We start from the raw sequence: 72,089 nt of genomic DNA on the forward strand, positions 1-72,089 counted from the left end.
TAGGCAAGTGCCGGCGACAAGTTCTAGGCCAATTGTGGATTGTTCGCGTCAAAATATTACGACACTGTTACGCGTTCAAGTCTTTTGTACCGTGCTGAATGTTTGATTTTTACCTCACAAGTTATACGTATTTTAAAGTATAAACAACAAGTCGCTATGCTCTAAAGAAGACACTGGACGAATATTGTGACTTGTGAGTGTCTCCTCCTTAAAACAAAGTTTAGTAAAAATAAAAGAAGTTTGAGTATTTTTATATTAAGGGTCGTGAAAGAAACTAAATCTGAATTTAATTATTCTTATTGGATTGTGATCATCTAGATGTAGTGGTAGTCACTAGGCAGCAGGCATCGGCGGCGGCAGCAGGCAGCAGGCACCCGCTCCGCAGCCTCGTGTCGCCGCTATCGCTTTCACGTCGCGGTTATCGGCGTGGTGATAATCTGCATAGTGCGAACCGTTATTGAAAGCCACGGTACTAGTTTGTGCGTGAAGGCTACAATAGCGGCACTTTAATCTGATATTTATTGACCGAGAGATGGAATGAGGGCGCTCCGAGGTGGCCTAAATCTGAGGCTAACGTCTAGAAAATGATCTAGAACTCCGCGGACGTGTGAGCCTCGCCGGGCCCGAGTCGCACGTCGGGGGCGTTAATAAGCGTGAGGCTCGAGCGGCCGATAAATAATTCGGTATAAGAGGAAATACACAGCTCGCGAAATGAAATGCGATGTATTGACACGGGGCGTGGGCGCATGGCTGCTGGCGAGATTCGCGCGCCTCCTATCGATGATCGATTTCGATTCCGGCCAGATTATCTTTTTATCGAAACGATTTCTCCTCGAGGCTCGTTGATAACATTAAATAACAGACAATTGCACCGTGCACGGTTCCGCTGATGAAATATGCGCCTGCAAAACACGAAACGTATATCGGAAGATTTTAATCGATAAAATCATATGTGATATGCTAATTTAATAAATTCTTACGAAGGTAATATAAGAAACATCCAACGCAATATAAGAAACGACCGAGCAGCGAACGAGTCATGAAGTAGAACCGAGGATCCAACAATGGGGACGTCTCAGTCGACTCTCGAGGCGATCGCTAACAAAGCCAATAAGAAAGTTGAAAAATCGAGTAAAATAGAGAGCGAGTGCAATCAGAAACAATTTTCTATTACTGTTACCGTTTGGACATATTCTAACAACGAACACGACCGGCCCGCGAGCCGTGGGAAAGCCCCAGTCGGGTAACGGACGGACGGACAAATGATGTTGGGCGATCTATTGCCTGTAATTGATGACGACTATTGTACTGCGCTTTTGAAAGCGCCACGAATGTTTGTCTTCTTTCTGTTACCTTCCGTTTGTTTGGTATTGTTAATCGCCGCTCGTCGTAATGGTCCGGCTATTATCGAATTAATAGCCGCGCCGATCGCTGGTCTATTTTTCTTTTTAACTCGTTCGCCGTTCTCAGGTGCCGTTAATCCACTTGACACGGTAACTCGATGCGGTACGCGTTGTAACACAATATGCATATCGTCCGGCCGTCTCGGAATAACACGGGGTTGGAAACAATAAAAACAGAAATTTAAAATATTTGCATCCAGTATTTCATCCGTCCTCGGTCGAGTGCAAGAACATTATTCGAACGTATTTTTAAGCGTTTCGATACCTCCGTGCGTTAACTTCATCTAATGGGTAATACATAGTGCGATTAGAGTCGGAGCTCAATAAATAAACAGTGTTGTGTTGAGCGCCGGCGCCTACGACCGCTATCGCCGACGTAAATCAAATTTCAGAAGCGACTTCGCCCACGTAATAATCATTTATTGGATCACATTTTTATCCAATAAAGTATTATTTATTTGCAAATGTGTATTTAGGAAATATAAATTTTATATTTACAATTTAAACACCGTCGATCGCCTTTGTACCCGTCGCCTTATTTTTACTGGGTACCCACCTACCCAGCCTACCTACATAAGCTTTAATTTAGAGGTCTTACTGTAATCTAGATCATTCGTGTAGGAGCTTCGAGGTGATTTTTTATTAAGTTAAAAAAAATTAAGGTGCACCTTCGACTGGTGTCTTCGTAGTTTGGAACCTACACCAAAACCGGTCGATTTTTATTTAGCATCATGTAAAACTAAACTACAATTACCGGATAACATAAATAAGCAGTGGAAAAACAGGCTTCCAACCTATTATACTTGATATAAAAATGTAGGAAGTAATACAATTTAAGCTGCCAAATAAATAATAATTAAGATTCGCAGACCATAACTCGAGATTTATTTCAATTAGCCCATCGATTCTTATTTAGCGATACAATCGGATAAGCCGGAAATTATAACCGCGAAGACCGCAGCGGCGTGCGGCTCCGCCCGCGAATCTTGCGCAGATTTCGATCTGTAAACATTTACTTTGTTCTTGAATGATGTACATTGTAATTTATATTCCCTTAAAATAAGTACTTAGGTATTATAAATTATAAAATTACGGAGTTATAGTCACATGAATTATAGTAATAGTAGGAAATAATATTTTGGGAGAGCCCAAAAATTAACACATTCTTATGTAGGTAAGTACTTACCTACAAAGTTGTCGGCCAAAGAATTAATAAGTCGTAAAAGTTGCTTTCTGCTTTAAGATAACTGTTCGATTAACAACAGTCCTTGAGTCCAACAACATTGAGAAACTATAGTGTCCAAGGGAATTATGATATTTGGCTGAAACCAATCCCGATAATAGGTATAATCATCGCAGCCGAAGGCTCGGCCGAACATGATTATTTTGGCCAAAGTTAGAAGCAGAACTTTCGGTCGGAACCTTAGACCTTACGGCGTTGGCGCCGTACGTGGCTCGGACTGATTTTTAAAAAAGCAGAGCCACGAGATCCCAATACTTTGTAAGGCAGTGAAATGGTGTCAGAGCCATCACAATCGAACTGCGAATCGCGCCCTTAAATGGCGGGTATTAAGTTTGAGTGATGCGCTTTCAACAAGAAAGCGATGCATCAGCGCCGAAATCGAGGTGTTATTGATGTTATCTCGTTTATTTAATATTTCACGAGGACACCGCTAGTTTAATTGTTACGTTTTCGATGTAACTGCCGTAATTATAGCTCGGAGATGTCGAGATGAATCGCTCGAACGCTCGGTACGATCTTCGTGTCCGACTGAATTTATTGATAAGGGCATCCATCTTGAATCTTGATAATATAGTTGACCTTTAGGTTTCGCTCGCAGCGTCCCCGATGCGTAACCGTGTGAATACCACTAGCACTACCACAAATTCTGTAGGTATGGGTAGGTGATGGTATCATACATAAAGATAGGATTATTCTTAAGGGTGTCTACTGTCTATGTCTCTCTTTTTTGTATGGACTTTACTATGAAATTAGTATCGCTGAAAACTTAATTATTGTAAGTAAAAGAAAATTCATGGCGTTATGGCATATCGCCATAGAAGAACTTTGCCACAGTGAACTCTACACGAGGCCCCTATACACACCCTAAAGTATTATCATAAAATCTACGTGTTTAAGAGGAATGGCGATTGGCTTATGTATACAGTATTATTTATATTTATATATTTTGTTTAGGTGAAAAAGACTATAAAACAAACAAAAATCATTTTGTATAAAAGCTTGTTTATTTGTACTCTAAAAATTAAAGCACAATACAATAGGTACATTATTTCAGGAAAAATAAGTCACATTTTAAATAAATCACATTTTATAATATTAATGTCAATTTTCTTGGCTTAAACATTTTATTAATTGTATTTAAAAATAATGAAGTGTTTTAATTATTAGATACTTTTATGGCAAATTGGGTAAGCTCGTTAAACTATCACCTTGAGTATTTCAATAAATGCTTTGTAAAAAATTTACTTAATATTATAATGACTGCTATGATGACAATACAGGGCGGATTCAAGTAAGCAAGTAAGTACCATCGAAGAAATTGATTCCTAGGCAGCTGACGGACCTACGTCATTTGGTCGGATTATATTATGTCAACTTAAGGCGAGGATAAACCCCAATTTGTTATTCCGTGACTCCCGGTTTACCTAGTTCCAATATAATAACGAAGTGTTAAAAAACATGAGATATAAAGCACAATATTCAAAATACCTTAAACCATAAACATTTTAATAAAACGTAATACTTTGGCTGTAATTAATTTACGAACTTACCTCCGAAAAAACTCTATTTCATCGAAATATAAGTATTAACTAGGATAATTGTACATTTTATTTGAATAAATTGTTAGTAAATCTATATTAAAAATTCTTTAACCGAACAATTTTGTTTCTTAATATTTATTTCCAAAGATATTTAAAAAAAACATGAAAAAAAGAGAAGATTCGCCCGAGAACCTATAGTTTTATGCTAAGCTAAAATGAATCTTATTGCGATGCGCATACGCTTGGTCTTTGGTTGTGTGCAAGGTTATCGTTTTTGATTGAGATTAATCCCCGCCTTAATGTAAGGGTTAATTCTGACCGCAGCGCGACGCGTAAATGCATTTCTTTATTTGTATTGAATTGACAAACTTGCATGACGTCTCACGCAATTGAAGTCTGGCAATTCAATACAAATTTAGAAATGCATCAACCCGTCACTTTCCGGTCTGAATAGGGAAGATGCGATATTTTCGGTATATTTTTTTAACGTTTTAATAGCAAAATTTTCATAAATATTATAACTGCATGTTCCCTATTGACCCGTCGCGCGTCGTCATCTGGCTGGGTTTGACGTAACGCGACCAATACACGTAGGTCCGCCATCTATGAAATATGAATGAACTTCCCTGATACTTCATTTACTCGATATTATTTCATAATAAGTTTGTCAACAAAAATTATTATTATTTTAACAATACTTAAATGCAATATTATAGTAACTGAACGAATTGTCTTGTTTATGTAATATTATTACTTTGTTATCACATAATATTCGAGATGCCGTTTCCTAGTTATTAAATCCGCCAAAAATTTTTTAAAAGTTTTTTAGCATATTTTTTTTTGTACTTAACTACGTCTTCTGACTTGCTGTTCTAGAGTGATAAGCATATTATTATCACGTAAGTCCGCGTTCAGATTCAATCTGCTGCCTTACTTCCGACAGAATCGAATCGGTAATCAAATAATAATAATAATAATAACGTTAAATCAGCTCGATCTCAACGGCTTTTGCTACTTCCGATGTATATGTCGCAGTCGACTGGTTAAAGGATCGGACACCGGTGTCGGAACACATTGTATACTAGGGCAAAATCGTACTGCGTCTCAATTTGGAACTAATTTGATCTCAACGGCTATTCCCACTTCTGACAGCTATACTAGCGCACGATCGTGCTGCGGCTCAATTTGGAACTAACCAGACTCGTAAATCAAAATCGTATCAGTTTCGGGCACAGGTGCCTTACTCCCGAAACGAAACTGATATCGATTTCAATTTTCGATTTCAACGGTTTTTTGACACTTTAGACATCTAAAATATGTCTAAAAAATGTCAAAAAACCGTTGAAATCGAAAATCGAAATCGATATCAGTTTCGGGAGTAAGGCACCTGACCTCTATAATACACTGGACAGGCGATCGCTATCAATAAAATGTTCCTATTCGAAAGTAGCCATATTGGCGCTGATTGCTATGTAAAAGCAGTACTTGGAACTATTATTTCGCAAATGGCGGTTGTAATTTTCTATGTAATTAGTTCACAGTACGCTCACCGCGGCGCTTCAAATCGGCACAAAAAATAGCTGTCATTTTGTACAGCGTAGCCTGTCCAGTGTAGCATAGAGGTCAGTGGTTTCGGGAGTAAGACTGCTGAACGCGGATCTATCGACCGCACTCAGACGCTATTTAATGGTTGCCTAACTTTCATTTCACAAATAGTTCTACAGAAATTGTGCATACATTTTGAAGAATTGATTTTATGTCATAAGTAAAGATTTTGACAGACACCCCATAGTGTATTACACTACATCAAAATCTTCATTAAATGTCTTCGAGTACTGTTTACGTAAAATGCTCCTTAGATTTCAGTCTCGAATTCAGCGTACAGCGGAGCGGGAACGGCGGCAGCGCGGACAGGCTTCGAAAACCGAGCGGCGCGCGTACTAGACGATTTCGAGACTGATGCTTCAGATTTTACAATTCCTCATGGGCGCGGCTCAACAGCGACGCGTCGACGTAGTCCCGGAAGTCTGTCCGTCGGCGCACGTGGTCGGCGCACACCGCCACCAGCCGCGCGAACTCCGCCACGTCGAACCAGTAGTTCGTGAACTTGGCGTGCGACACTCCCCCCGGACCGTGACCCTGGAAATTTATTAATCATCATCAATTATTATCAATATCCATTAATAGTTTCATTAGTACTAATATATTCTATACTAATACTCTAAATGTGAAAGTGTGCTCTGTATCTGACTTTTTAGGTTTCCGTAGTTGTTACCTCTTCACGCCCAAACCACTGAACCGATTTTGCTGGGTGTGGTGATACTTTTTTCCCGGAAAAAATTTACTGTTCCTGCGCGATAAACGAAAAAGTTTTGGCGAAACTGAGTTGCAAGCGTCATATTATCTAGTATTCTTATTTAAATGATTTCATTATCTGTCAAACTTTTCATGAAATTTAAGTTTAATCAAAATTAAATGTCTCTTGAGTGCGGCGGTAAGAGCCTGTCCACACGGGCGTTGCGTCGACGCAGCGCTGCCGTTTGATGCATAGCCGGCCGGCGGCCACACGGGCGCTGCGTCATCGCAGCGCGCAGCGTTATTACGAAGCAGTCTTAACGTCGTCAACACCCCCTCCCGCTTCGTCTCGCGGGCTGCTGTCCGTCCTGTGTGCGTTGCGGGCTGCTGTCACGACGCATCGCGCCGTGTGAACACCTTGGTTATTTGTTTGTAAAACAACGCAACGGCAGCGCTGCGTCGACGCAATGCTGACGCAACGCGCCGTTTGGACTGGCCCTAGTCTACAACTTGAGGTAATTGCAAGCCGTCGGGATAATTATAGAGTGGAGTATAAAAGTACTATCACATACTCAGTTTATTTATATTTTTTTTATATTATAGCAGCAACAAAAATAGCTATATAAATTGAGACAAACTAAATTTGTAAATAAAACAATTTACCTCGTCCTCCTGTGTTAGCTTAGTTTTAACCTCCCAAGTAACATATTTTAATCCACGCAGCCTCGATAAATCCTGATAGCAGTTGGGATCTTCGCAGTTATAACTGAAATATTAAGAAATAGATATTTTACTATTCTTATAAAAAAATTCTAAGCAGTACACATGCGGTACAATATATTATAATATACAAAGAAAAAAATTCTATACACACAAATTACAATATAACAATTATATTTTAATATCCAGACTCGAGAATCATATATTTTGGAAAACTTTACATTTCTACAGTTTACGAAAACACTTACACTTCAAAAACAGCAGCCCAGTCCGGCAGAAATAGCAAGTGTGTTAGGCCAGCCCCATGCATGCCAATAAATATATCGGTGTTGTGCGTGATCTCCAGCTGTTTGGTGAACGGTACACTCCTGTCATAGACAACACGCTGCACTTCATACTCCGGGTTCGCCGATAGTGCGTCTACTATTTCTTTCTCATTTTGAATCACGCGATACTTTGTCCCTCTCGACAGTAAAGTAACTCTTATCTTGTCATTTTTCCTGATTTGCAGTTTAACATTTAACGAATGAAGGATATGTTTCGCAAAAGCATGAAACAAACCACTCCTCTCACAGCCATAAATCTGTAAATTAAAAAATGTAGTTTTATTTCAAAATATTATTACTTATACCAAAAAACTACCAAACTTCCAAAAAACCAAAATTTCAGCTTCATAACTTATGTATTTTTTTATGAGCCTTCAAAGTTGGATAATCGAGTCGAATTATTTTTAAATAAAATTTCTTAATTTCTGTATATCATTCGATAATTTATGTAATTTATGATTGGGTATGGGGGGGGGGGGGGGGGGCGCAGCCTCCCCAACGCCCAGCCGAGGGTGAAGGTACCACATGGTAATTAAATGATACTCAAAAAGTATGTTTAGTTTAGGGTACAATAATTTCACTTTCAATTTATTACTTTGTTCCTAAAAAAGGAGGATTAAAACTCCACACTAACGACGCGACAACATTTCCAGAAGGGGGAGTTAAGTACATTCCAGGGGCGAAGCCATGGTAATTAACCCAAATGAAACTGATGCCTGTTTTCACCAACGGTCTCCTAACGCTAAGTGTTCCCTAGCGATCTTTGCGGGTCAAATATATCTTACAACAAGTTCTTACGCCCTAAGGACGAACGTGACACACAAAAATTCGTGAAATCTTGAAGGATATGTAGGTACCCTTGTCCCTCATTGGCCGCTAGGGGACCACTTAGCGTTAGGAGGCGGTTGGTGAAAACAGGCATAAGCCATGGAAAATATGAAATTTCTTTATTAATTTATAGAAACCAATAACATTATTAGGAAAACACAAAAAAAAAACAATTTTTCTTATGAAACCACTTTCATATTTAACATCAAAAAATCTTCTCGCGATGCGTACAATCTGGCTAGGCGTGTCGTCGTAGTTAGCTAACATTTTGTTTAGAGGGTTTTGGTAACTTCACATCACTTTGAATGGGGATTGTCCATTTTTTTTTAATTTTGCTCATTACAAAAACATTTCGAGGAATAAGGTCAGTGATCGTTTTTCTGTATATAAACGAAAAAAATACCCATTAGTTACTTATATTTTTGAACAAATATGTTTATCCTTTGTTTGACCTTCAATTAGCAATAAATTCGACCAACATTACGTTTCGAACTTTAGATAAGCTTCTCGTATCAGCTTTCACATAATGAGAACTTGCATTTGACGAACCAGCCATTATAAATAAGATTGAAAGGAAAAAACATACTGCAGAGGTCAATTATTGGCCGCCGATGACGACGTCAGAGCGAAACTTTAAAAATTTATTAATAAAAAAAAATAAAAAAAATGTATATAACATGAATAAAATGACATTTTCTAAAAATGATTCCTAGCTAGATTGATTTATTGTCCCTGAAACCCCCTATATACTAAATTTAATGAAAATCGTTGGAGCCAATTCCGAGATTCCAATTATATATCAAGAATTGCTCATTTAAAGATATAAGATATGCTTTGTCAGGCTGAAGCCCAATTTCATTGTCAGCTGACGGACATAACATTATAGTAACAAACTTAGAATACTTCAATTAGGATTTTATACCTAATTGGTCCACCAACATTTTAAAATAGCATTAAGTACATATTATGGTTTTTAGTTTTACGTTTCGAACTTTAGATAAGCTTCTCGTATCAGCTTTCACATAATGAGAACTTGCATTTGACGAACCAGCCATTATAAATAAGATTGAAAGGAAAAAACATACTGCAGAGGTCAATATTGGCCGCCGATGACGACGTCAGAGCGAAACTTTAAAAATTTATTGAGAAAAAACTAGCCAATGAATTTCAAAATTATTTAATTTATATTCTTAAAAAAAATATAAGTAAAAAGTACATGTGATTTTTTTTGGACAATGCCCATTGTTATAGGTATTTCGAAGTTTTTAAGCTATCAGAATAATTTTTTCACCAATGTCTATATTTTAAATTATCCTTTACTTACCAACCAGAAAAAAAAATTGTCGACATGCCTATTTTATTATTTACAAACAAGGGCGTGCCCAGGATTTTAGCTAGGGGGGGGCAGCATACTTTCGAAATGATGGTCAGTCTGGTAAGTATATTAAAACAAAAAATCGGACTGAAAATATATTTTGTTTCCAAATTCAAACACTTCATTTGCGCAGAGTAGGTTTTTAATTCCCACTTGCCAGAAAATTTACGTTTATTTTATGTTTCAGGGGCGGGGGGCCCCGCTGCCCCTACCTGGGTACGCCCATGTTTACAAACACTGCAAATTTATGTATTTTTTCCTTGTCTAATATATGTACAGTAGAAACTCGATTCGCATTTATCCAGACTACCATTTCTTTTTTTACTGTCCGGATTTTCAATTATCTAAATACCTTACATCAACAATAATTACTCCAGTTAATCAAGTTTTTCAAGAACAAGTTTGTTTCAAGAACAAACAATTTTAAGCTTCTCTTAACTCTTTATAAATGCAAAGTATATTTATTTTATTAGTAAGAAAGTTAATCATAAAGAGAGAACACACTTACTAATGGAGTATTGTAGTAAAGCCCAAATATCATGCGTGGTAACAACGGAAACACAACATTTTTAAAGCAAACAACTTTTCCACGAAATTCCTTTAGATCCCAAATAGGATTAATTGTAAATGCTTTAAATGCATCTTTGAATGCAGAGTCATAGTTGAAAGTTTCCCAGATCAGCACATGGTTATCTCTTGAAAACATTGATGGATGTGTAGAATTTACATGCAGTGAGGCATACAGGTTAAAGAAATCACAGAAGTGATGATACATATTTACAGCTGAAATCATATTACACAATTTTTTTTTAATGTGCATACTTAAAGAGCATCTTAAGTATAGTCTGAATATAGCTCAAAATAGACTATGATAAAAATGACATTACTTTACTATGTTAATTATACTAACTTGCATCCAATTTCATAATGTATGTTGGCTTGTCTATAATAACATCACAGAGCCCATCTGTAATAGGCCTCTGTGTTGTGGCCTTGAAGTTCACAAACTCTGGAGCCCAAGACTGCAGGGCACTCATATGTTCTGCCTCCTTTTGTAGCCTTTCAGAATAAAAATTGCAGTATCCACCTGCAAATCACCATATAGCTTTTATAAGTACCTTTTTACTAAAATAGTTTACACCGACTTTGACGGGAGTGTTAACTAGCATTTTTGGTTGACTAATAATTTCACAAGCCAACCAACAATTTTGTTGAATAGATAAACTTCTGCCAAAATCCTCGAAAACCGAGCATTAGTATCAAAGGTCACTATTATTAACTTCATTAGGTTTCAACAGGAGGGGGTAAATTGATGGCTAAAATTTAAAAACAGGTACAACTGTATAACACAAAGGTATAAAATATATATGAGTTACTTATACCTATTTGTCCAGGTCCTAGAATGTCCATTTTGTACCTCAAGTTATTTCCACGTCCTACCAGGCTAGTAAAGTTTAACATGAGCTTGCGGCCCCTACAAAACCTAAAAAAATGTAAGGGTAAGTGAAAGCCACAAACTCTAACCAATCAAGATATTATAATTTACTAGCTATTTGACCGAGCTTCGCTCGGTATTCTATATAACATGAATAAAATGACATTTTCTAAAAATGATTCCTAGCTAGATTGATTTATCGTCCCTGAAACCCCCTATATACTAAATTTAATGAAAATCGTTGGAGCCAATTCCGAGATTCCAATTATATATCAAGAATTGCTCATTTAAAGATATAAGATATGCTTTGTCAGGCTGAAGCCCAATTTCATTGTCAGCTGACGGATATAACATTATAGTAACAAACTTAGAATACTTCAATTAGGATTTTATACCTAATTGGTCCACCAACATTTTAAAATAGCATTTAACCCTATTACTAACATTTTGTTGTCTGTCCGTCTGTCTGTCTGTCCATCCATCCGTTCGTCCGTCTATGTGTCTTCAGACTGTATCTCAAGAACTGCTATAGCTAGACTTCTCAAATTTTCACAGATTGTGGCCACTATAACAACAAATACTAAAAACAAAATAAAATTAATATCTAATACAAGAAACATGATTTTTTTGGCTTTTTTTGCTTGTTATCAATAATGGAAACGGCACTTGAAATTTTCAAAAATGTTTAATTATTAGCTTGTCTGTCAAGCTCCCAAAATGGGTGTCTAATACTCTAAGAGCATTTTGAAGCATTTTCGAAAATGGTTTAACAGTAATTTGTGATAGATGAAAGGATATAATATAATTAGATATAATAATTATGTGTACCTACTTTAATAATTAATAATAAGTAATAACATTAAAATTAAAATAAATAAATTTGAGGGGGACTCCCATAAAAAACACAATTTTGGCCTATTTTTGCTCTGTAATGGTACGGAACCCTTTGCGAGTCCGACTCTCACTTGGCCAATTATTTGTATGTAACATACACCTCGATCTTGGGAATCATAGACACAATATTCAATTATTATGCGGCACCCTGGTGCCGCTTGGGAGTTGATGGGTTCAAATTTTTAAATTATAATAGCACCTACTTACCTTAAATACTTGGAGCATTCCAGAGAAGTGTCGTGGGGGTAAGTAGCCTCGCACATGACCATCAGATCACTTATTTGTTCTTTTACATACCCTGAAAAATAATTAAGTATAAACATATTGTTATTATCTTATGTAAAAATTAATACAGAATAGTTATTTACCGAAATCTGCTTGTGTAAAGAAAGTATCATATTGAGCAGCCTTAGTTTTAACCCATCCTTTATGATCACCAGGACATCGAGGTCTAACGTGGTAGGAATTGGTTTTATTACAATCGTTTTCATATCCCCAACAAACATTTCCAATAAGAGCCGACTTATAGGAGCAACTTGGATCATTTTTACATGCTTCAGCTAAACTAGGAAAGTTAGTAAAAACGTATGGCACATGTTCTGGAGGAATATTCAAATCTTGGATTGTAATTGTATCAATAATCGTAAGAGAAGTAACCAAATAAAGTAAGTTTATCACAACATTCATCTTCATAGTATTTTTAGGATGTTATCTTAGTTAATTAAAATTTGTACTATGATTTATGGTCGATGTTATTATATTTCCTTTGATTTTTATTCTCTACGAGAGCCTTACAAATATGAATTATTAACATGTAACATAATTAAAAAGCTTTCGAATTTTTATACGAATGTCGAATCACAAACATTCAACTTTGAAATTGAATGTTTTTTTTTCTGTTTTGGCAACTTGACACAAGGGATGCATATGTTGTGCCACACGTACCACAGTCCACAGACGAGGTAAAAAGGTAAGGAACGGCGGAAGGAAGGAAAAAGAGTTAATTAAAAGAGTTTGATAATTAAGGTTAAGTAGTTAGATATACAATTATATACACTTTTATCATTAGAACTAAGTAGAATATTTACAGAAGTAGGAAATGGGATAGGGATTAAAGATAAGTTATGAATTATGATACAAATGGGAATGATCATGGAGGGGACACGAAAGGATAATGTGGTTCAAGTCATCAACCTCTCCACAGTCACATAACTCGTCATTTCTAACACCGATTCTCTTAAGATACGTTGGAATGCACATAATACGACCCAAGTGTCTCGGCGAGAGTGTACAGCCAACATTATACCTACTTTATCTATGCTCTGTGCTGACTGCTGTGCGTTTCGCGCCTTTTCCCGAGAGTGTACAGCCGACATTATACCTACTTTATCTATGCTCTGTGCTGACTGCTGTGCGTTTCGCGCCTTTTCCGGATCTCTCAAAATCAGGCGGGGGTTCTTTCTGAACGAACAAACAGACAGCGTCATCCAATCAGCTGGTTTTTAAGACCGCCGGTATGTTGTCAATGTTTTGTGAACACTTGTTTCTTCAATAGATTTGGGCCTCCTTCCAATAAAAGTGATTAATTTATTAACTTATTGTGTGGTGTACGATTATTATCAAAGGTGGTTCTTTACTTTATAAAATGATAATTTAATTTCTATTTTTGACCTTCAATGAAACTCTGATATCCAAATAATGTCGCCATTTTGACCATGCTAGTAATTTATCGTGCCTATTTTATGTGGGTTAATGGTTTTATGTTTTGTAGAATTGTTAATGGGAAATTCATATATGGATAACGCCAAGAACGGCAACCATGTCCCAGAACAATAGCATAAATTATTATATTCACAACCTTGACGGTTAGTAAGACGCGACGCTACAGAAGCCGTCGAATTTTATTTTCTTTTTATTTGTATTTATATTTGTTTAAATCCATTTAAAAGCAATATGCGTAGTACGGTACCTATATCTGTTTCTCTATCGGTGCGATACCTATTTAAATATACTTAACACATCGATTAAGATTCAATTGAAAAACTTTTTAGGGCAGCCTCAAAATATGGTAAAAGTAGTGCAGACTAACAATTTACAAGCACATTCATACATTGTTAAGCAAAATACTGTCAAAGTTATTAAAACAAAATCTTTAGAAGACAACCAGGTATGCAGTCTACATAGATTCAGATTGTTCAACAGATTTTTAATAAATGATTAATTTACAATGGTAATGAACAGAAAGGTTTTTAGCACTTTCTTTACAATATTACCTGTAACTTTAAATGCACAGGAAACAAAATATACTTACTTAATAATTTGTTGGAAGGTGTTTATTATTATAATTAATTAACCTCTCTACGAGCATAGAGTAAATATATACGAGATAATTTGTAATACTTTATGAATTGTTTGACATTTTGGTGTCTATCGCTGTGCTAGTTTATTCATATGAAAAATCATTACTATAACAAATTATTATATTTTAGAAAATGTTTATCTCCTAGAAGTTTCTACTTTATATGGACTGAACTAATTTTGTAATATAGAATGATTGTTTGAAATGATCTCTGATTGTAATGTCTGTTCATTTGAAAGCAACAAGTTGCATTGACAAATAACATTTTATGACTGCTAACATTATTGAACTCATAATATTAAGTATAGTGTGGCCTCTGTTTGACCAATACAAGGGGTTACTTACATGTAAAATTAAGCTTTATAATGCCCTATATTATATTCAATGAAAATATTGAATGTCTATGATTCCAATGCTCAACATTGAAGATTATCCAGGATATAGACAACTTTGAAATCATGGATGTCTATCTTAGCCAACTGTGAACAGGGTCTTTTATCAAACAACATTTAGCAAAGAATAATATTATACCTTTATAATTTCTTTTTGCAGAGACCGCCACAGGCACAACCAACAAAATTAAAAGAAGTAAAGTTTGGTCCAAGTGAGTTAAGATATTTTATAATAGTTTATTTTCATATTTATTTATATAAATATTATGTTCAATATTTGATATTATATATCAGTTATTTATTTTAGTTAATTTCTGAAAAAGTTCTTGAATAGGCACTTTTCTTTAGTTTACAATTTTTCCTTATAGAGCACCTTCAAGGGCTTTACACTGAGAACTGTATGTTATAATATGTACCAACATACTATGCCACTTAATAAAATTAAAATTTATCACTTTTCAGAAAATCTGCCTATTCAAGTTGTGACGAAAATTGTAAAAATAAGGAGCCTACCAGTGGCTTTCAAAATTCAGTAAGTTACTTTCATTGATTAATGAATTCTCATTATCTCTATTTTTAACCCCCGACCAAAAAGAGGGGTGTTATAAGTTTGACGTGTCTGTCTGTTGGTCTGTCTGTCTGTCTGTGGCATTGTAGCATCCAAACGGGTGGACCGTTTTTGATCTAGTTTTTTTTTGTTTGCAAGCTCAATCGTCAGCCTGCTCATTGCTGAAATATCATGGTTCATCTGGTTCGTGATAGGCCGATTAGCGACTTGCAGTCGTTTGATGGGTTCTATATTTTGCATTCTGGTTCATGAAACTTATACGAATATATTATACACATTATTAGAAAGTTGACCTGGCGCTGCTGCATCACCTGGTAATCAATAGGATACTCAACTCCTCACCAATTTAGAGCAGCGGTTTTGTGTTTGGGCTTATTTTAATTCGCAATTGTTACAATTGTGACAACATTTATGGACTAAAATATTAATTGACTCTTAGGGGGGTATTACATTATCATTTATATAGGATCATTTGATCATATGTGCATATTACATACATACATATCATATTTCATTGATCCTATTTTACGTCATATGTGGTTTCAATAGCCAATGGAGAGCGCTAAAGCTGACAGGTATTGACGTCAGGGTTACTAGATCTCAGAGAATTCGATTTGTCAAAAGACATCGTCATTTTTAATATGGCTTGTTTTTTGTTATTTCAGCAAGATTATCCAAGTATATAATTAGAAAAATAATAACATTACATTATTTGAAACATATTAACGAACAAGAAATTAAAAACTCTTTTTTATATTAAATAACTGGCAACACCTATTTCTATGGGGGGTATTACATTATCATTTATATATGATCATTTATATATGATCATTTCTATGATCATATATAGGATCCAATATATATGATCATTTGATCATATGTGCATATTACATTATCATATTTCATTGATCCTATTTTACGTCATATGTGGTTTCAATAGCCAATGAAGAGCGCTAACGCTGACAGGTATTGACGTCAGGGTTACTAGATCTCAGAGAATTCAATTTGTCAAAAGACATCGTCATTTTTAATATGGCTTGTTTTTTGTTATTTCAGCAAGATTATCCAAGTGTGTGTGAATATGTTTCAAATAATGCAATGTAATTATTTTTCTAATTATATAGAAAAATAATTACATTGCATTATTTGACATATATTAACGAACAACAAATTAAAAACTCTTTTTTATATTAAATAGCTGTCAACACCTATTTCTATGACCATTTTGGATCCAATCTCTCAGCAAATGTCAAAAATCTATGATCAAGGAAGAAATGAATCATATGTCTATATTACATTATCCAATATCATTGACTCAATGATCTCGGATCCAATATATATGATAATCTAATATCCCCCTTAGGAATAATTTAAACTTAAAGTCAGTTAATATTATTTCATTACTTTTTAAAGTTTTTTTGGTGGGGTTTTTTTTAAATTTCTTAATTTAATGTTATTTTTATCATGTTCATTATTTTGTCTGTTAGCCATGAGGATATTTTTTCTTGAAATTTTCCCATGGTTAAAAATTCGAAACTCAACTTTGTGTTTTCCATTTCCTTATAATTATGTTTTTAAAATGTGATTAAATTCATACAGTATAAAATAATTTATTCGATTCTTTCAGGCTGTTGATAAAAAATCTACCGCTCATCTTGTAATCAAACCAGACTTGAATGAAATTGAATACATAGAACATAATCACACACCAGAAAAAGTTATGTCACACGCGTCGCGTAGGAGGCACGACTCCGATAATGACCCCCCTGCAGAATAGTAAGTCATTTCGTAATTTAAAAAGTAAAGCAAAAGTACATTACATTAAAATTGACAATAATAATAATTAATATTATTACTTTAATACTCGATTTACACTCGCGCGCGAGCCACGACGCGAGCCGCGAGACGCGCCGCGAGCCCTGCCTACCTAGCATACGCCAACAAGATATCTCACTCTACATGTTTTCTCGATGTTTGATGGTTTGTCACTTCATCTCTATTCACTCTAGCATGACAATCATTTTTTCTCGCGTAGATCTATCATCGAAATAACACATTTTTATAGAGTTTGGTCGAGATAATGTCGAGATTTTGACATTATAAAACGAGTAACTACTCGTCTCATAATGTCAAAATTTAATTATCTCGAGAGTGAGATATCTCGTTGGCGTATGCTAGGTAGGCAGAGTGTAAACTCGAGCTCGCGGCTCGTCTCGCGGCGCGGCTCGCGGCTCGCAGGGCTCGCGTGGGGAGCGATTTCCAAAGGAGCTCGAGGGGGACGCGAGCTTTGTGTTTACACTCGCGCTTCGCCGCGAGCTGTGAGACGCGCCGCGAGCCGAGTCACGAGACGCGAGTATAAATCTCGTATTACATACATTGCTATATTATGCTCATATTAAGACACCTTTTATAATTTGTTGCAAAGAACATGTTTGTATACTATTAATATTTCAATTACAGCACTACAAAACGACGTAAGCATGCAGATAAAGTTGGAAAAGGGTTAAGACATTTTTCAATGAAAGTATGTGAAAAAGTAAGAAACAAAGGTTTTACATCTTACAATGAAGTTGCTGATGAGCTGGTTTTAGAGTTTGCAGCTGGAATGCATGGATCAGCAGACAGCCAAGTACGTATTTTTGTGTCCCACTTTCTTTTACAATCAATTCCCAACAACAATTACATGCCCAGTGCCTCTACTACTCTATTATTGCTGTTGCGTGGTAAACTTGTGACTTGAACATTTTACAATAGACAGATAAATTACATAAGTTATACTATGTGTGTATATTTGTATAATATTATGACATGTTATAAATTGTTTATTCAGGCTTACTGACCAAAATTTTGATTGATACTACTCTTTTTTATACAGTAAAACCTGTTTAAGACGATTCCACTGGGTCTCAATCAAAAACGCGTCTTAAGTGGGAAAGCGTATTATGCGGGAAATAAGGAAATAAATAATCGGCCAAGCGCGAGTCAGACTCGCGCACGAAGGGTTCCCGTACCATTATAGAGCAAAATTAGGCCAAAATTGTGTTTTTTTGTATGGTAGCCCCAATATATTTTTATTTTATTTTAATATTATTATTAAACATTATAGTACACATATAACAAAGTACTTTGAGAAAAATTCAAGTACTTACCTGTTGCCATTATTGATATACTTGGGCCAAAAAAGCCAAAATATCATGTTTCTTGTAACCTTGAGCCCCCCTTTAATTTTATTTTGTTTTTAGTATTTGTTGTTATAGCGGCAACAGATATACATAATCTGTGAAAATTTCAACTCTAGCTATTACCGTTCTTGAGTTACAGCCTGGAGACAGACAGACAGACAACGAACTCTTAGTAATGAGGTCCCGTTTTTACTTTTTGGGTACGGAACCCTAAAAACGGATCTACTACATATTATGTATATGTCGTAGGATGATTTGATAAATCCGTGTTTTCGCGAAATCCCTAGAATTTTCGCGAAAATTCTAGGGATTTCGCGAAAACACGGATTTATCAAATCATCCTACGACATATATACTACTAATAAAATATGCTACTCTACATACTAAAATGGTAGCGAATTTTTATTTCTATGCTACCATAGCACATTGAGAAAATTAAACTTATCTCTGTAAATAATACACAATGTGGTTTGTATTATAGTCCCAAACATGGCCTTTTTGACTACTCACATTGTGCATTGATAGTTTTATGTGAAACAGTAATACTTACATTTGTGTCACAAAAACACTTCCTTTGAAAAAACTGTACACAGCCTGTCTGAAATTCAGATGTGAACTGTCGAAAAATGGCGGATATTACGAGATTTCTCATAAATTACGTAAAAACTCATCATTGCCACCTCCCTATTTTACCTTCCCTAACACTTAACGATAATATTAACTGGGTATTATTGGTAACGTTTAAAATATGGGGTAGAATTGATGTTTCTATCAAGTCATTTGATTTTAAAAAGTTTATAAAGAAAGTTATCTTAAAATACTATAAAAATTAGGTTAGATAATAAGTATTCATATTATCCAATTTATCTTCAAATCTGTTCTACTTACTGTTACAGCGACAGTTGAAGTGCACCTCTTCCATGGCGGCAGATTTTAAGCTATTTTCTTACCTCTTTTTTGTTTAATTGTAAATATATTTTTAGACTTTGATTTGAACCGAAATAATTTTAATGCAGAATGAGTGCTTTATTTTCTTCGTTACAATCAGTTTTCGAATATAAGATAATCACAAAAAATTTTAAAATACCGAGGGCGGAGAAAGACTATTACCAAATTAGCAAAAATTGGCGGCCTCACCCAGATCATTATCACTTTGAGCCTCTTCTTGTGTGTTATTCACACTCATAAAGATCTAATATTGTCATTACCATGTTTTTGCAAATAAACGTTTTTATTATTATTATTCAATTGTTTGAATTTCGTACGGTGATAACTGATACATTATCATCAATAGAAGAATATCCAGGAAAACCCTGCAGTATTAGCCGCGGTCGCAGAGGTAAGAGCTAATATGTGTTGGCCGTTAGGGTGTATTAAATGGAATGACGATCGTATTAATCGTTAAAGAATATATGGTTAAAGTTGCAGGGACTGATGCAAAATAGCGTATTGTGCGAGAAATGGTATTTTGCGTGATCGTCTTAAACGGATTCTACTGTATTTATTAATGAGGTAAAACAGACAATATTTAATTTTTACTTACTAGTGATCTGTACAAGTGGGCCAAAATCTTAGTAAATAATACCCAAAGACTTTGGAAAAATGCTCCATATAAACTTAATTCAGAGATTCCTAACCTTACAGCAATATGATCAAAAGAATATTCGCCGACGAGTGTACGATGCTTTAAATGTGTTAATGGCAATGAACATTATATCAAAAGAAAAGAAGGAAATAAGATGGCTAGGTCTTCCTACTAACTCAGTACAAGAGTGCACATCATTAGAAAAAGAAAAGGCAGCAAAAATAGAAGTAATACAAAAGAAAACACAACAGTTACAAGAGCTTATTTTACAGGTATGATTTGTTTTTTTTTTTCTTATTTACTCTCGTGTGGTGCCAAGAAAACCACAGCTGTAGGCTTTGGTGATAAGATTAGTCTGGCATTTGTTAAGTCCATAAGACGGAGGTTAGACTATTGTTACACACGTCTGGAATCAGTTCAGTATGTCAGGGTCAGGAATTATATTAGAATGATCGTCTATTCGGTTAATTGACGGACTGATAATTTTTTGTTATGTACTATCAGAGAAGTTGATTCCTAGGCAGATGAGAAACCTACGTAGTTTGGTCGCGTAACGTCAAACCCAGCCGACAGGCGACAGATCACAATTATAGTTTGTGCGTTCTAAGATGATATGGGTGACAGTTTTCATGTTCCAAGAAAACAAAAAAATCAAAATGTAATAAATTATATTCCATCTACAAAAACAAATGTTTCCTATAATTGTAAATGAATAAAAATGAAAAGATGCTAAATGCTAACTTATTAATAAAAATTATAAATATTAACTGTGAAATAGGAGTATAAAATTATTGTTACGAAAACGTTTGAAAAATTCCTTTACGAAGTGATTCGATTTTTTAAACTATCGATTAATTTTTATTAGGTAACTTCCCTACTATTGTCAATTATAATGTGTCACGCATATCATCATAAAACGCACAAACTATAACATTGAATTGACATGATCCGACCAAATGACGTTGGTCCGTCAACTGCCTAGGAATCAATTCCCTCGATGGTACTTTCCAGCCATCATTGTGGCGTCAGTCACAGACTGATGGACTGAACTTATGCCAGACTGAGCTTGTAACCATAGGCTTACACATTTGCCTTATAACATTGTGATATTCTATTCTGATCATCACAGACAAATTGAAGTTATGGTTAAATTTTTATTTTCAGCATATATCATTTAAGAGTTTAATAGAAAGAAATAAGGAAGCTGAGAACAAAGGTGTTAAACCTTCACCATCCTCGGCAATACATTTACCTTTTATAGTTGTAAATACAAGTGATAAGGCACTAATTGATTGTAGTATTTCTAATGATAAGTAAGTATAAAATGTTTTTTTTTAATATCCTGGCAATGTGGCATTGTGCCATAATATATAAAATTAAAGTAACATATTTTACATTTGTTGTGCTTGAATGCATTGAACAGAGTCCTCAAGCTTGATTTTTAAACGCCTACATAAAAGAGGGTTATAATTATAAGTTTGATGTGTATGTCTGTCTTTCTGTCAGCATCATAGCATGAAAATGGATGGATTAAATTTGATTGTTTTCTTTTTTATGTTTGAAAGCTGTAATAAATCTTTAACTAATAAAAATACAACATATTTAAGCAAAAAAGCATAATGTTCCTTAAGTAAAACAAACTCAAAGTGCAAGTCAAACCTCAAAGTGAATTAATTTTCAGAACAGAATATATGTTCAACTTCAACAAGAGGTTCCATATCCATGATGATATAGATATATTGAAAAGAATGGGTCTTTTACATGGTAAGTTTCATCATAAAATATGTAAAGCAACGGTAGACAGTTAAAGAAAAAAATATTTGTTAATATTTAAATAGAAGTGAACTTATTTAAATATTTATTATAGTTTTATTTCTAATATTATTAATACCTCGATCGTGGGAATCGCAGACACGATAGATTTTCAATTGTTATGCGACAGCCAGGTGCCGCTTGGGGATTGATGGGTCAAAGACTTGATATAAACATTTCTTTTGTAAGATTGGTGATTATGTTATGATCAATATTAGATTCGTGATTTTTTTTGCAGGTCTAGATAAAGGCGAATGTTCAGAAGAAGATATAGAGAAAGTTAAAAGTATGGTACCAAAATCTTTAGAAAGTTATGTTGAACGTAAGTACCTTGATCTATTAGTTTCTACAATAATTATTGTTTACAATAAAATCTTAGACTTTGTCCAGAAACAACTAATTCCGTGCGAGTAAAATCGTCTTTCGCATTTTCATACAAGTTATTAACAAAAGTTGAAAATAAAAGGCATTAGGCAATTTAGGGCCTGTTTCACCACTTCTTGATAAGTGATGAATAGGCTATCAATCAATTTACTTGACAGATCAAGTATGGGGAATCTGTCAAAAAAGTTGTGAATAGCCTATTCGGCACTTTATCAGAAAGTATTGAAACAGGCCTTTAGAATCACAGATTTATTATCTAGGTGTTGTCTGTAACTTCATTCACGCAAATGTCATCATTCTCATCTAAATTTGTCCAGTTGTTCAAACGTTAAAAAAAATCTGTCAAGTGCGAGTTGGATTCGCGCACGATCGCACAGACGAACGGTTCCGTACCACAATAGAGCAAAAATAGGCTGAAAATTAGGTTTTTTGTATGGGAGCCCTTAATTGTTTCTTTCATTAACCGATTCAATGCGGCGCACCTTTTTGAAGACTTTCAGTCGTTATACAATTTTACCGTGACACGTGAGCCGTGTCATACGCCATAGAAGTAAATGACACGGCTACAGTGTCATCCGCCACGTTCAAAAAGCTTTATGGTTTTTTTTTTGTTTTTACGCTTGTATTAACTTGATTTATTTAGTTGAGCCCAAACCATTGTTGTTGACGGAAGGCTACGTTGTTTTGAGTTGATTTCGAGTAGTTTTACTATGTGTAAACCTGAAAATGGTAGGTAAGCGATTTTTTTATTCAGATGTTGCAAACCTTTTGTAGGTTTCAAAGTTAGAAAAATGAGTACATACCTATATACAGACGGACAGACTGACATCAAAGTCTTAGTAATAGGGTCCCGTTATTACCTTTTGGGTACGGAACCTTAAAAAGAGCACCTCCTCGAACTAACTTTTGACATTCACCATTTCAGAAATGGGTAGAGGTGATCAAGATACTTTAGAGAACATTATCGTCAAAGAGGAGCACGACGACGGTGATGATGATGAAGCGTTCGATGGCGAGGTGGACGGCGAAGAGGACGCGGAAGTGGACAACAACGACTACAGCGACGACAGCAGCGATGTCGACGTCTAGCGGCCACACCAACGTCGACGTCTCATCACCACGGCAGCGACGTTGACGTCGAGCGATTACTATAACGACGTTGACTACTAGCGACCATAATAGCGCTGTTGTCGTCTAACGACTACAGCAGCGACGTTGATGTCTAATGACCACAGCATGTTGATGTCATGCAACACCAGTGTTGACGTTAATCAACAACGCCAGTATTGTTAATGTTTAGCAACAACATCAGCTTTGTTGTCTAGGGATTACGGCAGCATCTTCGACCTCTATTGATCATATCTTTGTCTGACCAGGGAAATGAGAAACCTACTATAAAGGCACTTTGTTTTGTAATTACATTGACAGTAAGGTGTGGTCAGTTAATTTTCAGAGATTTCAACAATACTGACAGTGTAGTTTAGCGAGTTTTCATAACTTGTCGACATTATCTATGTCCCTGGTCTGGCTTGCACTATTTGTACTGAATAGTATTAGTTTATTACATGCTGAAGCTTGAGTTTCACGTCGTCAGAATTCCGACACCTCGTTAGTTTAGTTGTAAGCAGTCAGAAGTGCTGTCAGACACAACGTATAGTATAAACGACTGTTTTAGTGTTGTATACTCTGGATGTAGGCGATAGTTGCGCAAACAGCACTTGTGATTGCACGGTATAAATAAATTTATATTTTATATATTAAGAGTGGTGTTCAATAAATTGACTCATTATAATTATTGTTTACAATTATTAGCTTGTATGTTTTAATTTACAAAGTTTAAGGGCCTGCCTCACCACTTCCTGATAAGTGCCGAATAGGCTATCCACCACTTAACTTGACAGATGAAGTATGGAGAATCTGTCAAAAAGCTATGAAAAGCCTATTCGGCACTTTATCAGGAAGTGGTGAAACAGGCCCTAAAAGTATTCATGGAATGTATCTGACGACTAACACGAGCCTTGCAAATTATTATAGTTATTTTTTTTTCAAAAAATGAAATGTTCTGTTTGAATGAAATTTTTGGTTAATACATTTTGTAAGGATAACTAAAATTTATTAAAGTGTAATTTAGGTTTTGATACAAAATAACATGTTTGATCTCAAATCTTAGGATTAAATTAAAATATGCTACAATGAGACAACTTGAAAATCCTAATTTTAAAGATTAACTAACATGCAACTTTGTGCAAATATAATTTTTTATCATTTTAAAATATATTGTTCAGGAAAATAAAATTATTATTTAAAGCTAAATCTGGTTTAATAATAATTAAATAACCACTGTGGCGGTACCCAAAATTCCAAGTCTGTCTGTCTGTCTATCTGGCGCAATGTAGTTGCGGGCGCCGGGCATCAACTTGTAGTATTATAAGTATTTAAATTAGTTAGGTAAATTAAAATATAACTATATTTTTATTATTTATTGAGATCAGATTACTTAATATTAAAAAAAAAACAACAACAACACGTTGCGCCAGACAGACAGTAGGTAATGGTAATAATAATATTAGTACAGATAGTATGGAACTATGGACATTTTATAAATAATAATGATAAACACGTTATTATGGAGTGTAGATGGAGGAGAACTTTCTCTGTATGTAAAAAGTGTCCGCTGAAATGCGTTAAATTAGGGTGGCGCTACAGTAGCAACAGGGTAAATTTTAAATCATTTAGCAGCTTTTATTTCAGCTATTTTAGGTTATATTTTAATATACTTCAATTCATATTTTGTCACCAATGGCTACATTCATTCCATACCCTTTGCTGCAGCTAGCGCCACTCTTGGAGGATTTTTCAAATGTTATTTACTGCGTACAGCTGGACACTTTTTCAAATATCCCCCATATAAGATTGTTCTCCTCCAGATACCCTCCATACATGTTTGCAGTGATTTAGTAAAAGAAAAAATATTTTGTAGTACGCGTGGTAATTCAAATATTATAATCTTCCATACCTGTGAACGATTAATCAATCTGGAATAATCGGCCAAGTGCGAGTCGGACTCGCGCACGAAGGGTTCCGTACCATTATAGAGCAAAATTAGGCCAAAAATTGTGTTTTTTGCATGGGAGCCCCCCTTAATTTTTTATTTTATTTAAATATTATCATTCCTATCCTCTGCAGCTGAATTTGAGAAGGGAATTGATGAAGTAATAAACAGTGACCAACAACTAAGCCTCCCTATAAAACCAACGACTCCAGCGGAAGTAATAAGAACTATTAAGACCTTAAAAAATAAGAAAGCACCTGGATATGACTTAATAACCGGAGAAATCTTAAAGAAACTACCCAGAAAAGCCATTATATTCTTAAAAATACTGTTTAATGGTATAATGAGAGTACTTCATTTTCCAAGCATATGGAAGATATCCATGGTAAAAATGACTCCCGAGCCTGGAAAGCCATCAACACAACCAAACTCCTATCGACCTATAAGTCTCTTGCCCATCTTGTCGAAGGTATTTGAAAAGGTGCTATTAATAAGACTTCAGTCTGAAATCAAGAAGAACAAAGCAATTCCAGATCACCAATTTGGCTTCAGACCTCGACATTCTTCAATAGAACAGGTTCACCGTGTAGTCCATAAAATCAGACAGACCCTGGAGAACACAGAATATTGTTCAGCGGTGTTCTTGGACGTACAACAAGCATTTGACAAAGTATGGCACAAGGGACTATTATTTAAATTGAAAAGCATCCTATCGAATGCACTTTTTATGATCCTAAAATCTTACCTACAAGATCGGAAATTCCAAGTCAAGTTTGAAGATGAACTATCAACAATGTACAATATAGAAGCATCTGTACCTCAGGGCTCTGTACTTGGACCAGTCCTATACTCTTTATTCACTTCTGATCTCCCAACTTCGGATGGCGTAGAAACAGCAACATATGCAGATGATACAGCCTGCCTTGCGAGTGATAATAATCCAAATAAGGCCTCAGACATACTGCAAGGTCGTAAAAGTGGCGTACCAAGGCCAGTAGCACCAAATCTACCCATGTTACCTTTACTCTCCGTAAAGAAAACTGTAAGCCAGTTACACTAGATGGAGATATCCTACCACACAAAACAGCTGTCAAATATCTGGGCTTCACTCTGGATAGGAGACTTACCTGGGCTATACACCTAAAAACAAAGAAAAATGAGGCAAATTTCCAGCTTAGCAACCTGAACTGGCTCATAGGACGATCATCGCAGCTACACAATTAAATACTAGTGTATAAAAGTATTGTGAAACCAATCTGGTTCTATGGAATAGAGTTATGGGGCTCAGCAAGTAACTCGAACCTTGAAATACTGCAAAGATTTCAAAACAAGACCCTAAGAACCATTACCAATGCACCTTGGTTCACACGCAATACAGAAATTCACGAACATCTTAACATTCTAAGTGTTAAAGAGGAAGCAAAACGACACAGCACCGAATACAAAAAGAGATTACAGGAACATGTAAACACACTAGCAAGAGCCCTCATTACTAGTAATACGCATAAATCACGACTAAAAAAGTGGAATATACTGGACATTGACAAAAGATAGGGCCATAGGATAATGGCCAATACAGAAAAGTTGGACTTACTTAATGGAGTTTGGACAAATAAAACCCAATTTAATAATGGATAAGATCTGATTATGGTTCTAACTAGCCGATTGCAGATGTTGAAAGGGGGAAAAAATATTATTATTAAATATCAAAGAATATATATAACTAAGGACTTTGAGAAAAAATCAAGTACCTGTTGCCATTATTGATATAGAGAAAAAAGGCCAAAAAAATCGTTTGTTGTATGGGAGTCCCCTTAAATATTAATGTTATTTTATTTTTAGTATTTGTTGTTATAGCGGCAACAGATATCCATAACTTGTGAAATTTTCAGATGTCTAGCTATAGTGGTTCTTGAGTTTCAGCCTGGAGACAGACGGACAGACATCAAAGTAATAGGGTCCCGTTTTTACCCTTTGGGTACGGAACCCTAAAAAGAGTTGAATATTAGCCACGACACGAATTTCGCGTTATGGTCTTTTTGTGACTGCCAAAAGGCGTCGTGGCCGTTTTCATTAGAGCCGCAACGCGAATTTGTGAAACTAAGTGAGCTATTTTTCCGCTAACTGAGCGTTTTCGATCTTTGAGCGTAACATATACAATAAATTACTTAAACTAAAATTATTTTATAGAAAATATTTTCCTCTGTGGTCAAATTATCAGGTCACAAAATATATGGCGATTGCTTTTGTGTTTGCGCTTGTTTGTAGTTTTGTTCCATATATTTTGTACTGTTCTTGAGTTGAGTTCTCTCCTCTGCATAGTGAAGTGTGAATTTCCCGAAGATATTGTGTGAGTTGAGCCTTTAGTTCTAGTTATAGGCTTCATGACCATCACTTTAAAATTTAAATCATAAAGTTAATATAGTACATTAACTTTATGCTTTAAATTGACTGTAGCGCCATCTAGGGGACTTAAAGAACAAAAAAAAATCCTGACGGTGTCGTGTGGGGCATCAAATGAAACATTTCAAATATTATGTAAGCAATTGTAGGTTTACCAGAATCTAATGGCAAACTGGGTAATTGGAATAAAACATTTGATCCTTTTTTTTTCATAAAGCGGTTAAGTCTGTGTGTTAAATGTAGCTAAAATGTTATTTATTTTACATTTTCAAACTGAAATAACTCAAAATATATTATTTACGACATTTTGTCAAAGAATATTTGTTGTTTGTAAACACCTTTTCTTTCGATTGGCATTTGGCGTATGTTTCATAGGTATACACGACAGGTATGCCAATAAGGTTGGTTGTTATTTGATTTTTATAATTTGGAGTCTCATGAAAACAAAAACGTCATTAATACTAGACATAAAAATCGTCATACAAAGGGTTGTATGACGTTTGTTGTTTTGTTTAAAAAAATGTTTTTAATACTACGACTTTTCTTTTAATCAGTACATTCAATCCCTCAATAAATCATTTACATTCTGGGGTACTAAAATATTTACACAGATATTAAAAAACGCTATCCTCTAAAATCAATATTTTTTAGTTCAGTCACTATTCTCACAAACCAGCGAAATACTGTCAGGAAAGAGACAGAAAAACTGACAAGAAAAGAGTCGGAAAAAGTAAAAACTGACAGGAAAGAGTTTTCCTGTGTTTTTGGGCCCACTTTTTGTTATATATTTAGGGATTTTTTAGTGGAAAATGCAAAATTGAAATGTTGTGCAACAAGCACCCTTAGTTCTGTACCTCAGAGGTATACAACATTAACTGCCAAAACAAAAAATTTACAGGACAGGCAAAAATGCGTGGAGCGAAACTTTGAATGCAATTTTGACATAGTAGCTTTAAAGATATTGCAACAAACTGAACATTATGTTTTATTATTATTTGTTGAAATTATATTGTAATAACAATATTATATTAAAATTAATTCTTGTCTGATTTTGTGGACTTGAGGTTATTTACCTTGCAACATAAATGAACTAAGGTGTTTTAAGAAAGCATTAAGATATTATCATACTTCTGTTTACCTCTAAATAAACCTCGTTTGTGGGTGTTATTGGAATTCGGCATTTAGAAACATTATGTCTCTAGTCAGTATGTAGCGTGATGGAATTATTATAGAATTTCTGAGAGGTTTACTAGCAAAATGAAAACAAAAGTTACTTCACAAAGCTAAAACCAAAATACAATGTATTTTAAACTAGATGGCCCCCGCAAGTCCGTTGAACCAAATCTCGTTTAACGCGCGGAAACTGTACATGTTTCCGGGATAAGAAGCATCCCATGTCCTTTCCCGGGACTCAAAGTATCTTCATACCAAATTTCAGCAAAAACAGTTCAGCAGTTTGGGCGTGAAGAGGTAATAAATAGACAGACATACACACTTTCGCATTTAAAATATTAGTTTCAGCAAAATCAGGTCAGCGGTTTGGGCATGAAGAGGTAACAGACTAACAGACAGACACATTTTTGGATTTATAATATTAGTAAGAGTAGGATATGGTCTATGGATATGGAAGTATGGATAACCAACACAGCTACTCGCACGCTTTAGGTAAGTCGAGGGACATATTCTGCACATAGAAGATTCCTATAATAGTCGTGGACATGGCTGGTATCTATTTTGTAAGTCATTATATTTGAGTATCGAAAGAGGTTTTGTGTTTCTCGAATAGGTTTCTGCGTGGATACAGAAAATCCTCTCCGTTTATAATATATTAAAACTAACTTTTTGAATGTTTCCTGGTCAAAAGAAGTTTTGGAGAACATTGAACCAATCTCATTTTTTCTGAATTGCATTCATACAATAGCAGAATATTCTCCCCCAAATGGATTTTTTTTCAGCTCATACCCTGTCTATATATAGACAGGGTAATACATAATATTATAAATTCATCAAAATCCGTTTAGTTTCAGCGTGATTGACGGACAGTTGTCCAAACAAAGAAACTTTCACATTTTTTATAATATTAGTGTGATTTCAGCGCTTACAACAGCGCTGGAATATCTGAAGCTCAAAACAAAGTAATAAGGGTGATTGTTTTTTTTTCACCACTTCCTGACAAGTGCCGGATAGGCTATCCACCACTTGACTTGACAGATTATGGAGAATATGTCAAATAAGTTGTGGATAGCCTATCCGGCACTTTATCAGGAAGCGACGAAACAGGCCCTGAACACGGTAAATAGTCATCCCGTTTTTAAATCCTAGTGTTAGCTTAATAGAAACCTAATATGATAGTATGTAAACGAGAATTATCGTTGTAATAATATTTTGTTCGGTAATTACTATGAGTTAAAACTACCACAAGAATCATGTGAACTAAACTACTAACAATTTTTGGCATTGTAAAAAGTATCTTAACACCAAGAAATAAAGATCAATAGCATAAGACGTTTAAAGGAGATACTATTGTTTACCTCTCGTTTTGTCCAATGAAAGTTTAATGAATAATATTACGTACGCGCAAAGCGTAGAGGTTTGACATAGTAGGTCCATTTGAGGTCCTTTACCAGTTAGACTTTAGTGGATTTAATGTTATATACGATTGGATATTTCTTTTTCTAGATGTAATAGGATTTAATATCGTATACCATTAAGTAGAACTGGATTTTGCGATTTTAATGGTGCAAAAAACTCATTTTCAAAAAAAGTGGAGTTACTATTGTATACCTCTGAGGTACAGAGTTGATATTGTACAGGAGTAGATGATGGATGCAGTCAACAAGCTCTGGTAAATCTTAAAGAATATGAATTATCTAAAAGACAAAGTAAATAATAAAAGAAAAGATAATGTGATATTTTATAGCTACATATTTTCAAAATACTAATTTAGGTCATCATCATCGAAAAGATCTTCAAAATCTGAAAAAGAAAAAAAAATTAAATTAATACAGCATAATCTATTAATATAAACACGAATGGCTTAATGTGTTGCTTAGCTCTAAGCTTGAGAACAGCTGAGCTGATTTTGGTTGCCGCTTCACATGCGGCAACTTTAACAGCATACATGAGATAAAAATAATAAACCCCTAATTTTGATCAACATTATTTTTTATTCCTAAATAATTTTGTTTGCAGCCTGCGACACCAAGAGTAAAATGTGTTTGTAGTCCCTTCAAAAAAGGAGTACCATTTATAAAAAAAGGATAGTTAACAGCTAATTTTTTGTGCTTCCGAGTGCATAATTTTTGATCCTGTGATAATCAACAATAGGCATAAAAAATTACCATTGAAGAAATCAGCATGTACTGCCTTCTCGTTGGCAGCTAAATCCATAAGGAGATTGGAAGGTCCACCGGCCTGCAATTGAAAATAAAAATATAGACAAGGTATGTTGAGTAAAAAGTGTGGTCAAATTATTTGTTTTGAACAGATTGAATAGTCTGTCCCCGTGAGTATATTATTAACCATTATCATTTATTAAATGAATAAAGCGTTTTATACCACAACTCAAAATCATAAAGTACCTACCTCTTCTAAATCCATATAAGGACCAACTCCTTCTGGAAACATTTCATCAGCCGCAACAGTTGGCTTCATATTTCTTAGCAAGAAAATTAACCTTTCAGAATGTATCCGGCGAGGGTATAAATGTTTGTTGCTCAAGAGTTCCCTAATTCCTGATTTTTTCCGTGCGGGAGATTTTTTGTAATAAACTGCTACTTTAGGTAAAAGATAATTCGGTAAGGAAAAAATATAAAATATCTGCTGTTTTATTTCTTTTTGTATGTTAGGTACAACAAATTACAATCACAAAGTTACAATCATGTTACAAATTACAATATTTTGTTTTGTGTATTTTTTTAACCTTCAAAATATTAGTAGGTAACACAGATTACTGTAGGTAGGTAATGAGAATTGAGATTCTACAAATATATACTAGTAATCTGTGATTGAGATGTCTCATGAGTCATGTGACATGTCATTTTAATTTGTCAGACGCCAGTGTCAACCGTCAAAACCATAGATAAAGTATTATAGTATAGCTGTACCGTAAAACTGGCTTAATAGGGACAGTTTTCAACTTTGAACTGAAAATACTTGTAACTGTGTAAAGTCTAGCTTTCGTGCACTGTTCAAATTTTTGAATTAACTCTTGAATTAAGCTACAAGATCGTAAAAATATGTTTAAGCTGTGCCGTTCTTGTAATATTAATAAAAATAAGGTCATCCCTATTTATACTTCAGATGGCACTTAATAGGGATGAAAGCAGGGTTATTAGGGAAATTTGTCAGGGTTGTCACAATAAAGAAAAAAATAGTCATTATAATGTCTTATTGTGCGGGAACCGTACATTTTCCGGGACAAAAAGTATCCCTTGTCCATTCCCGAGACTCAAAGTACATATCTCCATACCAAAATTCATCAAAATCGATTGAATAGTTTTTGCGCAAATCATAAAAGTATATTGTGCAGTAACCGTACATTTTTCCGGGACTCAAAGTATCTCTATACCAAAATTCAACGAAATCGATCGAGCCGTTTACGCTTGATGTCGTGACCACGTGACCAAGGGACATATTTGATATTATGGATTCATTTTTATTCATATAGATTACAAAAGTATATTGTAACAGCCCTAGTGAAATTGTTTCATTCCACATATTTATCGTCTACATACATCTCTTACTCGTATCTATTAATTTAATACGGCGTCCCTTTCAGCCTAGCACTGATCCCTATTCACCCAATTCTCATCCCCATTTACTACTATTCAAGATAAAAATGTATGACTTGCAAAAATGTAGGTTTCCTAGCTATAACAAGTAAAAAACAAGTTCTTACCGTGTGCTATTGTATTTAAGAATAAATAAAGATAAAATAAAATTCACTTTTACAACAAAGAATACACTATTTACTTTTTTATTGGTAAAGTTTGGAGCGACATAATTCACCGTTATTTGAAGGCACTTTTTGAACTGAAGTCTCAATGTCTTGTAGCCAACTTCATGGCGATTGAGTGTTGCCATTAAAAGGAATAATAATTCTACTTCACTTTAAAACCAAAAAATACTTGACACCTTATAGCATGACTATAAGGTTTCTTTTAAAATATTTTTATCGGTTTCGTCCCTATTTACACCTACGTCCCTATTCAGCCAGTTTTACGGTAGTCTTAGCCCGTCATCGCGTGGCCATTTTGTGCTTATTTTCATACAAGTAGTGTGCGTTTATTTTCTTGAATATTTCAATTTGTCGATTATTTCGAAGCACATTATGATACAGGAAAGAAAGTCAATTAGTTCATGATAACGATTAACTATAGTTCAAGTGATGAGAATCCGTAAATACACGTAAAAAGCTATGCAATTTTTATAGCCAAATTCTTAATTGATGTGACATTTTAGCACTAATGCCTTACATAGCACGAATAAGGAATTAATAAACTTATAAATTATTTTATAAGCTAACAAAAATACCGATTGAAAAGCCCAAAAAACGTTGTTCAAAACTTACGTATTTAATATTAAATGCACGTGTTTGAGGCATTCTTTGACCATTCTTATGGTTTATTATTTAGCGGAACCACAAAACTCAACAATATCTAGCATTGAATGTTCAATAAAAATCTTTATTAACACTTTTATTACATAAAATATGCAGACCGACTCCTTTGTTATGTCCTAGTAAGTAGGACATAACATTACACACTTTTGACGCTTATACACCGATCTGGCTTTTTGCCACCAGACTCCACAAAAGCTTAATTCAATCCAATCTTCAGTCGTGGTTCAGAATACTGTTCGCCACATAAGGGACTGCGCACACTTAACCCAAAGCATAGGAACAGGGTTATACGAATATCGTTAATTCCTGCATCATCATAATATCCTAAACACTGGCAAATAATAAACTTGATATTATGTTGCACCATAGAGTTAATATTACCTATCGGTAATAGAGAATCAAAGGGCTAAGCAAGCGAGATGTCATTATCACTGCGTGGTAGAAAGAGAAGCGTGATTTGAGTTGGTATACCTCTTTTTTCATCTGTTTTTGTTGTCTCTGACAATCTGTCTGATCCGGTCGGCATGTTGTCAATTTGGGCTTTCAGAAAAATTATGATTTTATGTGTTAATGTGAAAAATCCAAAAACTCTCCCGTCTACCTTGCCCTATTTTCCAATCTAGATTAAACCCCCTCTTTTCCACTCCCTATAATGCACTCCATCCAAAAGTGCTTCTAAATTTTCCAATGGAGAAGGGCTCCGTTTTTGCTAAAACTCAGTTCAAAAAAATTATTAATCAGCATTTTGGGGACTGGCTACTTATTTTCACAGATGCATCTAAGCTCTCGGAGGGCAGCTGTGTTGGAGTGGCTGTATATATCCCTAGAGTCAATGTGGTGCTAAATTTTAAATTACCTCCAAATTCATCTGTGTTTACAGGGGAAACCCTAGCTATCTTAGAGGCACTTACCTTTGTTGAGTCACACCATCTCAATAAATCTATCATATTGTCGGATTCTAGAAGTACCCTGGAGGCCATTAACTCCAATTAGTTTCGCTCCAAGTGCAAATTTCCTTTGGTCTTGAAAATAAGACAGCTTCTCCTTAAGTGCTACACAGAACATATCCAAGTTGTTCTGGCTTGGATACCAGGACATAGTGGAATTACTGGCAATGAAAACGTAGATGCATATGGGCATTTTCAAAAAAATGTGTACCCCTGGTTTTTACCTTGTCCCTTGACTTCGCTACAGATTATTTGTAAAAAATTACATACTAACATTTTGTAATTTTAATGTAGGAGCAAAAACAAGTTTTCTTTTATTAAAATACATTCACGTTTGTATAAAATTTTATTTAGTATGAGATTTATAAGGGTTTTTAAGTACCGAAACCTATTAAATTCACCTGTCCCCTTCCCAGAAGTTGTAACAAAATCTTTAATAACTATTTTTTTTCTTAAAGTAAGTTACTTAAAAAACATATGTTAGATTCCTAAATACTTAATGTATCAATTGTTATTTCTTGTTATTGAAAAATCTAACATAATTTAACTACAAATTAATTAAAATTATAATCATGAAAAAACAACCCGGCCGGAATGTTCGGTTTAGTGACCGTTTTTTTTAGTTTTATAAACATACTACAAAAATATTTTCGGCACTAAATGATAGCACTATATTTCATTGTACATCGAGAAACTTCAATTTGAATTTAGTAGTTAAAAATCTGCTACAAGACGCGGACGCAGGTTGGATGGTTCTTCAGGAACGGTTTATTTGTTCAGATAAGTGACCATATTTTGTAAGCATTATTATACTTTCTCCAACTGTTTTTACTGTTGACACGTTGCAAAATTAGCTTAGTATTTAGTAAAAAAAATGAAATTGTGATAACTATTATCGGTTATTTACAAACACTTTAAAAGTAAAAGAAAGTAATATTACGTGACTTCCGACTTGTGACTTTTCGTATGGTCACATATAATGGAACGGACAAGTCACAACAGGCGGAAAGCATAAGGCTTAGTTCACATTTTAAATAAATTATTTTTTTATTCACAGATTTTATTAAGAAAATTGGTGATTTTTAAACTGGTACGATTAACGTACAAATATATTTTTTATTACTTATGTGTTAAGGTGACGCCGCGTTAAAGTAAAAAACCGTTTTGGATATGTTTTAGATTGCTAGTTTTCTTTGCATCTAGACATCGGATTATATGCATTGCATACTTGCATATGCAAATGCATATTATAATGTCACTTTTTAGGCGATAGTGCATATTTTGGCAATTTTGCATATTTCGGTAGTTTAACTTCTATGGGCATTAAGATGGCAATCGGAAAATATTGGTAGACAATTGTTATTGGCGTATAATAAATAAATAAAAACTAAAAAGGCTTTATTTCAAGAAATTAAAAATTTTGATTTTATGAAATTATAAAAATTGGCGCTTTTATTAATGTCACTACCGGAAAAGTCTTAAAAATAATAATAAATTTTAATATTAAGTTACTTTTGATTGATTGATTAAATACTGACAATGAACTTTAATTTTTTAGCTTTAGTCATTGCTGAGAAAAATCGATATCGCTACAGCCAAATTATCAAGGCGTCTCCTTTACTTAACAATAACAAATATTTAAAATTTAAGTACCTAAAAGTTTTTTTTTTTTTTAATTTTGATTTTATTTCCACTACTTTTCTATCAGTAAAGTTGAAAATCATTTTAGTCGTTGTTATTTGCAGATTTATAATAACTAGACATCAGATTATATGCATTTGCATACTTGCATATGCAAATGCATATAATGTCACTTTTTAGGCGATAGTGCATATTTTGGCAATTTTTCGTTGATAGTGCATATTTCGGTAGTTTAACTTCCATGGGCATTAAGATTGCAATCGGAAAATGTTGGTAGAAAATTATTATTGGCGTATAATAAATAAATAAAAAGTCTTTATTTCAAGAAATTAAAAATCCTGGATTTTATGAAATTATAAAAATTGGCGCTTTTATTAATGTCACTACCGGAAAAGTCTTCAAAAAAATAATAAATTTTAATATTAAGTGACTTTTGATTGTGCATATTTTGTGCATATTTCGACCATTTTTCGTGCATATTTGCATGGATATTTCGGCACTTTGATCGTGCATATAATCCGATGTCATTAATAACTTAGGAATTCGTAGACATGTGAACACATCTTTATGATTATGAGATGTTCGTCCCTCTAATTATTGAAGTTAAATCTATGAAATCAAAGAATTTTTTACTTTTATAAGTAGTGCAACAATAAAAATGTTTAAAGAAAAGGTTTTTGTGTTATAAAAACTTCTTTATATATATTAAATATTACTTACTCATGTAAAAAAATGAAAAATAACCTAGTGGATAGGTCACATAGTCACACTATGGATTAAAAATAATTGCTACTCTTGTTGATCCTTGAAATTATCAAAATTTTTTTTAATAAACAATTAAATATGCATTTCATTAGATTAAATTAACGAAGAAATCCATTTATTGCTGTATTTTTTTGTATTAAATTATATTTTACATTTAGTCGCACAACGGAATCTGTTTCGTCGAAAATTCGATTTTGTTTCAATAATATCAGAATAATATAACGTTTTCAGCGTTCTTTTTTACTTATTCCATTAGTTCAATATTTTTCCTTGTATATGACATTCAAATAAAGGTAAATAAATGACCTTAAAAAATATAGACATATTTTTGCAAGGGTACACGTTTTTTTGAAAATGCCCATATGCTAAAGCCGCAATAACAACAGGTGCCTCTAGCCACTATATGGTTTATTGCCAGGATTTCCCTTAGCTAAAGACAACATGTATACCAATTGGAATAATGAGTGGACACGAACCAGTGTGAATAAGGGTAAATACTATTTTGATATCCAGAATAATATCCCGGTTAAGCCCTGGTTTTCTAAATTTAAAGAAGCAAGCAAAACAGTGTGCTCAACAGTTTGCCGAATCAGACTGGGTCACTGCTGTTCACCTGTTTTCTTAGCCAAGATTAGGGTTAGAGACAGTTCCCTTTGTGAGTGTGGCATAGACGAGGGCACTTTAGATCACATTTTTTTCTCTTGTCCCAAGTACCAATCCTCTCTATATGATATTCTTCCTCCTAACATCCCTCGCCCTAGCAATTTAAAAGCCGTCTTATCCTTTCTAAATACTCCCTTTGTAAAAACTTTGTGTACATATATACATACTAACCAAATTAAATTAAAAGGTGTGGTACTAACTCTTCATGTTTGTGTTTGTTTTAGGTTAAGGAATTGTCAACAGACACCGTACGCCTTTCATAATTACCGTACCCTTGTTTTTCCACAAAACCTCTCATAAGGCAGAGTATTCGTCAACGCACTCTGACATTGGCGATTCACCAAGGAGCCATATTTTAAAAGAAGAAGAAGAAGACAATTCTAAATACTAAATAGGGCTATTTTTTGTTTATATCATATTATTTCTTCGTTATTAATTAAAATTAAGTATTTGATGATTAATTCACAGCATACATTGCCTGAAAAGGAACTATTCATTATAACTATTGCGGGATGTAGCAGGTTCTTATCCAATGACAGATAAATGATAAGATCGATATTGAAACACATTACACATGCCTAATTTAGTTTTATTTATTTAATAAATATGATTACGTACGAAAATAAAATTATACTTGCCCCAATGGTAAGAATAGGCACATTGCCCATGAGACTATTGGCTTTAAGGTATGGAGCTGATATTGTATATTCAGAGGAGCTGATTGACTGGAAGTTTTTACGTTCTAAACGGAAACAAAACGGTATTTTTTTTCTTGGCTCGATTCATTTTATAGTCTCATGTACATAGAGAATTTCAAAAATTTGTATGTTTTCAGATATTCTAAACACTATAGATTTTGTTGATCAAACAGATGGCACAATTGTTTTTCGGACATGTGATGAGGAAAAGGATAAAGTTGTGTTACAACTTGGTACATGTGATCCAGACAGAGCCCTTAGGGTTGCTAAACTTGTGTAAGTACACATACTGGGTTGTATAGTCACATGACACATCAGGACAACTAGCTATTTGACAGAGCTTTGCTCGGTATTCACGAAATAAAATGACATTCTCTAAAAAATATTCCTAGCTAGATCGATTTATCGCCCCCGAAACCCCCTATATACTAAATTTCATGAAAATCGTTGAAGCTGATTCCGAGATTCCAATTATATATTTAAATATATATATATAAGAATTACTTGTTTAAAGATATAACAAAACAATGTAATATAAACAATTTGATGGTTCATACAAAAGAACTAAGGCCCATGTAAAAGTAATTTTTTGCTTTCAGTGAGAATGATGTTGCAGCTATAGACATAAATATGGGCTGTCCAAAGGAGTTTTCTGTTAAAGGTGGAATGGGTGTTGCACTGATGGAAAACTCTGACAAGGCATTTGATATTTTAAAAAAATTGGTGGAAAATGTAACTATACCTGTAACATGTAAAATAAGAATATTTGAAACTCCAGAAGAAACATTGAATATTGTGAGTAAACTAGCCAAGGCTGGTATAAAGGCTATTGGTATACACGGCAGAACCCGTAATGAAAGACCTCAGCATCCCGTTCATACTGATATCATACGATATGTTGCTGAGAGAATATCTATTCCTGTAATTGCTAAGTAAGTAACTAAATTTTATTTGATAAAAGTGACTCATTGAATTAATATTAATATTATTTTATTATTTCACTAAGCAATCCCTGTTACTCCCATTTTCAGACAAAACACCATCAGTAGCATAGATTGTTACTGTACCTACATAATAATGTTTATATTCATTTACAGTGGAGGTTCGAAGGAAATTGAAAAGTATTCTGACATTTTTAAGTTTAAAGAGTTGACTGGTTGTAGCAGTGTGATGCTAGCTCGGGCCGCAGAGTGGAATTGCTCTATATTTAGAAAAGAAGGGCTATTGGATATGGATACAGTGATAAAAGATTATCTTAAGCTTGCAGTTGACTTTGATAACTCTCCTTCCAATACTAAGTACTGCATACAAAATATTCTAAGAGATTTACAGGAAACACCAAGAGGTAGAAGATTTTTGGATTGTCAAACACTAGAGCAGATATGGTATGTGTTTAAAATTGTAAATTTTAATTTTAATTTAGTTTTTTATAATTATTTTTTCTTGAACATATTTATTTTCAGTTCAATTTGGGATTTAGGTGAATATTGCAAGGACAAACAACTTATGTACCAAAATATGGGTATACAAGGAAGGTGGCAGGTTACACCTAGTGAGCTGGAACCCCCAAATAAAAAGATTAAAACAAATGACATAAATTTAGAAGATGTTGCTCAAATGAAGGTAGGTCTAGGTACATATTTTATCGAATTATTTTTTCTAAATTATTATTTTCTATTGTTTTTAACTAAACAAGGGCAATTTTTTTGGCTGAAAACAATATTAAACACAAAAGATTGCATTGCTTAAAAGTTTTTAGATTAATGACTCATTTTTTATAGGTCTGCTTCATCCGTGCAAATTTTAATGATCTTAATTTGCCAAAGTCACAACTTCATGCCTGGGCTGGAAAAAATGGCTACAAGATACCTCAGTATGAAACACAACAAGTAGAGAAACTTTTTCGCACAATACTTACATTTGATGGCAAGAAGTATACCTCATCATTTTGGGAAAAAAATAAAAAATTTGCTGAGCAAGGTGCTGCCTTGGTATGCTTATTTTATTTAAATTTAATAACAGAACAAGAGCTGATCAAACTTGGAAGTATAATAAAATGATAAGCTATAACATCAATAAATTATTCTTTGAGTTACTTTGGTTTTTCATTTTATCAATATTCTGGGTTAATTCCATATTTAACTCTTCTAGCTTCTGATTTATGTCTTGTTGTTTTACTGAGTCTTTTTTAATTTTATTCACATTCATGTAACAGTTATATGCGTCTAATAGAATGCCATCTTGGCTAGTGATATTCAGTCTTCTGTTATGAAAAATATACTTCTCATCGGACATGATATCGTCCAAAATATTTTGTGTTGAGGGCAATTTCGGAACTGTCTTTCCATCAAGGCTCATATTTGAAATTGTAAACGTACCACCTTGAAACTAAGCGTCAGGATACTTTATATTCTTAAAGCAATAATTATTATAACAATTATAAATTCACACGCTACCGTACCTATTTTATTTTATTAATGAAATAAAATCAAACATATTTTGTACAGCGTGAGCGTCAACTTCTGTTTAGTAAAGTGTCAAATGTCAATAGGTACTCTTCTTCTTCTTCTTTTATTTACGGCAAACCATCGCTTTTTGCGACATTCTGCCAGTGTCAAGTATTGAAATAAAAAAATATCGAAAGAAGAAGAAGAACGAATTGGTAAAAATCATGAAACAATTTTGGTATTTGAGATCTGAAAAGAGAAATATTATTAGTTTAATTATGGTATGTTCACAGAGTACTTTATTATATACTGGAATAGAGATCTCACTCTCTTTATAATAATAAAGCGCCATCTGTAACTTTACAATGGTCTAGTACCGTCGTAAAGTTACAGATGGCGCTTTTATTGCGGTACTATGGATTTTAATATTACTATAGGTACCTAAATATTTATAGAATATTAGATGTACATTAAAAATTAAAATAAAATAACAGAATTTTATAAATTTTATTTATTACAAGAACATTATTTTATTTCAAAACATTTTAAAGGAACACAACACTTCTACAAAGTACAAATAGTCCTATCTCAGTTCTTGCACAGGAGCAATCTCACAGCACTTACAATTTACAAACACACAAACCGGAGGAACGGAGGCTCTACTCGACGGCACAGAAACAAACAAATTTCTTCGTAATTCGTAAGCCGCAAGAAAAAAGCGTAGACGCATATCTATGACATAGCACCACACTCTTCTTCTTCTTCTTCTTCTTTTTAATAATGGCTCCTTGGTGAGTTGCCAATATCAGCGTGAGTGGCAAAGACTCTGTGTTGAAGAAGGTCTAATGCTTAAACAAGTGTACGGTGTACTACTTTTATAAAATGAGTCTGTTGAGAGAACCTAAAACAACACAAACATTTAGGGTTAGTAACTACTAACTAATTACAATTTTATTTTATTAGTATCAATAAAATATGTACATAACACTTTAATAAATGACGTATTTACAAAATATAACACAGTTTTAAAATTGATAGGACGGGGAATGGTTGCGGGGAGAAGATCATATAGGGAACAATGGTTATTAGGACGAGAAAAATATATGATCCAAGGTACCTTCGTCTAGCCCACACTCACAAAGGGAACTATCCCTTACCCAAATTTTTGCAAGAAAGACAGGCGAGCAACAATGTCCGAGCCTAAGAGCGTTTTCTCACGAGACACGACACGACACGACAAAATGCGGTGACGACTCCGGGCGCCATACATTTCTATGTACCGTTTTCACACGGCACCGCACGACACACGATTTTGAGACGACAATCCGCTATGTCGTCACGTTTTTTGTCTACAGATAATATATAATTAAATTATTTATTGAAAAATTGTTAAATAAATAATTAATCATAATCTAACAGCCTGCCAAACTGCATAGCGGTTTTCTCGCGAGAATTACGCCGCCATATTACATTTACATCATACCTAATATTATAATATGCAATTTATAAAACAATAAATGTATATATTTATATTTTATTATATGTATAACATATTGTACTCTATTCTATTAAATATACATATACACATATATATATAAAAAAAAAAAAAAAAAAAAAGTGTCCATGGCGTGATGGACCACAATTAATTAAAATTCATAATATTATTTCAATTATCCTTGGTGCGAAAAATCTAAATAATAAAATAACAAAAAAAGGATATGGACGAACAGTCTATAGACGGCCCCAATTTTATAATAAAAAAAAAATAAAAATATTGTAGGCTACCAGGTTTTAAATAAAAGATTTAAGAACTTAAGTGGACTGTATTAAATAAGATTGCTAATATTACAAGGTAAGATCTGGTCGCCTACGATGACAATTATGGAATGCACGATGCAGTTGTCTCAAGTTTAAAAGTAAAAGTATATCTAATATAGCTGTGTAGTGTGCGCTCGCGCCTAAGGCGCATGCGCCGGCGCAGCTAGGAGGACGCGCCCCGCGCGCCCCGTTGCGGTGCAGCCGCAACAAATATTATAATATGGTCATAATTAACATTTAACATAGGCGTAGCGAGGTACTGGCAGGTTTTTTATACTATACATAAATAATATTATATTATGACTACGTTGTATAACAAGCATAACTATCAGCTTAGGACCCCAACAATAGATGACATATTTTTAATAATGGCTGGTTTAATAAGTAATGGCTGGTTTACACGTATAAATTGCTTATCGAGGTAACAGCTGAATTTTAACTTATTAATTGCATGTAAACTCAAAATTTAGTAGCAAGTAGCAAGTTCAAATTTAGTTAAGTAAGTATAAAGTCATTTAAGTTAAAATCTTGTTGACTACTTATCTACTTAATACGTGTAAACCAGCCATAAGTGAATACGGTGTCGTCGCAGAAATGTCGCTCGTGTGAAAACGTTCAAACTTAGAGTATACATTAGCAATCTATAGAGCGCGCGCATCGCTCGTTCCCCGTTGTGCCGATCGTAAGCAGAAGTTCTATAGATACTTGTCAAACGTATAACGCAAGTCTAGTGATGTTCCATGCGCCATCGTATGACGCAGATAGGAAAATATGTTCACACTCGTGCTTACAGTTCATACCTTGTTAGAAGCACTCTATAGCTTGCTATAATGTATACTCTATGCGTTCAAACGACAGACTATGTGACGTCTGTCGTGCAATTTATATTTGTCTATGAATCGTGTCGTGTCGTGTCTCGTGTGAAAACGCCGTTACTCGACAAATTGTAGAGCGCACTGTTTTACCTTCTTTAGCACCACACTCGAAAGCAAAAAGTTTGATTGACTTTGACATCTTTGTTGGGATATTTTTTATCGATGTTACTAGAAGGAAAAATAATATTATAGCTGTTATGTTACAAAAATATAACACAGTACCTTTTATTGAAAATATTTTATTTTAAAATACTATTTTCATATGCGGGCGCTAGACATATTGTGATCAAATACGCAAATTCGCCAAGTGTGGCACTGACATTTGCCTATTTGTGCAAAGTTATTGCTGGCATTTTCCTATTTGTGCAAAGTTTGCTCAAACTTTGAAGCCCATGTTTGGCGCCGGCTATAAAAGATTCTCAAATTTTTTATATTCACATATTATGTATTTTAGTTACAAATAACTCAGTAGTGACATCTAGTACAATTTATGATAAAATCTGATGCGAAAGCTTTACAAGCGCCATCTCTTGTTTTGCGATGGAGTTATTAACTATTATTATTCTACTAAATTAAAAAGTAAGCATTTCATACAATAATTGGGTACTTGGCTGGTCTTCTTTATTTTGGAGGTTTAAAATTCTTATGTTACCGTGTCAAACATTCTAAGATTGTACATCCTGGGTATGTTAAACATTTAAGGTTTATAATAAAATAATAAGGAATACAATTAAGATGGTTTAGGCACGGACGTAAAAAAAATACGGACATAACCTTCTCTAATCACGAGTGAGCCTAGTTATGGCCGCCCGTGTAAGACGTGTGCGTGATATGAGGGTTGCCATATAAATCATAAATTTCCCTACTTTTTAAGTTTACAAAATTGTAAACTCAGACAAGTTAAATGTATTTTTTTATACTTAAACATATTTTTATGTTTTTTTCGCTTCAGAAATGTAAGCGGTTGTTAAAGATGTCATAATGAAAATATTATTTTTATGACACTATAGATAGAAAAAAAAACATGTTACGTACAGAGAAGTATATTATTTACATAACATTATTCGTAATAATGATTATGTACAAACATTTACAATAATAAAATTATTACTAGCTATTTGACTGAGCTTTGCTCGGTATTCGATAAAACACGAATAAAATGACATTTTCTAAAAATAATTCCTAGCTAGACAGATTTATCGCCCCCGAAACCTATATATGAAACCTGTATACGAAAAGATATAAGATACTTAAGTCCCGTAACCCGTTTCATCAAACAATCAAGTAATGTTAAATAAATAATGGCTTGTTAAATCAGTTAACGGCCTGTTAGAGCTATCGAGAGTTCTACCATGCGCTAACGTCAAATCAAAACACCTAACATGGTGTTAAATTTATTCCTGGTCTAGAGGTCCATTCAATATTTTCATTCCTACTCGGGTGACTACACCAATAGCACCTTCCCTCCCCTACTGAAGGAAATCTAAGACAACAATTTTATCTATGGACGCTTCACACCACGTCAGTCTGACCCCGTGCTAAGTACCTGAAGGACTTGTGTTACGGGTACCAGACAACGGAAATATATTTAATACTGTTATATTATACATATATTTAAGATTTTTACTATATGATACACATATTTAATACACACCCATGACCCAGGAACTTTGAAAACTTTTTGTTCCGTCGGCAGGATTCGAACCCGCGACCCCCGGCTTGAGCTACCGACAGCCCACCTACTGAGCCACAGAGGTCGTCAAACAACAATTATATCCACTTTAGTAAATTAAGAAATTAATAGGGGTGTAGACTATTTTTAGGAAATATATTTATTTTACAGATGTACCATCAAGGAAGTTGATTCCTATGGAATTGACAGACCAACGTTATTTGGTCGAATATGTCAATTCAATGTTAATTGTGATCTGTCAGCTGGGTTTGACGTAACGCAACCAAACTACTTATGTCCCCGATTTGCATAGGAATCAACTTCACTGATAGTACTTACATAAGTATTTTGTTACACCTAAAAATATGTATAAAAAATAAATACACTCTTATTTCAATTAAAAAAATCACTTATTAAATATAAACAATATTATAAAGTTATTAAGTAAAATATGTCCATTTTCGGTAATTCTATAATACAAACTCTCAAAAAAAACAAAAAATTAAAACCGATTTCCAAGGTAAAAATTATTATTTATACAAAAAATTAAAACCGATTTCCAAGGTAAAAATTATTATTTATACAAAAAATTAAAACCGATTTCCAAGGTAAAAATTATTATTTTTATTTTTACCTTGGAAATCGGTTTTAAATTTTGTTAAAAATAATACATATATATGTATTATTTCATTTTTTGTATAAATTGTTTTAATTTTTTGTATAAATAATAATTTTTACCTTGGTAATCGGTTTTAATTTTTTGTTAAAAATAATACATATATATGTATTATTTTTAACATTAAAAACAATTAAAACCGATTTCCAAGGTAAAAATAAAAATAATATTTTTTACTTTGGAAATCGGTTTTAATATTTTGTTAAAAATAATACATATATATGTATTATTTTTAACAAAAAATTAAAACCGATTTCCAAGGTAAAAATAATAATAACACCCCTATGATATGAACTAAAAAGTATTAAATAATTTTCCTATCTAATAGTGCTTTTTTCCGAATTCGGCTAAACCTCAACTATTTCTGTACTCAATCTTCATCATTTTGAAGTCGGTACCAGATAGCTAAATCTTCAGTTCTCTGACAGAATATTTGAAACTTTTGGAACTGGCACCGACTTTTTTTCAAACTACGACAAATAGCCAATTATTCTAATTGGCTATTTGAGTGAAGAAGCTTCAGAGGCAAGGAATAAAGAATTTAGAAATACTAGAAAGATGCATATTAGAAAGACGAGTCGAGCAGAAACTAATGAAGATTTGTTGCACAACTTTTTAATAAGCTCTGATCCATATTTGTCTCACATTCGTCCAAAGTTGTCTAAAAATAAACACCAAGAATTTCATCCAGACACAGTCGACCTGTTGCTTGAAATATCTCTTTTATTAGAAGATTACGAAGAAAGTGAAGTTGTGTCATTACTGCGATGATAGCATTGGAGATCCACTATGTTTGTAAAGCGCGTTGGTTTAATTGATTATTTATTATTCTTTATTTATAAGTTTAGTTTGAAATTGTTTGAGTTATTAGTGTGTGCAACAATTTTTATTTTATTATAATTACAATAGTTTAGTCAGTAGTTAATTTTAGTTTAATTTTGTTTTTGCTATCCACGTTTGTAAATATATATAAGTATTGTTGTTTTTTAAGGACTCGTTTTGTATATATTATACCCATACAATTTTCGTTTTTTTTTGTTGGCTTAAAACATTATTTTTGTACAAAACTTATAAAGGATTTATTGTTACTCTTTAGGAAATCTATCGAATAGTATTTTTTTCCACGCCTAAAAAGTTAGTAAAATTATTTCAAAATTTTGAACCCCTCTACTGCAGAATGACCTAGCAGTTTTTGCAAAAAATCTATTTATAGATTCCTCCCCATACAACATTTTAGTAACAATTTTTTTTCACCTTAAATATACATTTTTATAAAAAACTTAATAAGAATTTATTGTTACTCCTCTTAAAATCTATCGGATGGTATTTTTTTCCAAACTAAAATCGAACTTTTTGCGAATGTCCACTATTTTGCGATTTCGGATCACTGTGCGGCGCGTTCGACACTTGACAGAGAATCCCAATAGGTATAGGTACTCAACAACGTCAAATTTCTATGACAGCTGACAGTCGACACGACACACACACGACCGCTGTCAGTTGTCATTATGACGTACTATTTTCTTGAGGCTTATTTTGGACATAGGACAACTCACAAAGTGCCATTATAAAAGAAGAAGTAGAAGTAATCAATTTAAACTCAATTAGGGAATGCAATCCGAAAAACCGGATCCGGTATCATTTTACGGTTACCGGATCCCGCGACCGGATCCAGTGCAAGCAATTTGTGACAAACTGATATGTTAGAACTTGCATGAATATTACTTTAAATGCATAAGGCGTGGTGTTAAAGCTTTTTCTTGCTTTTTTATAATACATATTATTTTGAATTAAAAGAGCGTTCGTGGTTAAGCCTTGCTGTGGCTCGCACTTTAAAGGGTATAGGTTCTATCCCGGGTGGAGGCGAGAACGAATGAGACATTTTCGATCTCAAGTCCACAATACGGACACAGTTCGTACGGTCAACGGTGAAGGAAACATCGTGAGGAAACCCGCATAATAATATGGTTATTTCCACGCGTATTTATGTGCTTCTTCCTCTGGACTAGGCCGACTATGTTTTGAGAATGCCGTATGTGCTTGGGAAACTATACGGACATTTAGAAAATCATGTTCCACCCACAACGGTATTTGAGGAGTGGTTACTTCCTCTGAAAAATAAATTATAAATAAAATTAAATTAAGAAATTAAAAAAAAAATTTAAAAAGTAATGAAATAATATATTTTACTGACTTTAAGTTTAAATAATTCCTAAGTGTAAAGTGATATTTTAGTCCATAATTGTTGTCAAGGTGTGTCGGGGGACCGCTAATGTAGATGTTTGATTTCACATAACATTATAGTTTAAGGGTCAGTTCACAGCGAACCGAATCGAGACAATCAGTGACATGGCGATACAAAATGCAAAAGACACTGTTGGCGGTCCCCCCACACCGTGACAACAATTTAATTTTATTTTATTTCATGAAATAATTTAATTTTATTTCATGCTTTTTAAACTTGTGTTGTGTTGGTTAATTTAATTCCTATCAACAGGATCATATTATATCCCAATGAATACCATAAAGGAATGTCCTTTTGGATGAGGCCGTCAATATGAGTTCAGACATGAAACCTCCACTTTGGGTTCATACGGAGCTCAGCTCCTATAGAATCCAGGTGAGGCTGCAGCAGCAGCATGCAAAAAATTATTGATTATCTACGTCTTACTAGTTGTCGCAATTAAAATGAGCCCAAACACGAAACCGTTGCTCTAAGTTGGTGAGGAGTTGGGTATCCTATTGATTACCAGGTGATGCTGTCAGCACCAGGTTAACTTTCCATTAAATTGTAAATATTCATAAATGTCACGAACTAGAATGCAATAAAGCCCACCAAACGACTGCAAGTTGCTAATCGGCTTTTCACGAACCAGATGAACCGCGATTTTTCAGCATGGAGCAGGCTGATGATGATGAACTATAGCTAAGAACACTCTCAAGTAAGTCAGCTTTCAAACAAAAAAAAAACTAGATCAAAGTCGGTCCACCCGTTTGGATGCTACGATGCCACAGACAGACAGACAGACAGACCGACAGACAGACCGACATACAGACACGTCAAAATTATAACACCCCTCTTTTTGTCGGGGGTTAATAAATCATCCACAGCGGATGCAAAAATCTTGTTTTTGAACTAAAAGGCAAAAATAGGATGATTTCTGCTTTTTAGTTCAGTTACATCAATCCGATCGGATCCGGCCGGATTGATGGGAATCCGGTCAAATCGGGTCCGGATTGAAAATGACGCCGGATTGCAATGTCAATGACTACCATAAAGTTAATATACCTAGCGGAATAGAGCAACAATCTCGAGCTCTCAAACGAAACCAAAATTGGTTTTCATCTGTGTGAAAAATATGTGTACGTATACACTTACACAAGCATGATTGAACATGAATTCTATGAGATTAAATTGTCAACGTGCGGCACGTGCTGACTGGACGTCAAAAAAAAAGAGTGCTGCTGTCATGTATCACACGTCTCTTTTTACTACGCAGTGTTACTGATAGTGACATCTCTCTTGCTCAGGCCTTTGTTTCTCTATTCCGCTAGGTATAATACTTGCGGAGGGGAAGAGGGGATTTCGGGAGTAGCTCGAGCGTACCTATCTGACACGCTTGCATAGGCTTCCGACATGTGTCTAGTTATCATGGTATAGAAATCAGATTGCTCACGTGGTGGGTAAAAATTTTTTTTTTTTAAATATTGAAATGTCGTCGGATTTGTCAGATTAAGATAGGGGATGTTTAGTATACCCCAAAGAAGCTTCCATATCAAAATTAGAGTAAAAGATTCCTCACTTTGTGAGTGTGGTTTAGATGAAGGAACCCTTGAACACATATTTTTCACCTGCCCTCTGAATTCTCCTTCTTTGCTTATTTATGATCATCTTCCAAACCTCAACATTCCTTTACCTACTGATTTCAGGTCCCTTCTTTATCATTTTGATAATTACAAATTGTTATTCCTTTTATCTAAATTTATAAACCTAAATAAGATTAAACTATAATAATTATTTCCTTTGATAACCCTAAATCCTCTTATTTGTATTCCTTATTATTTTGTTAAATACCTTAAATGTTTTAACATACCATAATAAAACTAACAATATTTCTCTTTACAGATCTCAAATACCAAAATTGTTTCATGATTTTTACCAATTCGTTTCGATATTTTCTTATTTCAATACTTGACACTGGCAGAATGTCGCAAAAAGCGATGGTTTGCCGTAAATAAAAGAAGAAGAAGAGAAAAAAGCGCGGGAAACTTCGGAGTAGGCGGGAGTGTTTTCTTGGAAAAATTTTTGCAAAATTATTAAAAATAGGATAAGGAGGGTTAAAGTTGTAAATTATTAAGTATTTTTATTATTTATTACTTGTATAAATAAATTTAGTGTAGTTAGCTGTATATAATTGGTAAGTTTTTTTCTTGTATATATTAGTAGGTCCTGTTGTATAAATTGTAAAAAAAAAACTATTTTGGGTGGTTCAATGAATGAGCCGCCCGACCCTACGTCGGGGCCGGGCCCGGGGCCCGGTCCTGATGTAGGCCTGAATGTAACTATTACGACGGATATGGACTATGAACATGATATGAGTGGGAGCCGCAAACGGCCGAAAACAACTTTCAAACAAGACTTTTTAACAGATAATATAGTATCGAATACGCCAACAAAACCATCAGAATCTATTGATTCACAAATTATTAAAGCTCGTATGTACACTACTACTGATAGTTACCCATATGTTGTACACGTTCAAAGGATAACATCATCTTTACAGGATGGTACCACTCTGCACCCCCTTATTTTAGGCAAATTTTTTAAAACGAATAATGTAAGTAATATAGTACCAGGTAGTATTAAGAAAATAGGTAGGAACCGATGTACAGTAGCTTTTAAGTCATACATGGATGCCAATAATTTTGTTACTAATAAAAATTTAGAGTCTTTTAAGTTAAAGGCATTTATTCCTAATTTTAATGTAACCAGAATGGGTGTAGTTAAAAATATCCCAACAGAATGGACTGATACTGAAATATTAGAAAATTTAGAAACACCAGTAGGTTTTGGCAAAGTATTAAAAATTAGGAGGATTAATTATAAGGTCAAAGTAGAAAACATTGTCGAATGGAAACCTTCTCGTTCTGTAGTTGTTACTTTTGATGGACAAATCTTGCCTCCTAAAGTTTATATTTGCTACAATTCATTACCTGTAGATTTGTATATATATCCGACTATTCAGTGCTACAATTGTTGTAGATTTGGCCATACAAAGACAATTTGTCGTTCAACGCCACGATGTTTCAAATGTGGTCAAGAGCATTCAGCAGATTCATGCGTGAGTGAATCAGAAAATTGTATAAATTGTTTAGGTAATCATTATGCTACGAATAAAAACTGTCCCGAGTTTTCTAGACAGAAAGCAATAAAAACTTGTATGGCTGAAAAAAATATATCTTATGGTGAGGCTAATAAATTGCAGCCTCCTGTTCTAACCGGCAGAAGGTCTTATGGTGATGTTTTGACATCCAATGGACAATTTTCTGATTCTTTTATGACATCTCAGGATAATAATGTTCGATCTTATAAAAAAACTTTTTATTCAAAGCGTACTCCACAAATTCCAACTGGTAAGGGGTATGACAAAAATTTTCATAACAGTATTATCAGAGAATATCAAATTCCATCATCTAAAAACGGCTGTGCATATGTTGACTCTGAAACTAAAAAGGAATTATCAGACAAAAAGATTGACACAAACACAATTTTAAACGTATTATCTGCTCTTGTTAGTGCTTTGCAACAAAATAATACACTTACACCGTCCAACGTTGCTTCTTTATACAATTTGATTAACTCTTTTGATAACAACATCAACAATGGATTCCAACATAATGCAATGGAATTGTAGAAGTATACTTACTAAAAAAACTGATTTGATTTACTTAATAAATAAATATAACCCAATAGTTATTGCCCTTTCTGAAACTTGGTTACGACCATATTTTGCGTTTCGTATTCCAGGTTATTATTGTGTACGAGATGACAGACCTGACGGATATGGTGGGGCTGTCATGTTGATAAAAAATACCATACCTTTTAAAGTATTGACATTGCCACATGTAAATAGTACTAATTTCAATAGAGTCGGTGTACAGTTACTAAATCCTAATATGTATATTTTCTCATTATATATAGCACAAAATTCTTCTTCCACATTTTTAGATGTAAATAATTTGCTTAATTCTTTTTCTGGCCCAAAGTTAGTAATGGGCGACTTTAATGCTCATCATCAATGTTGGGGAAGCGATGTGTCCAATAGGGATGGTGAGGATTTATTAGATATCATAGATAAATTTAATTTATGTGTACTTAATACGGGGGATCCCACACGGGTCGTGAACATTAATGAAAACAAAAGTGCAGTTGATGTTTCCATATGTTCTCCTTCATTAGCACCGAATATATCTTGGCAAACTTTGTCTTCTTCATATGGTAGTGATCACTACCCTATTCGTTTATCTTTGGCTTATAAAAGTAATAGTATAAATAATAAAAGAATAAGAAATAGATTTAAATTGGATAAGGTTGATTGGAGTAATTTTAAAAATGAAATAGATTGTGAAGTTAAGAATCTTCCTGAAATTCGAGTAGGAAACGAAGTAACTGCTTCTGAATTGCTAGCTAAGACAATTATTGAAGTTGCTGATAAGCATTTCCCTACAAAAAAAGCAATGGGAACCAAAGTTCCATTCCCTCCGTGGTGGGACTCCGAATGTTCGGAAGCAGTTAAAGAAAGAAAAATCATTGAGAAGGAATATGCTAATAATATGTATAATGAAAATTTTGATAAATTAACACAAATTAATAAAGCCACTCGAATTTTTTTAAAACAAAAGAAGCAACAGGGTTGGAAAAATTTCTGTTCATCTCTATCCCCATCCACATGTCCATCAGAAGTGTGGAAAAGTATAAAACGATTTCGATCTGTATTCAAAGAACAGACCATGGTACTTCCTAAAGACTTTTTAAGTAATTACATTAATCTATTAGCTCCATCTTCAGTAGCAGAATATTTTCCGATCCCTTCTCCATCCTGTTACATAAGAGAACATTCGTATTCTGCATTAGATTCTCCATTTACAATGGTTGAGCTCAAAGGTGTTTTATCAAGTGTAAATGATTCTACTCCACCAAAAAAAAAAAAAAAAAAAAAAAAAAGGCATGGATGGTATTCCGTATTCTTTTTTGGCTAACTTAGGGGATAAAGCATTAGGGTACTACTTAAATCTTATTAATACGGTCATGATTTCTGGAAACATTCCTGGCTCTTGGAAATCTCAGGAAGTAATTCCAATATTAAAACCTAATAAACCCGCAGACAAAATTACTTCATATAGACCAATAGCACTATCATCAGTTTTAATTAAAGTTGTTGTAAACCTAATTAAAAATAGATTAGAATGGTTCCTTGAGCATCATAAATTATTTTCAAACAGTCAGTTCGGTTTTAGAAAAGGTAAATCCACCATGGACAATTTAAGTATATTTACTACAGATATTCGATTAGCTTTTATAAATAAACAATACGTTGTAGCTGCCTTTTTAGATATTAAGTCTGCCTATAATAATGTTATTATTTCAATTCTAGAGAAAAAAATGTACAAATTAAATATTCCTCCCATTCTTATTACGTTCATAATTAATTTAATTAAAGAAAGATTAATTTCTGTATTTTTTAACGATATTGAATGTCTTATTCGTACCATATTTAAAGGACTGCCACAGGGTTCGGTTTTAAGTCCTGTTCTTTATAATATTTACACGTATGATTTGGCTTCGGTAATTGCGAAATTTGTGAAAAAATTACAATACGCAGATGATTTAACTATTTACGCTATCAGTGCAGACATTCATGCCGCTTGCAATTCATTAAACCAAAGTCTTGTTGCCCTTAAACAGTGGCTTTTTGATAATGGACTAGATTTAACTGTGGAGAAAAGTAGTGTAGTAGTATTTACCAAAAAGCTTTCTATTCCAAAAGTAAACATCTCCTATGATAATAAATCAATTCCGGTTAAAACAAGTGCAAAATTCCTAGGTGTTCATCTTGATAATAAATTAAATGGTAACTCACATATTGATTATGTGATTTCTAAATGTGAACGTAATTTGAATATGTTAAGATGTCTTGCGGGAGTTTGGTGGGGAGCTCATCCGTTCTGTTTAAAACTCATTTATAATGCTGTTATTAGAAGTGTCTTAGACTACGGTATATTTTTATTAGTAGGTGATAATTTGTGTGTAATGAAGAAATTAGATAAAATTCAATCTAAAGCTCTCCGAATAATAGGTGGAGCTATGAAGTCAAGTCCCATTAATGCCTTACAGGTAGAATGCACTGAGCCACCTTTGAGTCTAAGGAGACAATATTTAAGTGACAGATTCGTTTTTCGTTTAAAACAGTACAAATTCCATCCTTTATTAGAAAAACTAGCTCAACTGAATACTGTTTTAGAGTCACATCCCTTTTATAAAAGGTCTCTGCCATGTCTTATTGTAAGTTATCGTAAACTTCTTTCAATATCTGCTCCTATTTATCAATCTGATGTACTACCTTTGTTCTCTTATAATTTTGAAAGTCTATTGATTGAACCGGATGTAAAATATAATTTAGGTGTAATTAATGATAATAATAGAGATAATTTTATAAACACCCAATATAGTAATTGGCATCATATTTATACCGATGCTTCTAAGTTACAAGAAACAGGAAATGTAGGAGTTGGTGTTTATCACAGTCAATATAAAATACATCAAAAAGTTAAAATGCCTGTAGAAAGTTCAGTATATTCCGGGGAATGTTTAGCCATATTCAAAGCTTTAGAATACGTATTAATGTTTAAATTAACACAAACCATTATCTTTTCAGACTCAAAAAGTGCATTACAGGGTATTGAAAAATTTCCATTTCGCAGTAAATCCTATCACCATATTATTTTTGATATCAGATATAAACTTTATGAATGCATTGAGAAAGGATATACAGTGTCATTTTCTTGGGTTCCTAGCCACTCAGGAATTTTAGGCAATGAAAAAGCAGATGAAATAGCTAAGGATGCAGTACAGAGTGGCGACATGTATCCATTTCAAATTTATCCCAGTGACCTTTTGAGTTTACCGGCAATTGATTTATATAGAGAATGGAATAAATATTGGGAATTTACTGGACAACATAGGGGTAACCGGATGTACAATCTGCAGCCTCTAGTACCAAAAAAGTCTTGGTTTAATAGAATCAATAGTTCAAAACGAGTGATTTCATCTATAATCAGAATGCGATTAGGACACGCGTGTATTCCTAGCCATCTAAATAGAATTGGCGTATTCAATAATGATATGTGTGATTGTGGGGAGGACACGGGAACTTTAGATCACATATTTTTCTCGTGTCCTTTGCTTGATCATACATCGTTTTTATCCTCTTTACACTCCCTTCATGTTCCTCTTCCTACTAGTAACTAAACAACAACGCAAAGGGTATAGATGATATTAGTTCAGAAATGATACTATTAACACTTCCACATACTCTGAAAACTATAACACATATGATCAATAAATCCATAGAATCCTCTACTTTCCCCGAATTATGGAAGACAGCAATCGTTAGACCTTTACCAAAAAAACCAGATCCAACTTCACTTTCCGACCTTAGACCGATTAGCATTCTCCCTTTTTTATCTAAGGTACTCGAGAGAATAGTCAGCAAGCAATTGGTAGAGTTCCTTGAATCCAATGACATACTTCCTAAAAAACAATCGGGGTTCCGCAGGCAACATAGCACTACCACTGCACTTTTTGATGTAATCGATGATATTCTGAAAGCATCGGATGAAGGAAAAGGAACTCTTTTAGTCCTGTTGGATTTCTCTCGTGCTTTCGACACCATAAACATCAATTTACTCCTCTCTAAATTAGCTTATTACGGTTTTGACCCTGATACAATTAAATGGTTTGAGAGTTATCTGGTCGGTAGGTTGCAGAAAGTACTCACTCAAAATTCCAACGGTTCCACTAACTTTTCAGATCCTATTGCGCTAGAATGTGGAGTTCCACAAGGCTCCATACTGGCCCCAATCCTCTTTATCCTATATGTTGCAGATATGACTGATAGTATTAAAAACTCAAAATTTCACATGTACGCTGATGATCTACAAGTATATATTAATTTTACACCACAGAATACGCAAGAAGCTGTCCAATTGCTAAATGATGATCTTAAAAACCTGGTAAAAAAATCAAGAAACCACGGCCTCATCCTAAACCCTCTCAAATCCAAACTTCAAATTCTAGGTACAAAACAACAAATAAAGCTTACACAACAACACCAACCAGTAATAAAAATACAAAACAATATCCTGGAACATGTCACTATTACTCGAAACCTAGGACTCCTAGTAGATAGTGAATTAAATTTTGAAGAACATGCATTGCATATAGCCCGAAATTGTTTTTACAGACTAAAGGTGATTTACGAAATACGTCAATTCATTTCCACAGAAGTCAGGGTAAAGCTCTGTGAAGCATTGATTCTATCAAAATTAAATTATGCCGATACAGTCTCTGCAGGCTGCCTCTTGAACCGTAGCAAAAGAATACTACAACGAGTACAAAACGCTTGCATCCGCTTCTGCTTCCCTGTCCCACCTAGAGGTCACGTAACTCCCTTCATAAATAACGCCAATCTGTTAAAAATGGAAATACGTCGGCACTTTCATCTCGCTACACTAATGTTTGGCATCATTAAATCTCGCCATCCCTCATACCTATACGAAAAACTCGTATTCTCCAAGCGAGATGCTAGAAACCCCGACTTACTCATATTCCCCACTTACACGAAGTCAGCTTTTCGTGGCAGTTTCAGATACTCTGCTACAAAATGCTGGAATAATATCCCACCACCCCTTAAAACTTGCATCACCATTGGAGTTTTCAAACGTAAATTAAAGGAATATCTTTTAAATGAACAAAAAAATTCTGCGTAATTTGAAATAACCTCCCACAGCTTCCTGCCACTAACTTATATTTTTACTTACCAAAATAAGAAAAAAAATTATCACGATGTAGAAAACTTAAATAACCTAGCATTTAGTGTGTCGCACCTATTCTATATTATAATATTTTATCTATGTTGTTAGTTTGCTAATTATTAATAAATAACCAAAATATTATACCTAAGATGCTGTATACTGTACTTAGATAACTTTTATAATTATGTTAATGTCACCAATGCCTTCAAGAGTTGTTTTATTATAAACTTATATACATACTTATTTTTTAAAGTAGCTTTAAATACAATAATATTTTGTTACATTATGATTAGTAAGGATTTTTATAATTTTTATGTTTTTAAGTAAAAGTAAGGTGTCCATTGAAAATCAGCGTTGCGGATCCGTTCGCAACATTGCTGAATGGGAACCAATTTGGTATTACATAGGATAGTATTAGTAGTTAAGAATTATTTTTGTAAGATGCTAAATACCAAATAAATTTATTTTTCTTCTTTCTTTCTTTCTTTCTTAGTATGATGTGTATATTAAGTGACCCTATTAAATATTTAAGTATTTTATCTGAATTTATATTAAGTAATAATTTAAGTTTATAAAATATGTAATCACTGATGTTTCGTATTTTATTATTTTTATTATAATTAAAAGTATATTTTATTTGTATACCAAAATTTTCCTGATCCTATCCAAAATTTCGTCCCTGCTATCCCTACCTTTACCGCGTCATAAGTTTCCCAACCTTTAACACTCGACACTGGCAATAGGTAAGCCTATAGGGACATTTTAAAATATAAAAAAATAAAGCTTCATATTTTCTTAACTAAGCTTCGCAGATATTTTATTTTGCTCTAAACTAAATGATTTAGTCCTTGTTGTCTAAAATATATTTATAATTTAGGTACTTAAATAAGCAATTTTCTGAATATATTTTCTTTTTCAAAACTTTAAAATGGCTGCAGTTTCTGAACCCACCGCTAAAATAAAATAAAACGCTCTTATTATTTTTTATCAGTTTTACCTAATGTACAATTACAAGTTTTTGACAGGGAGTCAATGACCGCTACCGCCATAATTTTGGCGAGCACAGTATAGGTCTATACTGTGCTCGCACAGTACAGTATATCACAGTATAGGTATATAATAAATTTGATTTGATAACGTGGAATTTTTCATATCTCATTTTCAGGTTTTTTTTATGTGGGTCCGATAGAAGATGCTAAAATTATTTTCACCGCCTCTGAAAGGGTCAGCAGCTTTCCGCAACAGGCAACAGCATATCTTTTTGTATATATAATATTATATATGATTGGAATCTCTAATTCATGAAATTTAGTTTATAGGGGATTTCGTATTTGTTATACAAAATTAAGATTATATGCTATACAAGAACACAAAAATTTTGAAAGGTCCACTAACAGCGAAATAATAATCAAAAACATCTGCTTCGATGCTAAATATCACGAAAAGCATCAATAATTGGGTCATAATGGTGTAACCTATGGTATAATTATGGTTGTGATGATGATGATTAATGAAATTGATGTTTGCCAAAGCATAAGCCATTATGCTTTCAGTTGTTTTAACAACGCCGAATTCCCCGAACCTGTATGTGTTATACAGGTGTAACAAAAATAAGTGATAATACTTTAGGGTGTGTAAGTGTTCCTTGTAGAGAGTTCACTGTGAAAGTAGCAGCGCTGAAAGACCAAATTTATTTTTTCACTTTTCTATGGGGAAACTCGTGATGCTCGGGCCCTTGCCCATACAAAAGTGAAAAAAAAATTTCGTCTTTCAGCGCTGCTACTTTCACAGTGAACTCTCTACAAGGAACACGTACACACCCTAAAGTATTATCACTTATTTTTGTTACACACTGTATAAGGATTCAAACGTTCTGTTCGGTACCTTCGGATCCAGGGTATAACCTGGTGCGAAGTCTTACTTTTCGGTAGCATTTACCTTGAATGCTTCAGAAAAAAATCGAAATCACTATATGTTTGCATACAAAGTTCAAGAAGTCCCCTCGATTCCTCATGGATCCCATCATCGGATCACTACTTTTGTGAACATGGTACCAAATTCGGATTCAAGCCTGTACAACAACAAAAGAATCATGATAATCAATCCACAAACGGCGAAGTTATGGTTGGACATACAAAAAAAATATATACAGACGAACATATTACAACCTCATAATTTTTGGAAGTCGATTAAAAATGAACAAAATTAATGAAAAAAGTGAAACAGACTTTATACGTAGTACATAATATTATTTGAAGTAAAGTAAAACAAAATATTTGTAATCTCATTTGAAGGATACGGTGCGGTTACAACAGGAAACCGCAAACTATCTACCCGAATAGCTGCAGCCTATCAGAACACCAGACTGTTCTCATTTTACGAGGTAAATTCAGTATTCATAAAATTCCTACCTACAATATTGCATTAGCAGTTGAAAACTAAAATTCTACAAAAGTGTGTAAAATAAAATCAATCATACCTAATAATAATAAAAGTATATTCATTCATTCATTCATTCAATATTGTAATTGAGTTGCATGCATATGTCGCAGCAAACTGGTTTAACGACTCATACATTGGCATAAGTACTATCAGAGAAGTTGATTCCTATGCAAATCGGGGACCTAAGTAGTTTGGTCGCGTTACGTCAAACCCAGCTGACAGATCACAATTAACATTGAATTGACATATTCGACCAAATAACGTTGGTCTGTCAATTGCATAGGAATCAACTTCCTCGATGGTACATACTAACAAATTCATTTAGGTAAGTACAATGTTTAGGTACTAGTTTTCTTTATCACGTCTCTCTTCATTTTATAATATTAAATTGTATTTTTGTTTTGTAAATTGTAATAATTTCATTGTAACTAGTAGGTACTAGATAAGTATAGTAAAATTCTGTAAGTAAATAAAATCTAAAATGTTAATCGTTATTTCTTTCTCCTGTAAAATATAGGTACACCTACATTTAGGAGGTAGGTAATTAATCGTACTTTAACGTCGATATACGATTTACCTTTTTAATAGATTCCGTGAAAATATTAAGACTGGGTTGCACCAACTAACTTTAACTTTAACTGGACGCTGTTAAGCATTCGTGTACTAACCCACACAAAAATCACGTAGGTATTGAGTTATGAATGCAGTTATGCTCTTTAGATGATTTAGAACAAGACTGCATTCAAAATTTAACGACAAAAAAATTGTGGGTTAGGACACTAATGCTTAACAGCGACCAACTGTAAATTTAACTTCAACTATAACTACAGTGCAAAATGTCAAATCTTTGGTTAAAGTTAAATATGGCGTCCTTACCTCCGCTCATACGTGAATTTCTCCGGTTAAAGTTAAGGTTAAAGTTAAAGGACGCCATATTTAACTATAAAAATAACTTCAACTTTAACCACGCCTCTGTGTGTGTGCAATCCAATCTAACGCATTAAAACCACAATAGATAATATAAAACTACTTAGTACTTTGACTTAAAAGAAACGGACCAAACGACGTGAGTACCAATTCTTTCGCGTTTGGCAATGCCACAATAGACATACTGTTAAAACAGTGTAAAATTAAATGATATAAAGTTACCCACAAGTCGCGTCATCGGCCAGGTTAGCTTACGTGTGGTCTTCCATAATTTCATATTTCATTGCCCACTGGCCCGCGCGGCAAGTGTCAAATAACCATCTCATCCAATCAGCGTCAGCAGGCTCATGTGATCGGCAGGCACATGTGTCTCAGACCTCAGATCTCAGTTAACTCCTACTGCCCTATTGATAAACGAAGATTAAGATGAAACTAACTGTTGCTGTCTGTCTGTTTTATGCGTCGGGGAACCCATTTGACGATTGTAAATGGCCAAAACTCAGATTGGTTAGTCGTCGTTATCATTACACTAGTGACTAGATGATGCCCGCAACTCCTTTCCGCTATTTGTTTATTTCGCAAACTTTCTATTCGGAAACCGTATATTTTTTTCGGAATAAAATGTTCGTGAAGAGTTATTAAGAGCTCTCCTGACTCTAAAAATCAAACATCGTCCTTCTCTCTTCACACTCACGCCCGTCTTTCATATGCCAGGTGAAAAAGGACGGCGCGAAATCATTGCCGAGTTAGTTTTACTTGATTATTTTTCCGACCCAAATATCGACCAATAGAATTGCACCATTCGACGTCACGTGGTACAACCTACATGGTATTATACTGATAATTTTTTGAAAATTTTCTCTGGTAGTTGCTATATATAAAAGACAAACACGTCAAACTGACAGGTTGAATTCAATTGTGTCTCATGGTGCAATTATATTGGCCGACATTTGGGACGGAAAAATAATCCCCCGAATACCACACGAGCTTCAAAATTATCTGGCATTTCCCTCAAGGTTCCCTGCAAACAAATAAAGTCGTCAAGTTAACCTAAAAAACTTGAATCCTTCATTTGTTTGCAACGAACCTATCGGGAAATATCCGATAATTTTGAAGCTCTTGTGGTATTATAAGTGAATAAAAGACGAACTATAATGATTAATGATTATGAAAAAAGTGTTTTGAGCAAATTTAGGTTTTATTAATGCCTTTTTAGATATTAAAAAATATTAAAGAAAAGACAGCAAACTTCGAAGATCCAAGCAAAAATGTGTCTAAAACAAGGTTTTTTGTAAAAAAGAAACTATCGAGCATTTTTTGAGTAATCGTGTTTTCGTCTTGAGCATTTAATCTTTATGAACTGAAGTTACTTGTGTCAAAAAATCAGTTTTCTAGGCCTTACAGATTTTGAGATCTAGGTTAAAGTATGGAGTCAAGTTAGGGTCATATGCGCTCTTAACAGACAGACCAGACACACTTTCGCATTCATAATAGGTTAGGGAAAAAGTATTTTCGCATTTTACCGTCGCATACGCATAATATACGCATTCCTCATTGGGTACGGTCGCTAGTCGCTAGTCGCTACCTATATAAATACCAAAAAAATATTATGAACACAGTCTTAATTTTCCTTGGCCTAGACCAGAAACTGATTAAAATGAACATTCCTTTTCACCAAATTCATTTTATTAAAATGAAATTTCGTAGACGTTCTATGTATAGTACGTCTACGAAATTTCATTATTATATGTGCATAGTATGTGCGATTTAAAAAAATCGAGCTTTTAAATGTATTTAAAAGCTCGATTTTTTTAAATCGCACATTCGACAAGAATTATACAAATTTAGATAGGTACATGTATAGTTACTATATAGGTAATTCGATTATTTTTATGTGCCGACAGCCGACATTCAAGCGTTAAATGACTTTTTGATTTATTCCTCCATTCTGTTCGTAAATGAACTTTTACCTTGACCACAAAATTATAAAATAAGACTGATGGAAGACGACGCGCGACCACAAGGCTTCATCAGCCCGCATGAGATGTTATTTTACATTTCGCTTGTCCACAAACCACAAACCGTCTTAAGAGCCCATGTTCTGATGAGTTTTTTTGTTATATAAAAAAAACCGGTACTAGTTGGATTTAACGGTTGTATTGTATGTATTACTTAATACACAATGCGTTAGAATATAAATAATAATATAATATACAATACTATAATATAAAGATATCGACGCGACGGTACCGACGTAGCTTATTGCAATTTGCAACTATAATATTAACTAGGTACCTATAAGACATACCACTTGTCGCCTGCATTTTTTATAGGAAAATCGTAATATACCTAAGTACCTAGACCGGGTCGGCAAGTAATTTTTGGTGGAGTCCGGATACTGTGGGATTTTTTTACGAGGTCCAGAAAAAAACACACTTGCCCTGTGTAGCTTAAAAATTAATAAAAGTATACGTATACTTTATCTATGTATTAATTGATACTTGGTTTAAAAAATATATTACAATATTTCGCGGTCCGAGATTCGACCTTTCGCGGTCCGCATACGGACCGCGGTCCGCCTGTTGCCTACCGCTGACCTTCACAGTCAGTCCATACTTAAAAAATTATTTTGAATATAATAATATTTAACCATCCCTCTTCACGGGGTTCAAAATAGACACTTTCTCGCATGTTTCCAATATAAGTGATTCATTTGTTTAGCGGAGGGTAGGAATTAACAATTCGCTGTGACAATGTGTGTCACGATGTGTCACAGTTTTTTGTTGTGCATATTCAAATGACAAGCAATGCGATATTCGCGAGCGGCGCGGACGTGAAGAGCATATTCGTGACAACTCAATGGGATCCTCTCCAAAACAAAGTGACGACGCCCATTGTACTCGGGGTCGATATTTTAAATTCATTTCACAAATTATTTTATATTAATGAAAGCCGAACGAATGATTGAATGCGTCCTATGTTGAAATGTTCAGAGTTAAGAAAACTACTACATATAAGGAAATTCGTGATAATTATTTATCATAATTCTTACATAAGTATATGTTTGTGTTATTTGCATTTTGCCCGTTAAAAGAATAATAACCGTGTATGGTTATTCTAAATCGCCGAATCGCGTACATACTCCCGGGCCTTGAAGATGTTCAATGTTATTTTATTTATTGATGAATTGGAAGAGGGCACAGGTTATTGAAGCTCCGAATTAAAGTGCCCTTTTTTGTTTGTATTTCGGCAACTCGACCGACTCCGTCGCTACCCTTTGTTAGCTTTGTGACTCTACCCAAGAGCAAAGGTGGCACGTCAGACTCCTTGATGAGTACCATATCTCCAATTTGTAGTTTCCCAGAAGAAGTGTGCCATTTCTGTTTTTGTTGAAGTTGATAGATGTATAATTCTTGAGAGTAGCGACTCCAAAAACGCTGTCTGAGCGTCTCTATTCTTTGATGACGTTGAAGGACGTTGATGTTTGTATTTTCAAGTTGGGGATATAGTACAGACAGAAGTGGTTGTCCAATAAAAAAATGTAACTGATAAACTATGGCAAGTCGTACTGGTGTAGACTATAAACGAATTATTTATTTTTGGCATTTGTTTGCAACTTAAAATTCACTTACGATTACAAAAATAATCAGAAAATTAGTGCTCCCAGTTCAATCGCAAGTAAAAGCGTGCCGGTGTATAATCGTGGACAGATTTCATAAATAAACTCGAGATTTGTGCACAAAAACAAAAGGGGGTTAAGTTATTAGGGCGGGTAAAAGGGCACGCGTGCCGCGCGGGTGCCACCTCCGTGCCCCGACATCTCATAAATTGCCCCCAGACAGACATGTTTAAATCTCTACTCCAGTAAAATATTGTCACAACTTAGAAAGTATTTTGGAATGCACGACCCGCATAACTCTGAAGGATTAGGATGAATTGAATACTTTACAACGACTGTTTTTTTTTTTTTATGAAATAAGGGGGCAAACGATTAAACGGATGGAAAGCAACTTCCGTCGCCCATGGACACTCGCAGCATCAGAAGAGCTGCATGTGCGTTGCCGGCCTTTTAAGAGGGAATAGGGTAATAGGGGAGGGTAGGGAAGGGAAGGGAATAGGGGAGGGTAGGAAAGGGAATAGGGTAGGGGATTGGGCCTCCGGTAAACTCACTCACTCGGCGAAACACAGCGCAAGCGCTGTTTCACGCCGGTTTTCTGTGAGAACGTGGTATTTATCCGGTCGAGCCGGCCCATTCGTGCCGAAGCATGGCTCTCCCACGTATAACTGTTGAAGCTGAAGCAATGTTTTTATTTTCCGTAAATTATTTGTTACATTTTACTAGACAAAATGTTCAACTAAGGGCCGATTTTTCAATACTGAGATAAAACGTCGGATAGTTAACTGAAGAATAAAGTTATTCGGTGGTTTAACCGTCGAATAAGTCATAGTCAATTTTTCAAATGACATTTATTCCATAGATAACTATCTGACCGAAATTTTGAACTCTGGCAACTCGCACGATACGAGTACATAGTTGAAACAAACATAGTGAATACTCTATTGTTAGAGCAAGACAAACTATTTTCTATCTATCAACGAAGTGTCTCATTGTTTTTAGGTTATTTGTCTGTTTTGTTCGAATTGACGCCTGTGCACATTTATTGCATATTGTGATTGAAAATAAAAAGACATGACAATGCTGTGACAAACAAAGACTCTTGAACTGCACCAACTATATTAGGTAGATAGGATAGGTCCTTTGTGTTTCGTGCTTAATTTTATATCTAGAGAAAGCAAATGTAGCACAGATTCTTTTAAAAGTCTGAATCGGCGCTGAAAATCTTTTAGATCATGTTATAATGCTCAGGCCTCGATCTGACGATTCTTTCTTTTCTTTCCAAAAAATTCATAAATATTCGTTTATTATGGCGTCTTCTTCAATTGCCAGATCATCAATTTCCTCCAAAATAAAAAAATCCATCCATATTAAATGATAGTTATTAAAATATAAACGTAAATTACAACCTCAAGCCAAATACCATTTACCAATGTCGACGTCGAACTATCTGTCTAATAGCTATGGTTTTTGGTGGTTCACGCGACAGATAGTTTTATTCCTCTGTTAGCGGGGTTATTCCACGGTTAAGTCCTATCTGACGATTGAAAAAATCAATATCTTGCTATCTGTCGAATAAATACTATCTGTCTGTTTATCTGAGGATTGAAAAATCGGCCCTAAAGAAACACACTAATTTTGCTTACTATCTTTTCTAACAATTACTTATGTATAACTAGACGTTCCGCGCAGCTTCGCCCGCGTAAATTAGATATTTCACAGACAAATTAGTGCACAGTAAATAGCCTATCATTCTTCACGTGGTCTATTTCTTATCTGTGCCAAATAACAGAAAAATTGCTCCAGTAGTTCGTGAGATTTATAATTAAATAATTTATATTTCTCTATCCCTTTCAAATAATTTCCCCCGTTTTTTCCACATTTTCTTCTATTTCTTCGCTCCTATTAGTCTTAGCGCGATAAAATATAGCCTATAGCCTTTCTCGAAAAATGGGCTTTCTAACACTGAAAGAATTTTTCAAATCGGACCAGTAGTTCCTGAGATTAGCGCGTTCAAACAAACAAACTCTTCCCAATTATAGTATACTTAGATGTTCATTTAATACAGCACATTCATAGTATTTTTACTAGTTTTTTCACTTCTGAATAACCAAAATTTTCTGAATCTTCCTCAAGCACAATAAAGAACCCTCGAGTTAGTTAACAGAACAATATAAACATCATCAATCTCAAAGCTTAGAACTCGAATTAGCAGGCTCGTATATCTCAAAGATAGAGTTGTGTATAAAAACGGGATCGTTTATAACGCAGCGAACAACTGCTCCAGTTGTGTCGGAGATTTACGATCGAACACGGCAAATACATTTGTTAATAGACACATTAGCTGTTGAATGCCTCCGTCGGAACTTAATTGCTGACATATTGTCAACTCCGGAGATAGAATGTTTGTTCAGTTTTATCGCCCTGTCGTAACTGCCCTAACTCAACAATATTCGCAGTACTTATTGGTGTTATATGGTGCAAAACGGTGTATCTGCCACTTAAACCTTTTTTATTTTACTAGGTTCCTACTTTTTTTTTAAACTTATAAATCGTTACTTCGCTTATTACTTACCACATTATTGTTGTCACGTAGACTGTTAATTAGCATTTTATATTATGGTGACTAAGACGAAAGAATCATTGAATGGTATATCCATGTCCTTAACCTCTTTCCATTGTTGAAACGATGCCAATATACCTACTGGTTTTTCTACAACCTATTTTATTATGTCGTGACTCGTGTACCATCGAAGAAATTGATTCATAGGCAGACGGAGCTATGACATTTGGTCGGAGTATGTCAATTCAATATTAGTCATGACATGAGCATGGCTGAGTTTGACATAACTTCTCCAAATTATGTAGTTAGATCAGCCGGCGCCATCTGCCTATGAATCAACTTCTCTGATAGTACATTGTACAAGTTTATACGTACTACGTACTATAATTTATAGTCTATACTCTTTACTATGTAGGTACTAATTACACATAATATTGTTTTCCAACAGATTACCACCAGGCACCTCCTGGAAGCCGGACACAAAGTATCTGGAAGTATGATACATAACACAAGGCCCTATAGTCTACAAGCTCTACTCTCTAGCAAAACCGCGGACAGACAGAAGGACAGACAGACATGAGACAGATGGACGGACAGACCAAAACTATAAGGGTTTCTTCATCCTTGTTGACTACGAAACCGAAATAAAAATATATAATATGTTACCTGCACTATTTTAGAGATAAAACATCGTATAACGATGTCCAATCATTGAATGCTATAGAGATCGGCTGTCGTCGTTGCAGGCTGCAGCCTAATTAGCTAACGATTTCTAAATATTTGTTGGCATGTATGACAAAGGAACAAATGCAGATTTAGAACAATGTGTGTGCAATTAGCATGATAGCAACGTGTTCGATTGTTTCAGCGGCACGGCTCGGCGCGGGCGGGAGCGCTAACGAGCGCAAGTGGCGAGTGCGCCGCGGGCGTCGCGCGCGCTTTGTTTTTGTTTTCATTGAACTGTCACTTCACATTACCTCTTTGACAGCCGTATTTGCTGCCATTTAATTACCGTTATGCCAGTAACCATCGGGCTGTGGTATCTACGTAGAGATGGAAAAAATACATGAACTTTATTTTTTTCGAAGACTAACTTAACTTAAACACTTGACATTTCTTACCGACGTATTGATAAATTCGAAAGACGAAGATAATATTTAAATGTTAGACATCGATACGTAGTTCTTAAATGGATTTAACTTTTATTTGTAGGCTTATCCCTTTGCATACTGAGGAAGAATGGCTCGAAATGGCAATTCGAAGCTTTCAATGTTTCCAAATGGATATCGCATTGTAGACATAATGTCTGCTCGGTTCGTGTGCAATCTCTCGGTAGAGCGGATCCGATTGGGACTTAGATAACAATACTTTCATTCAGCACAGAGATCTACAAAGAAATGTTTAAAGTGCTCACATTAGAATGGAGTGGACATAAAGGATTAGGGAGCGTAAAGACCACCCAGTTGCGTCGGCCGCGCCGGTCGGTGCGCCTGAAAGTGTAGACTGTAGAGAGTAGAGACTCTACATTGGACACGGACGACACTTGATAAACCAACATAAGAACATTAAATAGCAGAAACACAGGCTTGCTAAACTATTGCCATTTGAAGCCGAATTGCACTATGATAATTAATAACATTGTAATTTACATGCGAAATCTTGCAATATAATGTAGTTGAAGACGGTATTGTGAATTGTGATTATAGGCTTTTTTTATTTGTAGATGAAGAAATAAATTGATATGTATTAGTTATTGTGACATTTATTTCTTTACAAGATACCTTACATGATATCTTAAAAATGTACGCGGAGTTTTGTATGCAAAAAGCCTAGGTAGAGCAGTTGCTTTCAAGGGACGTAGCAAGTATCGCTTTTAAATGAATAGTTAATCAATTATTACCAAGCACAAAATTAGGCGTATCAGTATTGCAGTACCAATATCATAAATTATAATTTAAGGATAACATTACATCACAAACACAAAGCGCCTAGGTAGCGGACCGTCGTATTGTCAAGCGGCCATTCATCTCGTTTGCTATTCATTATCAATCAATACTCCAAGTCCAGGGTTCTTATGAACATCTCTCGTTCACGCATACTTTAACAAACAACAAACAATCTGCAGCTCGCGAGTCGCACCTAGAGTCGAACTACCGATGCGTGATCATATCGAACGATCGCCAAACGATTTTAGATTTTAAGCTGCACATATTTTAGGCGTATTATCCATTCGCATCTACCATAATGGAGGCGGCATATAATAACACAGGATAATGTTATTCTTACTTAATCTTTTGTACCGATTCAAGTTTTATAAAGAGCTTATTGAAATGTTTGGCTCTACGTCAGTAATTCGATAAAATAGATACAGTAGGAATGTTTATTGAAAAAATATTTTTCTTTGCAATGAATAAATTGTATTGTACAATCTTCTTACGTATTTTATGTTAAATTGGAAATGTTATTGAAGGATAGTTATTTTTTATTCTATTCCAGAATTATAGGCAATTTTGTTCTAACAGCTTCTTATTATGATAAGATATTGAATATGATAACCCGTGTTAAAGCAATGTTTACACATAATATGTTAATATGTGTACAAACATTGTCTTAACACGGGTTAATGTTCAAATTCTATCATAATAATATCTAAGACTAAGATTAATCAGGGTAAGTTCGGACACAGGGTAAGTCCGGAAAATTCAATTTATCACTAAATTAGTCAGTGTTTTTTTACCTGGCGCTACGGTGCATAATCTTATATCTTTAAACGAGCAATTCTTGTATATATGTATATATATATAATCGGAATCTCGGAATTAGCTCCAACGATTTTCATGAAATTTAGTATATAATTTAGTTTCGGGGGCGATAAATCGATCTAGCTAGGAATCATTTTTAGAAACTGTCATTTTATTCTTGTTTTATCGAATACCGAGCAAAGCTCGGTCAAATAGCTAGTATATACTTATACGCTACGCCATACTGCACTGCAACCGCAAACTGTAGTACCAGGCGAACAAAATATTGAATTTAGCTTTAACTTTGAATTATCCGGACTTGCCCTGTATCCGATCTTACCCTGATTAACTATAATATACTGTATTTTTTAATGTAAACAGATTTTTAAACGCGTATCTTATTTCATTAATCATCATTGTTTAAATATTTAATAATAAAATTTTTAGTCTCGAGATAAAAATACATTAAGCATCAGATAACCAAGCAAACGCTTTTGAGCTTTTAACAAAAACCTTTCGTACCTCTACCAAGTATACTCGAGAGAGATTATGACAATATCCCCAAACATTATTTACGGAAACAATAATCAGCTGATGGTCAAACAGCGCAGAAACAATATAAAACGTGACGGAGGAGGAGGCCCGCCCGCTCACGTACCGTCGGGCTTCTGTTATTTGCCCGCCGTAATGTTCCCAATTACCGGCAATCACAATTGCTATCTCATTATAAGGTTTTATTCGTATAAAACAGTGTTGCACGGTTCTGAGCATAGGCTTTTGAATGTTCGAAACTCAAACTTTTAGCCGATGTGAGTTTCGTGAACATTTTTTTAGATGCATAATATTTTGACTACATTAAAGTTTTATGTGGCTTTGTTTTAGCATGTATAAATAGTTAATACACATTCATACAAGCTAAAGCAAGGTCCAGCGATTTATCTATGGGAAAACCAAAGATTGTTTTTTCCATAGATAAATCGCTGGCACTCTAATAATAATAATAATGCGAGACCAATGCTTAATTTCTAATTAAATTATTTTTTCATAATTTTCAATTAATATTAATTTGATAAAAAATAATTTGTGCGGTTCACAGTTACTGTTGTGGAGGCCACTGTCTGGTAATAATTAATTTAGCCGATTTGCAATAATAAAGAAATTCTATGTCAAGATATAGATTTATTTAAGATAAAGATCATGATCGTGATGAGTTATCGATGCGTGCAGCCGGTGAACGAGCATCCTGGGCCACAGTATATCATCGCATCGGTCACGCGCCTCGGTCCAATTCCATCCCTCCATACCCGACGCAACTACGAGAAGGGTTGGATTTTAATTACGATATTTTTCTATTATTTCCTCCGCTGTCTTAGTTTCGGGGCAAGGGTCGTGAGATGTAATAAATTCCGCTTTTTTATGAGGTTACGGTTTACCCTTTTTGATAAAGTTTATCGCACATCTGGTTCGAATGAGAGTATTTTGGATTTCCATTTGTTTCCTTATCTTTTTTATGGATATTGGGCATTAATATGAGAATTTATATGATATTAGCAATAAGATACAGTATTATGAATTGGGAAATAATTACAAAATACTAAATTAAGAATTTAATTTTAAAACGGCGCAGCGTCATTACGAACAGAAAAGTTGTTGAAAAAATTATTTTTTGCAACAGTCTTGCCAGTTACTTGAAAGTTAAAACTAACTCTAGTCTAGTAGTAGGTAGTAGTAGTACTAGTCTAAAATTACTACTCGTAATATTTACAACAATATAATAGTCAGAAATTTTTGTAGGCGGTATTCAGCACCGGTACAAAAAAAATTTAGTTACTTTATCCGTCGATGCGAAAAACGATGGATAGATTGATCGAGGATTGATCGACAGCTAATCGACAGGAATGAGAGCCGTGTGTCGTTCCACGTAGTTGAGTCGTCGGTGTGACATCGGTGTGATATGAGAACACGTCACCGCGATCTGTTCCGCCTGCCGTGAAATGAAGAGCCCCGCTTTACATTTTCGACCGATTGCGCACGAGAAGCGTGAGGCCGAATAATTTTATTGATCGCTAATACGCACACCTCCAAAAAACTTCCACAAAGGGTTCGATTGATAAAATTATGATCGTCTATCGGTAAGCAGTCGCCGGAAAAAGCGTGAGAAATGTTTTTTATTTTATTTTTCTTTATTCAATACCAACAGCGTATTACAATTTAGAACTTAACACTTAACAATTAGTATGGCCAGTAACAGGTCTTACGTTGTTTGAATGTTGTTATATTTTTATTGAAATAATGGCTAGCAACCACAATTTTTAAGAGGAAACTTCTTGCACCACTTGATAAAACATTCAAAGATTTTACTGGCAGATGAAATTAAGCCACGCCCGATAGCACGTGTTGTTTCTGGGGTCCAAGATTTTATCGTCGAAATATGTGCTAATGGTTTTAAATTTTAATATTCATATTTATCGCAAGCGATATGCAAACACTACGGATTGAAAGGATTGCGACGTATGAATAATTATAATTTATTTGTAGCGAGAATGGATTTGTGTACTTAAACGATTAAAGTTATTTGAATGCGGATTTGTTGCAATAGGTGTACGAGCATCAGTGGGAGCGCTATACGCAAATACAGATGTTCACACTTGGGGCGGAATTGCGCATACGACGATACGATCGATGTCAGATTAATGCACGATTTAATGAAATGAAAATAACTTATACGACTTAGCACTTCGGTGCTAAAAAGTATAGCAAAATAATATTCATAACTCATAAGTCTTGAATAATTTTGTTAGTTTTCATTCAATGTCTAATGATTCCAATGTATGTGTTCAATGGTTCTAATGGTTCAAAGAGACTAGGCGTAGGTTACCGACTAAAAGCTGGATTATAATATAATTCACTCCACAGTTCTGTACATACGTGTAAGCTTAGTGTAATATACTTAATTTTTAAAATATGTACGTATTTGACATTTGTATGTAAAAAAAATTAAAGCGCAAAAAGCTCAAAAGTTTCCACGAAACTTGCAGAATAAAATATTTTTAAACTACACATACGTAAAAGTAAATCTGTATA

The 72,089-nt window shown here is 34.3% G+C and overlaps 3 protein-coding genes and 3 long non-coding RNA genes across 7 annotated transcripts; 4 read left to right on the plus strand and 2 right to left on the minus strand.

Annotated features, from left to right (window-relative positions):
* Nucleotides 1-5,589: 5,589 nt before the first annotated feature.
* LOC121732935 (EGF domain-specific O-linked N-acetylglucosamine transferase) lies at nucleotides 5,590-12,898 on the minus strand. Its single transcript, XM_042122971.1, has 8 exons — nucleotides 12,429-12,898; nucleotides 12,268-12,358; nucleotides 11,114-11,214; nucleotides 10,642-10,818; nucleotides 10,240-10,514; nucleotides 7,451-7,785; nucleotides 7,146-7,248; nucleotides 5,590-6,326 (listed from the first exon to the last, which is right to left on the minus strand). The coding sequence occupies exons 1-8, from the start codon at nucleotides 12,751-12,753 to the stop codon at nucleotides 6,159-6,161; spliced, it is 1,575 nt and encodes a 524-aa protein (XP_041978905.1). The 5' UTR covers nucleotides 12,754-12,898; the 3' UTR covers nucleotides 5,590-6,158.
* Nucleotides 12,899-13,467: 569 nt separating this feature from the next.
* LOC121733076 lies at nucleotides 13,468-14,998 on the plus strand. 2 transcript variants are annotated; one of them, XR_006036493.1, is made up of 3 exons: nucleotides 13,468-13,685; nucleotides 13,832-13,925; nucleotides 14,972-14,998. It is a non-coding gene; the product is annotated as an uncharacterized LOC121733076 (long non-coding RNA). The 2 variants fall into 2 exon arrangements; XR_006036492.1 differs by lacking the exon at nucleotides 14,972-14,998 and adding an exon at nucleotides 14,112-14,221.
* On the plus strand, nucleotides 14,998-24,655 carry LOC121733013 (transcription factor Dp-1). Its single transcript, XM_042123084.1, has 9 exons — nucleotides 14,998-15,023; nucleotides 15,274-15,343; nucleotides 17,007-17,155; nucleotides 17,840-18,008; nucleotides 20,221-20,418; nucleotides 21,311-21,459; nucleotides 21,828-21,910; nucleotides 22,197-22,280; nucleotides 23,268-24,655. Exons 3-9 carry the CDS (start codon nucleotides 17,100-17,102, stop codon nucleotides 23,429-23,431), a joined length of 903 nt encoding a protein of 300 aa, XP_041979018.1. The 5' UTR covers nucleotides 14,998-15,023; nucleotides 15,274-15,343; nucleotides 17,007-17,099; the 3' UTR covers nucleotides 23,432-24,655.
* Nucleotides 24,656-37,845: 13,190 nt separating this feature from the next.
* Nucleotides 37,846-40,227, plus strand: LOC121732957 (tRNA-dihydrouridine(20) synthase [NAD(P)+]-like). The gene is made up of 6 exons (XM_042123002.1): nucleotides 37,846-38,196; nucleotides 38,272-38,410; nucleotides 38,734-39,066; nucleotides 39,232-39,519; nucleotides 39,598-39,757; nucleotides 39,916-40,227. The coding sequence occupies exons 1-6, from the start codon at nucleotides 38,043-38,045 to the stop codon at nucleotides 40,192-40,194; spliced, it is 1,353 nt and encodes a 450-aa protein (XP_041978936.1). The 5' UTR covers nucleotides 37,846-38,042; the 3' UTR covers nucleotides 40,195-40,227.
* Nucleotides 40,228-41,340: 1,113 nt separating this feature from the next.
* LOC121733091 lies at nucleotides 41,341-60,294 on the plus strand. The gene is made up of 3 exons (XR_006036498.1): nucleotides 41,341-41,395; nucleotides 42,895-42,898; nucleotides 60,282-60,294. It is a non-coding gene; the product is annotated as an uncharacterized LOC121733091 (long non-coding RNA).
* Nucleotides 51,203-51,691, minus strand: LOC121733057. Its single transcript, XR_006036485.1, has 2 exons — nucleotides 51,550-51,691; nucleotides 51,203-51,343 (listed from the first exon to the last, which is right to left on the minus strand). It is a non-coding gene; the product is annotated as an uncharacterized LOC121733057 (long non-coding RNA).
* Nucleotides 60,295-72,089: the final 11,795 nt, after the last annotated feature.

This window comes from Aricia agestis, chromosome 1, assembly GCF_905147365.1.
Source record: "Aricia agestis chromosome 1, ilAriAges1.1, whole genome shotgun sequence".
Classification (NCBI taxonomy): Eukaryota; Metazoa; Arthropoda; class Insecta; order Lepidoptera; family Lycaenidae; genus Aricia; species Aricia agestis.

Excerpts from the sequence above, each read along its gene's own strand:
- LOC121732957 (XM_042123002.1), top strand. The coding sequence starts at position 38,043 with ATGATTACGTACGAAAATAAAATTATACTTGCCCCAATGGTAAGAATA. Across the intron at positions 38,411-38,733 it reads CTTAGGGTTGCTAAACTTGT|TGAGAATGATGTTGCAGCTA; the intron begins GTAAGTACACAT and ends TTTTGCTTTCAG. Across the intron at positions 39,758-39,915 it reads AAGATGTTGCTCAAATGAAG|GTCTGCTTCATCCGTGCAAA; the intron begins GTAGGTCTAGGT and ends CATTTTTTATAG.
- LOC121732935 (XM_042122971.1), bottom strand. The coding sequence starts at position 12,753 with ATGAAGATGAATGTTGTGATAAACTTACTTTATTTGGTTACTTCTCTT. Across the intron at positions 10,515-10,641 it reads CATTATGAAATTGGATGCAA|CTGTAAATATGTATCATCAC; the intron begins GTTAGTATAATT and ends ATATGATTTCAG. Across the intron at positions 7,786-10,239 it reads TTTACTACAATACTCCATTA|ATTTATGGCTGTGAGAGGAG; the intron begins GTAAGTGTGTTC and ends TTTAATTTACAG.
- LOC121733013 (XM_042123084.1), top strand. The coding sequence starts at position 17,100 with ATGTCACACGCGTCGCGTAGGAGGCACGACTCCGATAATGACCCCCCT. Across the intron at positions 17,156-17,839 it reads AATGACCCCCCTGCAGAATA|CACTACAAAACGACGTAAGC; the intron begins GTAAGTCATTTC and ends TTTCAATTACAG. Across the intron at positions 21,460-21,827 it reads TGTAGTATTTCTAATGATAA|AACAGAATATATGTTCAACT; the intron begins GTAAGTATAAAA and ends ATTAATTTTCAG.